The sequence below is a fragment of the Magnolia sinica genome, chromosome 15, assembly GCF_029962835.1.
Source record: "Magnolia sinica isolate HGM2019 chromosome 15, MsV1, whole genome shotgun sequence".
NCBI lineage: Eukaryota > Viridiplantae > Streptophyta > Magnoliopsida > Magnoliales > Magnoliaceae > Magnolia > Magnolia sinica.
In genome coordinates, this window is record NC_080587.1 from 47073714 (window position 1) to 47145802 (window position 72089).

General features: G+C 42.0%; 1 protein-coding gene across 1 annotated transcript; it reads left to right on the plus strand.

Moving 5' to 3' along the window:
- The first annotated feature begins 17941 nt into the window (after window positions 1–17941).
- Window positions 17942–20104, plus strand: LOC131227175 (DELLA protein GAI1-like). Its single transcript, XM_058222920.1, has one exon. The coding sequence runs from the start codon at window positions 18279–18281 to the stop codon at window positions 19899–19901; it is 1623 nt and encodes a 540-aa protein (XP_058078903.1). The 5' UTR covers window positions 17942–18278; the 3' UTR covers window positions 19902–20104.
- The last annotated feature ends 51985 nt before the right edge of the window (window positions 20105–72089 follow it).

Consider the following 72089-nt stretch of genomic DNA (forward strand, 5'->3'; position numbering starts at 1 on the left):
GAGTGAGGCCCAATGTGATGTATATGCGGCCCATGAGTGAGGCTCAATGCGATGAATGTGCGGCCCTTGTGTGAGACCCAAAGCGATGTATCTGAGGACTGATGTGATTTGTGATTTTACCATGATGTATGTATTGATGTTTATGTGGGCCATTCCTTGGGGACAATGTTGGTTAAATGTCCACATTGTCGAAGTTGATTGTTGAGGCTGGTTATTGATACTGATTATGAGTATGTGACAACATAGCATCATTATACATGCCCATACGCATCATCTGCATGTTTGTTATGAGATGTGGTTGACCATTGCATATGTCGTTGGGCAGATTGTTATGAGACTCTCTGATAGGCAGAGGTTATCTCACATGAGTGCACGGTATGCGCAGGATTGACGCATGACTGTATTGTATAACTCATGCATCTTTCATTGTGTGCCTTAGCGACATCAGGGCCGTAGCCTCCACAGGCATATCATGGATGGCCAGATGGGACACTGAAAATGTTTGGTTCTAGCATACGGGCACCATACATGTCCCTAGGTGAAAATCTTTAAACCTCCGAGGCCAGGAGATGCCCAACGTCGAGACCGAGTGGATACATGAGCGCCCGAGTGCCAAATACCAGGAAGTCGCGTCTCCCACTGTGTCGTAGTCGGTTGGAAGGGGGTGTGGCCTTATCCGCTCGAGGATAAGGGGCATTACTAGGCTAAGTTTGACCAGCTCATGAATGGGTCCACTATCAACGTGCCGGATAGGTATTGGCAGACTATTGGCCAATCGGATAGTGAGGTTTCTTACGCTCACTTGGACTGTGCTGCTAGGAGAGAGACAGTGCCATTTGGAGTGTACTAAACCTCAGTGATGATCCCAGAGATGAACTGTACTGATATGTGGACTTATTGAGCAAGAGTTTCATACTCATTCATTCATTCATTCACGATCCACTCGGGCTGGTGGTGCGCAACTATTTGTTACGTGTACCTTCGCAATGGCCAGGATTTCGGTTGGGGCACGCGACTAACCTGAGATCAGGAGTTTACCACATTGAGTTTGACTATCCAAATTAGGTATGTGACTAGTTTGGATAGAAGTCCTTTGTGATAGACCCCATAGTCTGCGATACTACGTACTATCATCCCGACTTCACTCCAGCATAGTCATTTCATTCGCACCACATATTGCATTGCATTAGTAACATTTAGCATTTCAGGTTACTATATTTCAGTATTTAGATACGATTGACGGTATTCGTGAACTCATCCAGAACTGTATATTGCATTGCATCCTCGACATCTGATATTTGGCTCTTTATAACTCTTCATTTGCATAGCTGATTTATATTGCGTACTCTAATATTGTATGACTCATGGACTTGTCAATATTTTCGATATTGTATAATTATGACATGACAATATAATGATGATGATGTGATTACGGATGCATGTAATATGATTTACTTCTAGTATATTTTTTCAATTTGGCAATGTTGACGTTGTGTACCTTTGGAAAGCATTGTACTCGTAACAATCAGGATTTTTATTGGAGAGTGTTGCTTGGTACTTTGATCATGGATCTTTATGCTTAGGTATTACTATGTATATAAAAAAAATCAGTCAAAAATCTTCCTTATGGTGCGCCGAACTTGGGACTTGGTTTATGGAAGTCGAGTGTCGAATTCGGGGCATTACGGAAGCTGTCCGTCTCCGAATTTGGGGCGTGATAATTTATTCATTCACTATCCACTCGGGCTGGTGGTGCATAACTATTTATTACGTGTACCATCGCAAAGCTAAGATTTTGGTTGGGCACGCGACTAACCTGAGATCGGGAGTTTACCACATTGAGTCTGACTGTCCAAATTTAGGTATGGGATTGGTTTGGATAGAAGTCCCCTATGGTGGACCCCATAGCCTACAATACTACGTACTATCATCCCGACTTCACATTCCAGCATGGTCATTGCAGTCGCACCGCATATTATATTACATCCGCAGTATTTAGCATTTTGGGTTACTATGTTTTTACACTTATATGGCCTAGACGGACTTAGCAGGATTTGCATATTGCATTACATCATCGGCATCTGATATTTGGCTTCTATATTTGCATAGTTGATCCGCATTGCGTATTCTGTTATTGTATGATTCATGAACCTACCAGTATATTTCCGCTTACTCTGATATCATATGATTCAAGATCAGTATTTCCACTTATTCTAATGATGTATGATTTATGGGCTTTATGGTATACTTAGCGCTTGTCTTGCGCACACACTTACACCACCCTCTAAGCTTTCTATAAGTTTATGTATGATAGATGCGTGCAGGTGATGTTAAGTTGCAGCATCGTGGAGCTTGGAGCATGAACTGACTTATGGAGCTTGGATTTGACATATATATTTCCCTTTCAGCACTTTATTCAAATGATTATATTAGTGGATATGTGATGATGATGTTGCCTTTTTTATTTGAGTAAACTTGTGGTTACGCTCCATTACAAAAAAATATTCATTCTGAAAATCCTTCTTATAGGATCCCAAGATCGAAATCTGGCATATGATTGCCGAGAGCTGAGAATGCGGCACTATGGAGGCTGTCGGCACCAGATTCGGCGATCGAGAATTTTGTGAGCCCTTTTTCTGAGTTTGGGGCATGACAGAAGTTGGTATCAGAGCATAACTTGAGAATACCTAAAGATAACATCACATATCTGTTGATAGTTACCCATCACTCTATGATTGTTGAGAACTTAGAATGATTAGATCCCCAAGTTCGAATAACTTAGAGATTTTCTGATATAGCTCCCTAGCGTTGAGATTGTGAGGCTGCATAGTTTCGATCGTTTTTGTTCTAGGATCTGATGTTCAATGTGATCATCATAGTGTTGACGAGGCATCTTGGGAGTAAGAGGATGATATTCGTGGGCATTGTCCCCATCTCTTAGGTGTTTGATGATTATATATAAAGCGATGAGATTTCTCTCCCATATGAACTCTATATTGGTTGTGTTGTGTTTTAAATTTTGAGGATGAAATTTTTATTAGGTGGAGAGAGCTGTAAGACCCGTATCCTAGACCGTACTGTTCCGTCGACCCTCGCGATCCTTCCCGTCGAATTCTGACAACCTACAACGTATAATCGACGTTTGCGCGTGACCCTAAGTCGTAACCCGTAGATCTGAGTCAGTTTAATCCAAGACTTGTATCATTGCGACCGCACCGTCGCCGCGGTTCCAACTCTGCATCTTATATATCAATCCGATACCCTAGCAGGGAGATGTGAGTCAGCGTTTATTTCGAAGAAAATACTGCGCGTTGCAATCCTAAGAGAATCTCTACAACATGTCTCATCAATCAATCACTCACTCAATCAATCAAAGCCTTCTTTCTCCTCAAGTCAAGCAACCTGAAAGTCAACTCTTTCTCAACTTCTCTCTTACACACCCATACATGTCAAGTACACTATCACCTCACATCCATCACTCCATCACCCATCACTTCTCTTACAACCACCCTCTCTCTCTCTTTCTCTTCACATTTTTCAAGCACCCAAATGAGCTCACATCCAACATTTTCAAGGAGAGAAAGTGTATGTGTGTGGTCCACTTTCCCATCCCAAATCCTTCATCCTATCCATTTAAACCTCATCATCTTCTGTCAAAGTGAAGCACAAGGAGCTCGGCTTTCCATCGGACCAAGAAGATCGAACGGTGGGTGCTTTATAGGCTAGATTTTTCATGTTTTGATGATGGGCCAAGTGAGGCCTACCAATTGATGGTATGGATCACACTTTGGACCCTAGGTGGGGTCGATGGCCCACCTTGATTCTCAGGATCATTCCATGATGGGGCCATTCTCCATGGTCCCCATCATGATGTTTATTTTCTTTGCATGGATAGAGGTCATCTAGACCTTCCATTTTGGTGGAGAAGGAATCTCCACTGTTGATCTTTGATTTGGTGGGCCCACATGTATTGGGACCCACTTGATGTATGATTGAATGCAAGGGAGAGCCCATAATGTCGGAGTCCCTCCATCACACGTGTGTCTCTCTCTCTCCCTCTCTTTTTCATTTATTTTGTGTGTGATGATATGATTGTGTGGCCCACTTAATGAGTTGTGAGACGTCTAAACCGTTCATCAAAGGGACCTCACCTTGATGTGGGTCTCATGTACACCATCCAACCATTTGGTGGCCCACCCTGATAGCATGTATGTGCGAGGGGCCCACCTTAAACATATGTGTTATATGCAACCGTCCACCTTAAGCAGGATGCTGGACATTAGCAACAAGTGACTTGTGAGTTGACAGTGGGCGAACTAATGGCAGCAACAAAAGGAAAAAAAAAAAGGTTTTAGGTGGGCCGCTCATGCAGGCCCCACCTTAATATATGTAATCAATCCATGCCGTCCATCCCATTCAACGGATCATTTTAGGCGTTGAGCCGAAAAATGGGACCAATCCGATTTTGTGGTGGGCCATAGTATAGAAAACAGTTTCTTTACCATTGAAAACCACCATGCCGTTTCTTTACCCCAAAACATGCCCAATATTGGGCTCGTTTGGTCTAAATTGAACAGTAAAAACTAATGGGTGTGGTGGATTTTGTTGATATAGGCCCCACCTGTGAAAAACCTCAGAAAAATAGGTCTTTAAAACAAAGTTAATAAGAGGTGCGCAGGCAGCGCCCTGCTGCATGTGGACGACAACCAAATGGGTCCCAAACGTGGGCCCACCATGATGTGTGTTGAACAGCCACACCATCCATTTTGTGGGCCCCCTCAGAGCAGTGGCCCCCACCAAAAAACAACCATATACGTGGCTCAGGTGGCCCACATCATAGGAAACAGCGGGATTGAATGTCAGCCATTGAAACCCTGTTTGGGTACTATAGAAGTCTTGTTTTATTATGAAATTTGTTTCTCTTTTTCATCCAGGCCCGTGTGACCCTATTAATGGGTTGGATTATAAATAAACATTGTGGTGGGTCCCACGTGGAACCCACCATGAATTATGTGTTTTATTCACACCGTATGTGTTTTATTTACACCGTCCACCCTTGGACGGTGGAACCACACCTTGCCTATGTGTTTTAGCCATGCCGTCCAGCCACTTTAGCTGGACTGCTGGATAGCCAGGGGACCCCACCATGAGGCATGTGATTTATCCATGCTGTCCATCCCTATGGGACCCACCATCATGCATATGTTGTATCCAAACCATCCAACCATTTTGAAATGTTATTTTATGGCATGGGTAAAATGATGAGTCGGATCTATAGGTCAAGCATACCCCACCATTGAAAATAGTAGGGACAGTGATATCGCCCGTTCAAAACTTCTCAAGGGCCACGGTAGTTCCGATCAAGTTGATGTTTTTGCTCTTACTTCATCTACCTCTATGTTAACTTATGAATAGGTTGGATCTCAAAAATACATAAGGGTGGGCCTAATTGATATACATGAAGCCCATTTGTTTCGGCCCATTTGATTCAGCCCGTTGATACGACCCATTTGATGAGGCCCATTGTGATGTATTAGGGCCCGTGGGTTAAGGCCCATTGTGATCTATTCAAAGACCCATGGGATATGGCCCATTACAATATACATAAGGCCCATTGATGTGGCCCATTTGATGTATCTGAGGCCCATGGGTCGAGGCCCAATGAGATGTATATAGGACCATTACCATGTGTAATTCTACCGTAGTATATACAATGATATTTTATGGTGGGCCATGCCTTGGGAGCAATTTTGGTTTAACGTCCACATTATAAGATTAATATTGGTTAAATGTCCGCATTATAACTCTCCCTAGGGCCCATTGATAGGCCCATACTTGTTATGTGTTTGCCGTTTAGGCCCATCCTCAATGGAAGGATAGTTCATCATCATATAACATGCTTAGTATAGCTCCATGATTCATGCCCATATGCATCATATGTATGCTTGATATGAGGAATGTTTGATCATAGCATACACCATTGGGCAGACCATTTACAGGACCCCTTATGAGACGGAGTTCCCCACATTATCGCGCAGTACGCGCAGGATTGCTACATGACTGGACAGTGTGACTCATGCATCTCGCATACATGTGACTTGATTATTGTACGCCCTAGCGACATCAAGGTCGTGGCCTCTACAGACACATCGTGGATGGCCAGATGGGACACCAGAATGCTTGGTTCTAGCACTGTGGGCATGTAGGATGTCCTTGGGTGAAAATTCCGAACCTCCTTGGTACCAGGAGATGCTCCAACGCCTGACCGAGTGGAATATGAGTGTTGGTGCCTATACCATAAGGCCGTGTCTCCCATTATGTTGTGGTCGGTTAGAAGGGGGTGTGGCCTTATTCGCCCGAGTGAGGAGGGCTATAAGCTAGACCGAGTTTGACCAGCTCGTAAATGGGTTTGTTATCGACGAGCCGAGTAGGTATTGGCGCAGACTACTAGCTAGGCGAATAGTGAGGTCTCTTCCACTCACCGTGTTGCAAGCGAGGAGCAGTCGGTGTGGAGTGTAATAGACCCGGTGATTTTTCAGAGAGAACTGTACTTGATATGTGGATTTATTGAGCAGAATTACATATTCATTCATTTATTCATTCACTATCCACTTAGGATGGTGGTGCACAAATATTTGTTACGTGTACCATCGCATGACCAGGATTTCGGTTGGGCCCACGACTAACCCGAGATCGGGAGTTTACCACATTGAGTCGACTATCCAAATTTATGTATCGGATTGGTTTGGATAGAAGTCCCTGTGGTGGACTCCATAGCTTGCGATACTACGTACTATCATCCCGACTTCACATTCCAAAGCATGGTCATTGCATTCGCACCGCATATTACATTGCATCCGCATCATTACAACATTTTGGATTACTATGTTTTTACACTTACATGGCCTAGACGAACTTAGCAAGATTTGCATATTGCATTGCATCATCGGCATCTGATATTTGACTTCTACATTTACATAGCCGATCCGCATTACGTATTCTGGTTATTGTATGATTCATGAACCTACCAATATATTTTTACTTACTCGATATCGTATGATTCATGATCTTGTTAGTATTTCCACTTATTCTAATGATGTATGATTTATGAGCTTTATGGTATACTTGGCGCTTGCCTCAAGCACACACTTACACCACCTTCTAAGCTTTATAAGCTTATGCACGATAGATACGTGCAGGTGATGTTAGGTTGCGGCAGTGTGGAGCTTGGAGCACGTAACTCTGACTTATGGAGCTTGGATTTGACATATGTATTTCCCTTTCAGCACTGTATTTAAATGATTATATTAGTGGATATGTGATGATGATGTTGCCTTTGTGATTTGGGTAAACTTGTGGTTATGCTCTATTACAAAAAAAATTCATTATGAAAATCCTCCTTGTAGGATCCCAGGATCGGAATCGGGCACGTGAGTGCCAGGAACAGAGAATAGGGTACTACGGAGGCTGTCGGCGCCAGATTCGGCGATCGAAAATTTTGTGAGCCCATTTTCTGAGTTTGGGGTATGACAGAAATTGGTATCAGAGCATAACTTGGGAATACCTGAAGATAACATCACATATCTGTTGATAGCTACCCTTCACTCGATGATTGTTGAGAGCTTAGAATGATTAGATCCCCGAGTTCGAATAACTTAGAGATTTTCTGATATAGCTCCCTACCACTGAGATTATGATGCTGCATAGTTTCGATCGTTTCTGTTCCAGGATCCGATGTTCAATGTGATCATCATAGTGTTGACAAGGCGTCTTGGGAGTAAGATGCTGATATTCGTGCGTGTTGTCCCCATCTCTTAGGTGTTTGATGATTATATATATAGCGATGAGATTTTCCTCCCTTATGAACTTTGTATTGGTTATGTCGTGTTTTAAATTTCGAGGATGAAATTTTTATTAGGTGTAGAGAGCGGTAAGACCCGTGTCCTAGCCTGTACTGTTCCGTCGACTTCCGCGATCTTTCCCGTCGAATTCCTGCAATTCGTGACCTCTATTCAACGTTTGCGCATGACCCTAAATCATATCCTGTAGATTTGAGTCAGCTTAATCCGAGACTTGTACCATTGCGACCGCACTGTCACCACGGTTCCAACGCCGCGACTTGCATACCGATCCGATACCCAGGTCAGAAGATGTGAGCTGGCGTTTATTTCAAGAAAATACCGCGCGTTTGTAATCCCAAGAGAATATCTACAACATGTCACATCAATCAATCCATCAAAGCTTTCTTTCTCCTCAAGTCAAGCAAACTCAAAGTCAACTCTTTCTCACCTTCTCTCTTACACACCCATACATGTCAAGTACACCATCACCTCACATCCATCACTCCATCACCCATCACTTCTCTTACAACCACCCTCTCTCTCTTTCTTCACATTTTCCAAGCACCCAAATGAGCTCACGTCTAACATTTTTAAGGAGAGAAAGTGAGATGTGTGTGGCCCACTTTCCACCCCAAAATCCTTCATCCTAGCCATTCAACTCTCATCACCTTCCATTAAAGTGAAGCACAAGGAGACCGGCATTCCATCGGATCAAGAAGATCGAATGGTGGGCGCTTCTATAGCCTAGATTTCATATTTTTATGATGGGCCAAGTGAGGCCTACCAATTGATGGTATGGATCTCACTTTGGACCCTAGATGTGGTCGATCGCCCATCTTGATTCTCATGATCATTCAATGATGGGGTCATTCTCCATGGTCCCCATCATGATGTTTATTTTCTTTGCATGGATAGAGGTCATCTAGTCCTTCCATTTTGGTGGAGAAGGAATCTCCACTGTTAATTTTTGATTTGGTGGGCCTACATGTATTGAGACCCACTTGATGTATAATTGAATGCAAGGGAGAGCCCATAATGTCGGGGCCCCTCCATCACACGTGTGTCTCTCTCTCTCTCCCTCTCTTTTTCATTTGTTTTGTATGTGATGATATGATTGTGTGGCCCACTTAATGAGTTGTGAGACGTCTAAACTGTTCATCAAAGGGACCTCACCTTGATATGGGTCTCATGTACACCATCCAACCATTTGGTGGCCCACCCTGATAGCATGTATGTGGGTGGGGCCCACCTTAAACATGTGTGTTATATGCAACCGTCCAGCGTCCAGGGACGTTGGACGTTGGCAACAAGTGAATTGTGAGCTGACAACGGGCATACTAACAGCAACAACAAAAAAAAGGGTTTTAGGTGGGCCGCTCATGCAGGCCCCACCTTGATATATGTATTCAATCCATGCCGTCCATCCCATTCAGCGGATCATTTTAGGCGTTGAGCCAAAAAAATGGGACCAATCCGATTTTCTGGTGGGCCATAGTATAGAAATAGGGATTTCTACCGTTCAAATCACCTTGATGTTTCTACCTGCCAAAATATACTACATATTGAACTTGTTTGGTTTGTCATGAGTTGTAGAATCTAATGGTTGGGTTGGATTTTTCAGACGCGGGCCCCACCTATGAAAAACCATGAAAGATCAATTTTTTCAAAAAAAATAACCAAAGCAGTAGGTGCTACTGCTGACGTCCTCTAGACGTGCAGCAGCGTCCTGCTGCAGTTGACAGTGGGTAGGGACATAGGTCCCATACGTGGGCCCCACCGTGATGTGTGTCGAACATCCACGCCATGCATTTGGTGGCCCCCTTTAGGTAGTGGGCCCCCACCGAAAATAATCGTACCTAGAGCTCAGGTGGCCCGCATCACATATTCAATCATACATTAAGTGGATGTCAATACATGTGGGCCCACCAAATCAAAGATCAACAGTGGATATTCCTTCTCCACCAAAATGGAAGGTCTAGATGACCTCTATCCATGCAAAGAAAATAAACATCATGATGGGGTCCATGGAGAATGGCCCCATCATGGAATGATCATGAGAATCAAGGTGGGCTATCGGCCACACCTAGGGTCCAAAGTGAGATCCATACCATCAATCGGTAGGCCTCACTTGGCCCATCATCAAAACATGAAAAATCTAGCCTATAAAGCACCCACCATTCGATCTTTTTGGTCCGATGGAAAGCTGAGCTCCTTGTGCTTCACTTTGACGGAAGATGATGAGGTTCGAATGGCTAGGATGAAAGATTTGGGATGGGAAAGTGAGCCACACACATGCACTTTCTCTCCTTGAAAATGTTGGACGTGAGCTCATTTGGGTGCTTGGAAAATGTGAAGAGAGAGAGAGAGAGAGAGGGTGGTTGTAAGAGAAGTGATGGGTGATGGAGTGATGGATGTGAGGTGATGGTGTACTTGAGATGTATAGGTGTGTAAGAGAGAAGGTGAGAAAGAGTTGACTTTGAGGTTGCTTGACTTGAGGAGAAAGAAAGCTTTGATTAATTGATTGAGTGATTGATTGATGGGACATGTTGTAGAGATTCTCTTGGGATTACAAATGCGCGGTGTTTTCTTCGAAATAAACGCCGGCTCACATCTCCTTGCCAGGGTATCAGATCGGTATGCAAAACGCAGCGTTGGAACCGCGGCGATGGTGCGGTCACAATGATACAAGTCTTGGATTAAACCAACTTAGATCTACGGGTTACGACTTAAGCTCACGCGCAAACATCGATTATACGTTGAAGGTTGCCGAAATTCGACGGGAAGAATCGCGGGAGTCGACGGAACAGTACGGACTAAGATACGGGTCTTACATTGGGTCTTTCAAACATTCGAACCATTCTCATAATAAAACAGTGTCATAAATGCATGATTAATCCAACCTTTATTAATCCAATTCGCAAACATCCCATTTGATAATCCTTTACAATTAGTGGTCAATCTTAATTCAACAAGTGGACCTTACCATCACAAATATGTATATAAACCCACAAAAAGGTTCCTTCAAACAAGGGACAAATGGTATTTCACCCAAATGAAGTCAGTAAGGCATGATAATTCTCGATGATGATAAGTCCACAACCAACTCCATTTAATCCAAAGATGCAAGGTTGCCAATAGTTCAAGGTACAATATCATACATGTGGTCCAACCATACAAATCACCATTTGAATATTATCGTCACCAGGATTTTATCATAAACAAGACAGTCATGAATGTACCATATCATTAATACAGTTATGCTACACAAAGAAAAAGCTAAGTGCTTGAGATAATACAAGACAGGTGGAAAGAAAATATTCTGGCCAATTGTATTGAAGATGGAGATTACAAACTAACAGCAAACAAGTACAAAGCAATCGAATTCAAAGGATGAAAAGAGGTAATCGCTTCTTGAAGCTTCGACCACTTAGCTTCCTGCCGATGGAGAGTAGCTTTGGTTTTAGCTTCTGAGTGTACAATCTTACTAAACAATAGATTATATTCTTGCATAAAGGCACCCAGTTGATTGATTTCAGCCTTCTAACCCTTTATGCGCTTGGTCAAAGATTTTTATTCTTCCTTCAGCAATCTCAGTTTATTTTCCATCGTTGAGATTTGAGCTTTTAGATCGATCATGGTTGCGTCCGACTCCTTTAGGTTGTTGTATACAACAATAAGTTATTCTCTAGCAATTACGATTTTAGTCATTCTGATGTAGACCATTGAATGCTCAAATTGAAGTTTACTGCAATTACTTATCTTTAATCGTAATCTTAATTTAGAAATTCATAGAGTATAGGCATCTTGACAGATAAGGATTCGTCAGACAAGTGAGAGTTTAATACCGACAAATGAGGAAGTTAAGTCTCTCAATCAATCTTGATGCAATGATGTTAGTAGCACTGGAGTGAATGAGAACTCGTAATTCCTCCTACAACTGTTGGATCTCTGATGAATGTGCAAGGGATTTGTCTACAAGGATATTATAAGGGAAGACCTTATCAAAGGAGGATAAAATATCTTATATGGGAAACAACTCCTCAGAAGAAGACAAGGCATGAGAAATATCTGTTGATAGGACCAGAGAGGTAGAAACATCAATCATATGAATTTTTGTAGTTCGACTAGGAGAGACTTCAGTTGGTTGAGATGACTCCTCTTCCAATACTTCAATTTTGTCCAAAGGAACCATCCCGTGTTCATCAAATGGTGCAAGGGCTACTTGATTGATTAGTTCTTTGGATGGAGTAGGCTGAATGAAAGATAAGATTGTTGGTGTGATTGATTCCATAGCTCTTAATCCTAGTCAGGTGCATGCAAGCAATGAAGTTATAAATTGCAAAAGAAGACCGAAGGACTCCACAAGCTAGTAATTATTACCTCCTCTTGAGTTGGACCTTCTGCTTAATGTTCTGATTGATGAATGTCCTCATAGTCTCTTCTGAATTAGAAACTTCTAGTCTTTCTTTAGGAAATTGAGCAGTATCGACCGAAGTATTTGGAATAAACATCTCGGCTTGAGAAGCTAATATGGAGACCAAAATTTCAGAGGCCGAAAGCTCAATGGTTACTGTGAAAAATATAAGATGACAGGAGAATTACAAAATAATTAAAAGTAAGAGAACAAAATATTGAAGCAACATCCACCTAAATTTGATTGAATAACAATAATAGTAAATCGGTTGACCACTAATGAAAGTTTGGTAGGGTTGACGACCAAAGCCAGAGCTCTGTGGGAATGAGGAAAATGAGGAGGATTAGGACAGTATGGCTTGAGAAATCGATCAAAAGGAAGATTAAGATCATTTAATCTATCATTTTCACCCTGTCATTTATTAAATACCCTATTAAAGTGAGCATCTTTATGTCTCTTATACGCCTGTTCCATCTCCCAAGAATATTTTAAAGGTGAAATACTTGGTTAGAATTTAGTTTTATAATATTTTTTAAAGTCTGCAATAGCTTTAGTCGAAGAAGAATACCTGGAGCAGATCAACTGAAAGTTGCAGGAAGTGTAGGGCGAGAAACTGAGAGAGGTCCAAGCTTAGAAATCCTCAAAATGGTTGAAGGAGCTGTAAGTGCTGGTATTAAAGCAGTAGTTAGAACCACCTTAGCTGGACTTGCCACTGTGGTCTTTTGACGTTTCAAGTTAGGTTGAGCTAGCTCGACCATTCTTATTAATGTGAAAGAAGGTTCGATCATTTTTATTAGTGTTGAGGATGGGACGGTCGATGCAACCAAAGTTGTCTTCCTTGATCGTGTCTTCCTCTAACTAGGAAACATTGCTAACTAAAGTGTAGTTGGTTTTTTGGTGCCTTCTTTATTCGTCTTCTTCTTCTCGGTCATATGTTTCTCCACTTTGGATGAAGAAGAATTAAACCGATGATCAATTCATAAGACTCACTAATCAAAGCCCTATAGCTGGGGATAATTGGTAAAGAGGGGAAGCTGAAAGAAGAGCTTACAAAATCAAACCTTCTATGGAGAGTCTAAAAAGTAACGACTGGGTCTGCAAGCGGTCAATGAGTTGGAGGTTGCTTACAAGTTCGATGAATAAATAGAAAGGGGATGCCTTGAGCCAAACCAAATTGATGAACAAAAATATTGGAGCAATATTGTTCGATGTCGGCCTTGGTATTAACATATGTATCTATTGTGCCGCTATATGATAGGTCTTTGCAAATCAAATAATTTTTCCAAGCTACATTCCTAAGGCTTGCCATCTTGGTATTGGTCAACTCGTAGTCTTCCGTAAATCAGGTCGGGCTAAACTTTTTATCTTTAAAGGGACAGAAAGAATAGTTGGACTTATCGAGGGTGAAAGAAAGGAAAAAACTCATATTAAATTAAAAAATAATTAATTTTGGGGTATAGAATATTGCAATGGACGAAGGAGGTGAATTCCATATTTTTTGGAATGGAGTTAACGATTTTTTCTCCAAAATACTCATAAAACTACATTTGGGCAAGCTAGATAGGCCCACCAAAGTAGTAAAAACCCTTTTAATTGCTTCAAACATGCTGTGATAAAGGTGGCTAAGCACGAAAGGGGTGAGAGAAAGCTGACATCCTTGAGAGAGCGCCTCAGCTAGATGAATGTATTTCTTGGTGATTTACAAGGCACTTACAAATAACAAGAATTAGCAAATCCACATAAGAAGGAAAGCTGTGTGTTCTTGCTCATGCCTTCATCCTAATATTTTAGTTATAGATCCATGAAAGTAGAATACGCCATATTGGTCTTGTCTGAAAGGGTGAGGGGATATTGATTCTTTAAAGCGAAGTTTGGATAGACAGGCTCACCAAAAGGCAAAAGGTGGGTGAATGAACATACATTCATGATTGTTAGACCCATGGGGCCACATCCAAAATAGAATGTATTGGTCCACTGACTCCAAAAGGTTGAAACCGCTGAAAGGAGGAAGGTATTGGCTGGATATTCATGAAAAGAGTGTTTGATTCATTCATAGATTTATGCCTACCTCCATATGTCATCATACTATGTTTCAACGTGTGTGAACCATTCAAACTAACCATTCATTAGTTTCGTCCATGCTCTCGGAGACTTAAATGTGTTGGAAGGATCAAGAAAATTATCGGATTGGACAAGAAGAACTTCCTTGGGACACTTTAGGAAACAGGGTTCGATCTCATGATGTTGTTTGTGAGTAATTACATGGTGAAATGCTAGACCAAGTGTCAACAAGGACTTATCTTATTTGATGGGAATATTGAACATGAGGTTATTAACTACTCATGATAATAGAACATTTAGATCTTTAATGAACAATTCTAGTTGGAAAGTTAGAGTGAAAGAAGAGGAAGATGCAATCATGATAATCGAAAGGAGAAAAGTGGAAAAGGGGGTTTTAACACAAGATAGAAGAAGCAAATGGTGAAGGAAGGAAAACACCGACTTAGAGTTCTATTTATGCATTGACCGCGATACGTGCAAATTAATGAAATGATAATCATGACTCATCGTATGATACGATTGTATGTGACGTGTTATATAGACAGCTTAAGAGGGTGAGGCAAATGATATCTCTCAGTGAGACCTCGCTCAAGTAGAATCAATGGGGAGACAACACGTGAAATAATGGCCGATTGCATTTATTGCATTGGGTAACAGAATAATGTTGCTTTCACCTTCTTCTTTTACAAAGGCGATGCGACATGAGGAGCAATGTTGTACCCTAATTCTGGCCATATTGGAAAAAACCAATAGGAGAGGGACACGTGGCATTGCACAAGAAATATAAAGTGGATGAAAAGAACTTCAAAATACTCGGCGTGCTTTTTGTGGAATCATAAAAGGCTTAAATCTAGTTTTACACGTCAATGGATATTCGATGAAGTGTTGTGGCCAAGTTATCTAAAAGTTTAACGAGCGAAGATAAACACGAACGAACAGTTCAAGATACAAAAGGCAATCAAGAGAAAGTTTGTCTGATAGAAGAAGAACAATCATAAAAGAGAAACATAACACAAGAATGATTTAGAGAAAGACTTTTCGCCTACTGGAACTATTGTAGTAATGAAAGAATAAGTTACATAATATAGCTCTATAAATAGCAGAGGAATCCAACAGAAAGCAACAACAAACAACCAATCATTTATAAATCAAAACAAACAATTCTATTAATTTACCTTATCTTAATTTATTTTAAAAGTAGCGATAATTAAGTAGCAGTAATTCTTATATATAATCTGTAGTTGTAATCTACGCTCTTATATTAGATTTCTTCTCTATTTAATATCATGTAGTTTTTTCAAGAGATGCATTCTCATTTTTAGTGAATGATTGTAGGTTTTTTTCTTTTCTTTTCTTTGATTGCATTCATATTTTGAAATTTTTTTTTTTTTTTTAATAGAAAGTGTTCATTTTCAAAAGAAGAACCTCACATTTTATTGGCTGATTGTTATGAAATTTTACAAATAGCTGAGTATAAAATTTTACAAATAGCTGAATAATATATGTTTATATTCCCGGTGTCTACTTATTTTGGTGCTTGCGTTCGAAGTTGTCCGTTTTGAATTAAGCCTTTAACATGCACATGCATATTACATGTGACAGTAAACAAACGGAGTGCCAACCGTACTATTAGCCGGCCGAGAATCATCGGACAGATTGCATCTCAATCACCTAATTATCGACGTACCACGGAACAGAAAAAACGCAGCTATTCACGGGAGATATCGAAGAGCACATTCTTTCCAATTATCCAAGGCATTCATTAGCTGGTGGGCACTGTTATCATTTCGGATACAAAATTCGTTGGCGTCTACTAATCAGGTGGGCACCAATAGCACGTTTGATATGAACCGTTGGTTATCTTTTACTGACTTCCCTCTTCAGTAACACGTTAGCTACCTGTTGACTGGACAAGCCTAAGTTTACGGATAGGGCATTTCTTCCCAGGTCCTGCCTAATAGACGCACCTGATATACAAACGTGTGAAAATTTAGCAATCGTGCTGCGAACCACCCTCTTCAGTATCCCGTCGCGGGAATTGTCCTAGCAGTAGTACTAGTCACATGAGAAGCCTGCAGATAGTCCCGCGGACCACTGCATTTCCTCCACTTTATTCAAGAAAAAAAAAAAAAAAAAAACACTCTGGCCAAGCGTAATAATTCATAAACATGCACTCTAAATAAATAGCTGAAATGAAACCGTCTAAATCATTTATCCCATTTTGCTTTTTTGAGAAAAGCAACCTCGGTTAATGAATTTCCTAACGAGCCGACTGACGGGCATCTAATGGACTGTTTGAATTCAGCAAACAGCAGGAGGGAATCCTCAACCACACCTGTTTTCTGCAGTGAGTGAAGGGCCCACTATGGATCCATCAGGTTATATCCTAGATTCTAGGTCCAACAAGCAAAACTAAGCTAGATCCACTACTCATGCACGGGCTACGTTACAGGGAATGATGGAGATGGGAAACCTACCATTGTTTTATTGGTGGGGCTATCATGATATGCAGCTCTCATCAAACCCGTTAATCACGTGTCCATCACCAAGAAGAAGAGAAAATACAAAAATCAGCCTAAAATTTACATTCTTCCAGCAATTTTACATTTTCAAGTGGTCCATGTTTATATATTGTTATGCAAGACACACGGGGGTGTACATGGAGTTAAACCGAGTCGAGCTGGCCTCAGCTTGACTCGGCTCAGCCGCTAGCTGACCTGAGCTCGAACTCGGCTTGACTCGGTCCTTGAGCCTGACCGGCCAACCTGGCTCAATTCCGTCAGCAGCTTGGGCCGAGTTCAAGCCAAGATCAAGCTGAGTTTGCCATTGGGGCATTTCCACAAACACCTGGACTGCAACTTCAAAATCCCTTTGTATGTAAAATAGAAGCAATTGTTTTATAGGTATTTTATCAAATACCTTATAAGCAACATAAAAACTAAGGAAACAAAAGAATATTTGTTTCATATACATACCTTACTTGCCACCAGCCACACTTGGTTGAGTCATTTTATCAAACACTTAGTGAGCAATATCAATGACAAAGTAATCGACTCACCGAACTGATTCGATCCGAGTTCGATTCGAGCTGGATTCGACCTGAGTCGAGTCGAGCTGGTGCCAGCTTGAACTTGGCTCAAACACATTTTCGAGCTTAAAAAATTAGCTCAACTCGGCTCGAACTCAGCTTCGAACCGAGTCGAATCAAGCTTTTTCGAGTCGAGTAAAACGAGCTAACCAATCTAGCTCAATTCCAGTACACCCCTAAAGACATATGACTGATAAATTGGTCTTACCTCTGGTATCCACGGTCCAAATAATCATTCCCACCTGATAGATGGAGTGGATTATACATATACAACGCGGTGGACCCCACGGATGGGTGTTTTGCATGCTGCGTAAGATAAGTGTTGTAGACCATTCCGGTATCAAACACTTGTAGGGTAAATCTATAGTAAATCTAAATCTACATTTTTCTACGTATCTACGTTAAGATCTACGACTCAAACGGTATAAATAATGTTAGATGAATTTCAGGTGTATAATTTCTGAGAGCATGTGTACAAACGAAGAAGCTCCGGCAAAGTATATAAAATTTCCTCGTTTTTATATGACCGATTTTAGGGGTGCGGAGCGACGGGTGGAGATGCGGTGGTGGCACGACTCGTCCATCCTTTTATTTGTCGACCGAGAAATAGCAACAGCTGTAAGAAGAGAGAGAGAGAGAGGGCGAGCGAGGGAGAGAAGCTGGTTTCAATTGGTGCAGCATATCTTTTTGAGTTCTGTGAGACAAAACCCCTTTCCCAAACCTCCTCCTCTCCTTTCTCTTATCTCTTCCCCCATTCATTCATCCTCGAAGCACGTGCCAGTCACGAGCCCTCTCTTTCTTTCTCAGATCTGAAAATACATATATAGGCATGAACTCATCCTGAGTAGAGAGAGAATCCATCCACAGCGCAAGGATGAAAAGAGAACATCAGGACAGTAGCCGCAGCATGGCAACGACCGGGAAGAGCAAGATGCTAGAACCTGACGCAGGCGAGGACGAGCTCCTTGCCGTCCTCGGCTACAAGGTCCGCTCCTCCGACATGGCTGACGTGGCTCAGAAGCTCGAGCAGCTGGAGATGGCCATGTACAACGGGCAGGAAGATGGTATTTCACATCTGGCCTACGACACCGTCCATTACAACCCATCCGATCTATCCACCTGGCTCGAATCCATGCTTTCCGAATTCAACACTCCATCCGAACCGGCCATCTCTAAGCAACAACAGCCGCATCAATTTTACGGCTCGGATTGCAGCGACCTGCGGGCCATTCCCGGAGAGGTTGTATATGGGAGAGAGGAATTGGATTTGGGCGAGCCTAGAGAGAAGAAACGGATAAGATCGGGGACTGCAGTGGCAGCCGCGGCCGAGTCGGCCCGCCCAGTCGTCCTGGTCGACTCGCAGGAGACTGGGATCCGACTCGTTCATACGCTGATTGCCTGCGCTGAGGCCGTCCACCGCGACGATCTCGAATCGGCGGAAGCGCTGGTGAAGCAGATCGGGCTGCTGGCCGCCTCGCAAGGGGGAGCGATGAGGAAGGTTGCTACGTACTTCGCCGAGGCACTCGCCCGGCGGATTTACAAAATCAAACCGCGGGATGCGCTGGATTCGTTCTCTGACATCCTGCAAATGCACTTCTATGAATCCTGCCCGTACCTGAAATTCGCCCATTTCACTGCGAATCAAGCTATCCTTGAGGCTTTCGAGGGGAAAAGCCGCGTACATGTGATTGATTTCAGCATGAAGCAGGGGATGCAGTGGCCTGCCCTGATACAGGCGCTTGCACTGCGACCTGGTGGTCCACCAATATTCCGGCTAACGGGCATTGGCTCACCGCAGCCCGACAATACTGACACACTCCAGCATGTGGGAATGAAGCTGGCACAACTAGCAGATACGATCCATGTCGAATTCAGTTACAGAGGAATCGTAGCGAACAGTCTCACTGACGTCGAAGCTTTCATGCTAGATGCACATTCGGGAGGCGATGACGAGGTTGTGGCAGTGAATTCTGTGTTCGAGCTTCATCGTCTTTTGGCCCACCCAGGGGCGATCGACAGGGTACTGGCAACCGTGAAGGCGGTGCAGCCCAAGATCGTGACGATCGTCGAGCAGGAAGCGGACCACAATGGGCCAGATTTCCTTGACCGGTTCAATGAATCGCTGCATTACTATTCGACGATGTTCGATTCGCTTGAAGGATGCGGGATGTCGCTACCAGACGGCAAGGACCAGCTGATGTCGGAAGTGTATCTCGGGACACAGATATGCAATGTGGTGGCGTGCGAGGGGTTGGAGCGAGTGGAACGACATGAGACGCTAGCACGGTGGCAGGGCCGGATGGGCGCGTCTGGGTTCGTGCCGGTGCACCTGGGTTCGAACGCATTCAAGCAGGCAAGCATGCTGCTGGCGCTGTTTGGGGGCGGCGATGGTTTCAGGGTGGAGGAGAACAATGGGTGTTTGATGTTGGGCTGGCACACACGGCCCCTCATAGCAACTTCAGCTTGGCAAATCGTCGAACAGGAGAGTGGTCACTGAGTTGACTCGGTGCGAGTTAGTTCTGAGTTGTGGGGAGAGTGACTCGGGTGGAAGGCCGGCTCGAGTCTCCTTTCTTTCTTTGGTTTTCCTTTTTTGTATCTTGTTAGTGTTCTTTTCCTTTGTATCTCAATGCATTAGTACTTCATCTGTATTTTTATATATATTGTTAATAAGAAGGAAGATCGTTTATATATTCATAAATACATGCTATAGTCAGCCTTGATCGAAGTCATTCAAACAGTGGGTCCGCATGGCTTCAAAGACTGGATTGCTTGGGTGGTCCTTATCTCTGTCTAGTGGACATTTTTTTTAAAAAAAAAAATGAATTTGGACGGTTGAATACTATTTTAATTCTACTCGTTTTTGAGGTCACCACTAATTGGATAGTTAGGATTATCAGCTCAATTATGCCCGTCTACAATGGTGCCCACTATTTGGACGGTTACATTCAGGCCCATGTATGACACGTGTACAAATGAACGGGCGGGATAAAAATAAGTGCATGTGTGGAAGTGAATGAGGGTTACTCGGCAAGCATATGGGTGTTTTTTTATTAGAGAGGAAAGAGCATATTAGCCTTCGAGGATTGGAAGCTTAAGGCATTAATGTGTGGATAGAAGTAGTAGTGAGGGGCCTTTTAGATAAATAATTGGCAAGATGTATATATTGCTGACCTTCCATCATGGTCCACAAGAATTATTAAGGGATGAAAAGAAATACCTTTTTAAAGGGCTCTTCTCTCTTCTTTTACACTATCAAACTTCAAAGGCAAAGCTCCACTTTTTTGAGGTGTTCCACCGAGTCTCGCTCAGTCGCTGCTAATCAAGACCGTTCATTTGGAAGACCTTAGTACATATTAATCATATTAAAAGACAAAAATCATCCAGGGTCGTGATCTCATTATCCATGCACAGAGACTTACGGAAGACCTTTTGAAGAACCATTGTTCAACTCAGCCTCGCATTAACGAAGATGATCTCCTGTCATTCAGAATCTTTCAATGGTGACCATAAGCTTGTAGATGAGCGGTCTCGATCAATCTTTGTATTAAATATTGGACAAGAAATGTCATGCAATGTTTACGTCTTACGGGATAAAAGTAGTCAACGTCTATTGGATGCTGGTTTTGTTTCATGTCACGTGTTTTGCGTGTGTACGTGGTAGAATGACCCCTTGCACCAAAATAAGCAGAACGTATGTGACTAGATTTTGAAAAAACGGATCCTCTATTCAGCCAGTTGTAGAAATTTATAATAATAAAATGAAGATAATCATATGGTGGGATTCTTCCTCCGAAAATATGTTGCTTTATGCCTTTCTCAAGAAAAGACTTTTTAGAATAATGATGCAATCAAATATAAAGGAGAAACTCATATTCAATCATTAAGATCAGTTGCAAAAATGCATCTCTTGAAAGAACTGCATAATATTGGATAGAGAACAAATACAACATATAAGTATCTATTCAAATTATAACTAAGATTATCACTACTATCATGATAAACTAAGAAAAAAGATAAATTGATAAGCAAAGATAAAAAGATAAATTGATAAACTAGTTGTTTTTTTTATTGGATTGTGTTGGATTGTATTGGATTGTCGATTTTTTGGTTGGTTGATTCCTCTCCTATTTATAGATTTCTCTTACAGTCTGTTCTTTCAGATGATTCTTCCATTATTGCAATGGTTACTATAGTTAAAAAGCTCTTTTTCTAGATCATTCATTTCTTATGTTTTCCTTTTGTGAATGTTTTTCTTCTGTTAGCCAAACTTTGTTGCTCTCAGTCACCTTTTGTAATTTAAACTGCTCAAACGCATTTCTCTCTTCGTTCATTAGACTTTTGAGTAACTTGACCACATTGAAAATTTACCTATGATGTAATGAGATTACCACAGCTGCACGTGCTGAAGCTTGGCAGAGTTAAGAAATGAAGGCTATTTCCTAGATGGGAGTATTATGACCAATTAAAAATTTCATCTTTTAAACCACAATTGTCTATTTAAGTTAACATGCAATTAAGCTATGTAAGACAATTAATTATAAGGCTTTTAAGTCAATAAAGGGTCTAATCACATATACTACTAATGATATATTATCAAGCCCCAGACTCGGTAACCGGACTCACAAGGAACCCGATGGCTGGCTCTGCTCGCAACAACCTCCGTAGTACCCCATTCTCGGCTCCTGAAGCAGGTTCCGATCCTGGGATCCTACAAGGAGAATTTTCATAAGTCATACATCCATTCTAATAAAAGCAAACCGAAGATTACAGAATCCACTATAAATTTGAGCTTTAATACAATGCTAAAAGGAAATACATCTGGTGATAAAAGAAGAAGGAAGAATATTTGCAACACTGGGGTCCACAGCTCAACTCTTATCCAAGCTCCGTTGCTACGATGTCGACCTAGGATCTCCTGCATGCATCAATTGTGCATAAGCTTATAGAAAGTTTAGAGGGTGGTGAAAGTGTGTGACAATGGTGCGCAGAAGAATGATAGGAGATACAGAATGGAAGTATGAGTAATGCCAATGCCATAAGCCTAACCAAGGCTGTCATGAATACAATGCAATGAGTACTAGGCGCCATACTAAGGTGATGCACAAAGGGCTTGTATAGCTAATGCAAAGGCAATGCAAAGTAATGCCAGTCCTTATATCTAGTTCGCATGTTAGTACAGTTCCATCATAAGGACTCTACCGGGGTCTAGTACACTGCAGAATGACTACCACTGTACAGACCCGCACAGTCAAACGAGCGTAGGTGACCTCACTACCTGCCTGTGGATAACCAATCACCAGCAAGGCCAGTGGACCCATTCATAAGCTGGTCGGACTCAACCTAGCAATGCCCTCTCTCATAGGCGGGTAAGGCCACACCCCATTCCAACCGACTACATGACAGTGAGAGTCACGGCTTAAATGTATAAGGCCCTCGTGCGCTCATATTTTTCACTTGGTCACGGCGCTGGAGCAGATCCTTAGTACCATGAAAGTTTTGAAAATTTCACCAATGGGCATCCTATGCACCCTATATGCTCCAGTAATACATTTTCGGTGTCCATACATATGGTCATCCATGAATGTCCCTATAGAGGCAAGGCCCTATTGAAGCAAGGGCGATACTATCATGAAATGCGATGCCAATGCATGAGTCACGCATACAAATCACGCACTAGCTCCAAGTACTCGATGTGCATAAGGGGAAAACTCCATCCCTGTATCATATCAACCCAATGACCACACACAAATGTAATCCAATCATGTAAATGATACATATGGATCATGAGGGTGTGTCGTTTGGCGATGAAGACTTGGAACATATTCCTCCTTCCCAAGGAAGGAAACAAGCCTAGGTACTTAAACAATTTACCATAGAATCATCCTCTAATGGAGGCCCAATACTTTGGGGTAGCCCATGAGCTAGGAAGGGCCATATAACCCAAGGGAAGAAACGGTCCTAACAAGGGTCCAGGTGGGTCTTCAACCACCTATATCCACCTTATGGGTCTACCTTAGGGCTACCAAGGAGGACATCCAACCTCAACTGGGTCCCAAAAGGTAGCCCGCTATTACTTGTAATGACCCTGAAAATTTTGTGCTAATCTTTCCTTAGTAGTTTTTTTTTGGATAATTAGCGCTATACTCGATTGCTTGTGAAATTTGCATCAATCACTTTAAATTGTATCTGCATGACTGAAAACCTGTAGATTAGTTAGCGCTATGTTACTCTGAAATATGGGATTCATCGCTAAGGCCAGTTGCTCTTGGGATTTTTTAGAAGTTCTGGATCGGACCTGGACGGCGCGTCGAAAGTCCGATAGCGATGATCTTAGGCTGTTGCGGTCACCATGGTGGGCTTGACCATCACCTCAAAAATCAAGTCCAGATGATGTCCTGGGTCGATTTGATTGAGTTCGGAGTGAAGAGTGTGAGAACGGTTGGAAATTTAATAAGATTTTATGAAATCTGAGTCGTGTCTCTTGCGTGACGATTTTAAGCAACCTGACCGTTAGATTCTGACCCAATTTCACCCTCTGATCAGGAAAGGTGGCCTAGGCATGTCTTTGTGCTTGTGGACCTGATCGAGATTTGGTGACTGTTGATTTGAGTGTGGTCTGCCACGGCTGATCTGAAGATCCGGTCGGTATGAAAACTCAGCTTGACCAAGATCCATGGTCAGTGAGCTTAAGTCCGACCTTTCGTGGTAATCGGCCCACCGGAAGTGCTTCGTTGGATCGTGAGAGGCCGGTTTTGGTTATACCCTAAGTATACCTTGGCCCTGGGGTTATTTTCGTCAATATTAGGCCTATTTATAATCCTTAAAACCCTAACTCTCTTTTCCATACGAATTTCCTAACCCTAGCTAAGAAAGAGAAAGAAAAAGAGAGAGTAAGTGAGAGAGAAGTTGGTGAATCATCTTAGATTCTTTCATATTATTTTTCTTCCTTGAACCTTCACTTTGAATCGTTATTCTGACGATTCTGAGTTCATCTTTGGGTAAGTTAACCTAACCCTAATCTGTGTTAGAGCTTAGAATAGTTTTGGTGTTGTTGTATCTCATTTCTATTCTTGCTTTAGGGTATTCTATCGCCGTTGACGAAGACATATCGTCTGAAATCAGTTCGGTGTTCTTTTCTGGTTAAGGTGCAGACTTTAATCGTATAGGTTATAGTCTTCAAGGCTTTCAATGCCAGTGAATGGTTTATTCTTGTTTTGGATGAGATTTCACATGCCAAATGTTATGTTTACTTTGCGTTCCTGATTTGCATGTGTTATATTGAGATTTGCGTATTCTATGTGTATGTATAAAGTACCGTATGCGTATAAAATATGCACATGTGTTTGCCATGATTATTTGTCATGTATGTATGCTAGATGTATGTGTGACAACTACTTAGTAAAAGGAATTGTCCAAATGTGTGTATTTCAACATACGTCATGTATGTTGAACTATGTACTCTAAGTGTTTGTAGAAATGCCTGAATGATCTAAAGTGTAATATATTATACTATTTGCGGGCGTTGAGAAGTGATTCTCAACACTCCTATTGATGTGTATGATTTCCTTCATGCAAGTTACATTCCTTGTTGTTTAATTTTAAGACTTACTTATGCTTAAATCCATATTAAGTTGATATTCTTCAGATGCTTACATGCCATATGATTTGAGTTGTTGTTCCATCGCTATTCTAAATTGTAGATATGAATATCTGTTGTAGTGGAATGTGTGTGGGACTATGAATAGCCCAGGAAATCGGTAATCGACCTTAAGATCGTGGCTGAGGTTGCTTTCGCCACGTAGGACGTGATTAGACGAACCCGAGTTGTATTAGAGTTGTCGACAGTGGTTTGGCCACGCGGAGTGTTTGCGCACTCTATGTCGTTCAACCCAACGTGCGCTCATGCTAGTCGAGTTCGTCAAGTAACCCGATTGTCCGATGTATGTTCACCATGTATGGACGCTACTGTTTGAATCTAGGGTACCGAACTTACCAATGAAATCCTGTTAACCATGGTACCTTGATCCGCTAAGACTCATAAGCCGGACATGGTGGTATAGGACACTATGGTCGAGCTGTCGGCCTACGCTGGGGTGACGAGCCTCCCTGTAGTGACCAGTGAGCAACCAAACTCGTGAGCCGATTATGGTGGTATGGGACACTATATTGGTGCTGTCGGCCTACATTGATTGGTGACGAGCCCTTTGTAGTGACATCAAGCAAACCTGGATACCGCATTGAGGTGACGAGCCTTATTGTAGTAACGATGGTATGATGGGCGTGCATTGATTGGTGACGAGCCCTTTGCAACGACCTGAAAATATATGATCGTATGAGATATCTAGGACTGACGACCCTAGAATGGATCACTGTTTGGATGGTGATATGAGGAAGGCACCTTAGCTTCCCAATCCTGCTGTATGAATGGGACTAATAACAACTTGGTAATCATGATCATGCACCACATTTGCATGTGCTTTGTAGACGTGGCGCACTTTGAGGCGATGTCATGTGTAATGTAAGATGAAGACGCTGAAGGTGTACGCGCGAGGGCACGCATCATTCTGCATGCATCCTTGCATTAATAAGAGTACTTAGGACATGTTTAATTGTTCTGTTTTATCATTACTGCTTGATTGAACTGATAACATGTTAACCTGTGCTTTATTGTTCCACTGAGTTGATCACTCACTCCCACGTTCTGGGGCGGTGTTAAACACCCACCAGACTCTGTCTTAGTTACTGATGTTACAAATGTTGATGCGATTTCTGAGGCAGAGCGGGAGATTGATGATGATGAGGCTGCTTTCTCTTTTATGCAGTTTTCAGACGGGTTCTAGTGAGCCTTGTTCTGATGCGCGGGATGCTGGAATTTCTTTTGGGAATTAAATGATGTAATTTGATACTTATAATTTTGATAGTAACACTTGAAATACGACCTGGTATGTATATGTATTTCAAGGATTCGCACATGTATACACATATATTTCTTTAAGTCTTCCGCTTGCTTTCTTCACTTATTCCTAAATTATATTTGCTATTTGGCTTAATCTATTCCATGTTTTATGCACTAATACAGTGAACATGCATCCATCATTAAATATGTTGCATAAGTGATGTTTTGGAATTCGGGAGCTGAGTTATGCTCGACCCCCGAATTTCAGGGCGTTACAAGTTGGTATCAGAGCATGTTTTGGATTAAACCGGACCTGGGTTATGGTCACACACTGCACGCTGTCGCCACTTTAGTGTATTTGGGTGCGAGTCTATCGTAGATTGTGTGTTTGTGTTCCATAGTTTCTATCGGCGAAAGTTTACTGAAAACGATCGTCGAGATCGAGTCTGTGCTCTGTTCTGAACACACACAGCGACCTGAAACCTTTCCTAGACCATCTATTAATGAGTCTAGATGGTCTATCATCCCATTTCAACCCTTCAATCTTCAAGAAATCTCTGTTTGTATCAGATTTCTACCCGAATGGCCCGGTAGGCGTCGAATCATGCAAGGGGTCGATCAGGGCATTTTCAGTGGGGCCCAGGGAGGGACCCACATCTTTTTGAGCATGGGGGACCAGGAGGACCTTGCCCAAACGGCGAGGCATCTCCGGATGGTCCAGAGACTGGCGATGCCATCGCCGGCTCGGCGAGGCCTCGCCGATTAGCGGGCCAGGCCGGGTGGGCCGGCTCGGGCCGACGTATGTTTGGCCTAGTGTGGCCCACCCTTCCATGGTTCTGTGATTAAAACACCTTCTAAGCCCTACTTCCTTCATAACTCTCCCTCCCTAGCTCTCTTTTCCTTCAAGTTCTTCTCTAAACTCTTTCAAATCCCTTCCAAATCTTCTTCTTCTTCCATTTTCGTGCAAACCCCATCACCCCACCTCAAAACCCTCACCCCCATTGCTGTTTACCTCTCCTTTTCTTCTCATTTGGGCTCTCAAATTGTAACACCCCGTACTTTTTAGTACTCAAGTGTTACCATGACTATCGAGTCTAATACAAACACAAATCGGATTCATCTAGATGTTCGCTTTCGATCTAACCCAAATTTGACCATCAGAAGGATCCCCATCCTTAGATCGGGTTATCCATCCATTATCTTTAAAGATGGACCATCACATCACAAGAAAGGTTTATTTTTAGGGTTTTAAATCTCCTTGATCGGCAAATCAAGCCATCCAACCATCTATTTTCAAAATGGACCTTCACATCAACTAAGAAGCTTATCTTTAAGAATTCATTCTCTTTAAATAGATAGGATATAACCATCCACCTTAAACTAGAAGCCGTGAATATGAGGTCCACTGTTTATCAACTATATGCTTGAGTAGATAACAAAACACCACTAGAATGTGAGGGGGCACCTATGTTAGGATTTCAATCACTTTAATATACAAATTGAACCATTCATTTTAATAATAGGACTTAGATCACCCGATCCAACCATCAAATTAACGTAAGCAGATGAAATAGCTCGAATTGGTGGAGTATGGCCCACCTAAACTATGGATCTGCCTAATCTTTAGTCAGGTGTTGTACCTGGGCTATGAAGTCGAATGATCGGGTTAGATTTTTAGTAGACATCTTGATGGACCGCTAACAATCGGTGTTGAAGCGATCCAGCCATTTCAGTTCATTATCGTGTGCCCAATTGGGATATAGGATTGACGAACCATAGGCATACTTGAAAAATTCTCTCTAAATTGAACTGTAAACCTTCATAACTGTTGATGGCCACATTCAGATATAATCTAACTGTCGGATTAATAAAATCTATAACTAAGGACCCTGAATCAGAAGTATGGTCCACCTGAGTTCGGATCTGCCCAAATTTTGGACTAATGGCCTATTAGGACCAATAGAGGCTAGTCAATGGAATGGATCCAGAAAAAGGATCATAGTGGGCCCCAAGTTTGAGTTGGGAGTACACAGGCTGTGTACTCTCGCGCCGCACTGAACTCTGCCCTCGGTCAGAGCGCGTCTGACCCGTGTAGCACCAAAAAAGGAGATTTCTCTCCTTGCTTCCCGCCCACGCTGTTTGAAATAGCTGTTTTCGTGCGTGGATCGGTGGCCCACCATCAGCGGACAATTACCTGATCCAAACCGTTCATAAATTCCAGGACAATGGTCCTACCAACTCTTGATAGTTTCAACCATTACATACGGACACATAATCCTCGATGCCAGGATAGCCTACAAACACTTGTTTCCAAAAATGGAAACTATTGCCAACGGGGCGATCCGTGTGAGTCTCTCTCCCTCAATCCTAATCGTCCACCATAAGCACTCTCAGCCGTCCATTCTAGCTGAGCGGTTTAGGGATTCCTGTTGCAGACAAAAACAAGTGGTCGGTTTGGTTTCAACCGCTGTACTTAGCAGTTTCGAATAGATTCAATCCCAGCCTTTTAATCTTCATCGGACGATTTAAAGATGTTAGGGCAACACTACAAGAAAGGCTGGTTCGAGCGAAAGCAAATCCTACCACCATTCCTGCAGCAACCCGAGAAAAACGACCGTTCTCTCCTTCGCTTGAACCCACCACCAAAACCGGCTGGGAGCTTCGATCTGAGCATTCCCCGAGCTCCCTTAACCTCATCCACACCCTCCATGATGACCAGATCAAAGGAAAACCCGGCAATATGAAATCTGCCATGGCCGTCCTTCTTCTTCCTTGCTTGAAGGACGGGTCTGTGCGATCATTAGTGGGCCTCCTTGCAGCCGTTTCTCCCTCCGTTTCTTCCAGATCCAGGAGCAGGTGACAGCCAAACACCACCTTCAAACGGTGGAGCCTACCATGATGTATACGTCCACCCACACCGTCAAGACCCCTGGATGGTGGGGCCCATTGTGAGGTATTCGTTCTATCCTCACTGTCCGTCCATTTTTCTAGACTGATGGGCCACCACGTGGCCCCATCCTGATGATATGTGTCATATATGTGAGCCGTCCATTCGTGGAACCCATCAGAGGGATCAACTGGTGTGTATGCAGCTGCTGCAGCAGCATCAGCAAGTCCGTGGGACAGACTGTGATATATGTGTTTTACTCCCACCATCCGTCTAGACGGTGGGGCCTTCACATGATGCATCCGTTGCATCCAGATCGTCTAGGGCAGCCCTGGATGGCTATTTAGTCGGGATATTGGCGTCTACCAGTTCTGTGGGTCCCGTGATGTATGTGCAACATCCTGACCGCCCATCTCTGCATCCCATAGCAGCAAGGCTGCTGTACACGTTAGCAGAATCGTGGGCCACACGGTGATGTATGGGTCTTATCCACGCCATCCATCTATGTGAACCACACCAGGATTTTCCACCTGGGCTCAAAACGCCTTCAGATGGGCCACGAGTGGAGTGAAAACACCACAGGTGGGCTGCACCTGAGATATATCTCATGAGGCCCGCACTCGGGCAGCGAGCGGGCTACCGTGCTAGGCCAAAAGCTAGTCCTGTCCAGCCAAAAATCTGGGCCATTTATGGCAGCAACATTGGGCCACAATTGGGCCCAGTTTGGACTACAACTAGGTTGCCAGATCGGGCCAAGGTCAGGTCCAACTCAGGCCTTGATTGTTGGGCTAGGTCTAGCCCAAGGTCACATGTAGGTGGGCCCTTATCAGCTTACTTGCCAACTTACATATTGGTAGTCTTGAGAACACTAACTGATACAACTCTTGGGTTGAAAACAATTCTAGGTAATCAATCGTACCTATTGGGCCGTTAGTTAACAGCAAAAATCTGAATCGAGGAAGACATTCATCTAAGGTGAGGACTCACCCTTTGAGCTTCCCACTTGATTTCATCAATCTAGATGTAGATGATGGCATGATTCCCTTGACTGAGTTTCTTACTTTACTATAGAATATGCTAACTTATGGTATAGTTAATTCATGTTTCTTTTAAATTACAATATGCATGAATGGTTTGATGATAATATGTTAGCCTTTATTGTATATGTATTAATTCATTAATATGCTACCACTTGTGCTTGAATGATGTACTGAATGGAACTTACCTTGGACTTATGATCTTGCGGTCCACATTTGCCCTTTGTGGCTTGGATGTGTCGTTGGTGCCCATTGTGACTTATTGGTTACATTTGTACATCGTTGTTTCCTAGCCATCTTGCGGAGTTCAGTCATACCATGATTTCCGGGTGGAGTTGAAGTTCGCTTATCGGTTTTCTAGCCATCTTGAGGAGTTCACATACAATGGAATTTCGGGCATAATAGAAAATCATATGTTTAATTGTTTGGTTATCTAGACATGTTTCCTTATATTGCGACTGCCATTATATATTGCTTATAATGAAACTCTATTGATTGGTGCAATTTTCTTAATATGAGTATGATTATGAAATGTCCTGTTTAGTGTATCCAATTTCATGACTTGCAATCTATATTGGATTATGAATGATTAGTGCGTAATCTTAGAGGGTGCTCCTCACTACGATAGCCATTGACGTTATCAAACCATAACATTGATGCGGTATAGGGCGAGCCGATGTCGTTCACTAGGTTCTGGAGCAGATTGAGTAATTAAAGAGCTAGGCGGGGCCCTTGTAGCCCACATTAATCTCCACTACTAGTTAATACACTCATATTTTTGCTTATGTAAACTTTGTTATTTGAGATTTTATAAGTCCTGTATGGGCGCCACATTTGGAAATTAGTGATGATCGAATGTTTTTATTTAATGCATGGTTTATTCTAGCTTCGTTATTGTTAACTCGATTAATGACAAACGGTTCAAATTTACACGGATTTTATAAGCTAACACTCGAGTTTTTGGGAAACGGGTTACATACTCAGGTCCCTGAAAACACGATGCGTTACACATCCTTCTTTGGGATCTCTAGTGTGTGGGAGCTTCACCATCTTCTTATTTCTCTCTTTCTCTCATTTCTCATGGCCCTCTTTGAGTTTATCACCGCCATCTTTTCCATTTCCTCCCTTCTTTCTTTGATGGGGAAGAAGAGAGCTCTCGTGGATGAAACCGGGCCTAGCCACCCAACCAGTACACGGAGGCTGAGAGGTGCCGCCGCGAGCACGTCTGCCACTTGTGAATTCCAGACCAAGCGGGACCTCGATCCTCGAGCTCCCATTGGTAAAAACCTGTTGGCGGAGCTATCGCATGGAGTCTATGAAGGTCGTAGAGTCCTTTTTGAGGCTCATGTTGATCCGCGGCTGTATGGCGAGTTCTTGTTGTTGGAGCGCCTGGAAGGGGCTGGTTGGTGTTCCTTGTTTGAGGGTGAGTATCGCGCAAATACAAGTACTGTCGAGCTTTTTATGCCAATATTTGTGATCCTTCGCTAGAGCCTTCTGCAGTTCAAGATTCCTTATGGTAGTGGTCGGGAAGCTACGTTCAAGCATCACTTTGATATCCCGACTCCTGAATGTGCCACTTGGTGAGGTGCATGTCAGTGAGAAGAATTTGAATAGTATGCGCGAGAGGGATCGTCGCACCCGATCCTTGTGTGGTCGTCTGGTCGAATGGCAGCCTAATAGGAGTCTTCTAGCTACCAACATGACGGACGACTTCCGCTTGCTTCACCACATGTGTACGTTCAATGTATACCCAAGGTGGAGTAACCACAGTGAGTGTATGCGCCTGATGGTAGATTTCCTGTATCAGGTGGGGCAAGAAGTGAAGTTGTATGTGCCGATGTACATCCTGTGCCTGATTATTCTCATCACTCGTTCGACTAGGAGGACCGAATCGCTTCCTTTTGGCTGCCTCATTTGTAAGCTTGCTCATGAGTTTGGCTATAGGCTTGGAGCAGAGAAGTCGGTTCCTGTTCGTCATATTAGCCTGACAACCCTTAAGCAGATGGAGATTAGTTCTGGTCGACATGCCTCAGAGAGTGAGGATGAGTCAGAGAGCGATGATGAAGAGAGTTATGCTGAAGGTGGTGCTGAGATTGAGGAAGAAACAGAGTAGGACGAGGAAGAGGTAGAGGCACAGGATACGAGTGAGAGCTCTCCTCCTGTGGCACCAGAGCAGAGCGCAGATCAGACTGCCAGGGATGCCTATATTGTTCAGCTTGAAGAAGGGCAGGTTGTTTTACGCCAGGATATCATGGATCTTCGAGGCCTTATGAAGCATAAGTTTAAGAAGGTGACTCGAACTCTGAAGTCTATCCTGTGTTGCTTGCAGGATAAGGGTGCTCCGCCTCCATCTCCTGATTCCAACGAGTAGTTGTCGTTGTCGTCGTCCTTTGCTTGGTTTGTTGTTTCTTTTTGTGTGTAGCCATTATTGGCTTTGTAGTTGGGGTTATTTGTAGTTGTTTGTTGTTGTTTGAAGTGTTAGATGTTGTGGTTCTCATGCTTTCCTAGTCGTGATTCATGTAATGCTGCACTACTTGTATTGCGACAATTTTATTTAATGGAATGCATGTTGTTTATCTCTGGAGTTGTGCTGTGAATGCTGTGTGGATGGATTATGTGGACGTAGAATCTGACAGGTTGCATCCTCTGTTAAATGTAGGGAATGCCTCCTAAAGGTTTGAAGACTTCGGCCCGTCTCTCCTTGGTTGGGTCGCTTGCTGGGGTTCCTCCCTTGAGCGATAGCCAGACGGATCCACAGGCGGGCCCGTCTCACGCCGATGTTGGGCCGATACCTGTGGCTCCTCCGGTCACGCCTTCGGTTCCTGAGCCGAGCCGTGTACCTTCGTCTGCTCCACCTACTGATAGCTTTGAGCAGATGATGTTGTTGATGCAAAGCAGTAGCAGCAGCAGCAGCAGGAGTTCCTATCTTCCATGGTTGACATCTTTGTCAGTAGATGAGGGCGACTCCACCGCTTCACCTATGCCTCCATCCGGGAGCGCCGGCAGCGGCACTTTTGAGCGATTCCAGCGCTTACGACCTCCTACATTTGTGGGTTCTCATAGACCCGAGGAGGCCGAGTATTGGATCGATCGCATCTCTAAGATGCCGAGACCGCTGCAGGTTGAGCAAGTTGAGCTTGCCTCCTTCATGTTTGAGAAGGAGGCCGGTCTATGGTGGGACAGTGTTCTTCGTACTGTCGAGGAAGGTTTTGAGTGGTCGTGGCAGGCGTTTAAGGCACGCTTCCACGAGAAGTTTTTCCGGTTACGTACCAACATGAGAAGGAGAGTGAGTTCCTTTACCTCCCAGGGAGGGTTGTCGGTGATGGAGTATGAGAACCGGTTCACCGAGTGGGTCGGTATATGCCTTTGATCTCGGGTGATCACCGATGAGGATGCTACGCTTTCTCGAGGGATTGAGGCCTGAGATCCGATCAAAGATTTGCTATGCTAGCATTTCTTCTTATGCGGAGTTGGTGAGCATGTCCTTATGAGTAGAGCAGGACGGGTTGTCCCGTATGCGAGCACCGATGGTTTCTAGGCCGCGACCAGATTTTCAGGGTGCACCTTTTCTCGGCAAGAGGCCGCGAGTAGATTCTCCTCCTAGGCGTTCAGCACCGCCCGCTCAGCAAATGCAAGTTGATCTTCGCTGTTCGTATTGTGGGAAGATGGGACATTTGGACCGTTTTTGCTTCTCTCGTATGCGGGCCAGTGGTTTTACTCCACTGCAGAGGATTAGTCGTCCAATGCCTCAGGTTATTTCTCCTCCACCTCTTCAATCAGGGCCAGCTCATCCATCCTTCAGACCTGCAGTACCTAGCTTTAGGCCACCTCAACGGCCCATGGTTCCTCCGCTGAATCGTCATCAGCAGGCTCGAGTTCATGCGCTCTCAGCTGAAGTGCTTATGTCTGACTTGGTGCCGAGATCCTTTGAGGTGACAGTGCATATTGAAGGTATTCCCATTTCTATGTTGGTGGATACAGGGTCCACTACTTCTCTTATATCTTATGCGGCAGTTAGGCGTTTGGGTTTGAGATCTGTTCCTATGCATGGAGTGACGCTTACTACCGCTACGGGAATTTCCTCTGCTTTGGGCAAGCGTTGTATGGATTGTTTGGTCGATCTAGGGAGTGGATCGATCCGTGTTGATTGCTTTGTCGCACCCCTTTATCATTACGATGTTATTATGGGTATGGATTGGCTCACGAGGATGAAGCAAGGTCGGTGACCATCCATGGACCTGAGGGTGAGACAGTTACTTTCTCAGTTCAGGTCAGTTACCCTTTTGTATTAATTATTATTCTTCTCTGTTGGAGAGTATGGCTGAATCGGCGTTGGTTAGCACGCCGGTAGTTCAGGAGTTTGAAGATGTGTTTGAGTCGATTCCTGGATTACCTCCTTAGCGTGAGATTGATTTTGCTATCGACCTCATGCCTGGTGCGGCGCCCATTTCATTACCCACCTATCGAATGCCTCCGAGTGAAATGGAGGAGTTGAGGAAGCAGATAGATAGTTTGCTGAATTTGGGTTTTATTCGGCCTAGTGTGTCTCCTTGGGGAGCACCTGTTTTGTTTGTGAAGAAGAAGGATGGTTCCTTGCGATTGTGTATTGATTATCGCAGTTGAACTTCTGGTAATCGTGAAGAATAAGTACCCTTTGCCGTGATTGTTGATCTGTTTGATCAGTTGAAGGGGGCACGGTACTTTTCGAAGGTTGATCTGCAGTCTGGGTATCATCAGTTGCGCGTCAAGGATGGGGACGTCCAGAAGACCGCTTTCAGGACTAGCTTCGGTCACTATGAGTTCCTTGTGATGTCATTCGGTCTTACGAACGCACCGGCCGTGTTCATGGATCTGATGAACAGGGTGTTTCGGCCATTCTTGTTCCGATTCGTCATTGTTTTTATCGATGACATTTTGATATATTTTGTGAGTCGGGAAGAACACGAGGAGCACTTAAGAGTGATTTTGGATACTCTTAGGAAGAATCAACTTTTTGCGCAGTTCAAGAAGTGTGATTTCTGGAAAGAGGAAGTCAAGTTCCTGGGACATGTGGTGTCAAAGGAAGGGATAGCTATCGATTTTGCCAAGGTAGCTGCAGTACAGGACTAGAAGCAGCCTGGTTCAGTTACTGAGGTAAGGAGTTTTCTGGGTCTTGCAGCTATTATCGACGCTTCATTCAAGACTTCTCGAAGATTGGCAGACCGTTGTCGCAGTTGACACGGAAGGATTTGAAGTTTGCTTGGAATGAGAAGGCGAAGTTAGCTTTTCAGGGGCTGAAGGACAAGTTGACGTCCGCCCCTGTGCTAGTATTGCCAGAGCAAGGGGTTAAGTATATTATATATATTGATGCCTCTCGCGTGATTTGAATATAAGGCAGCGCCGATGGATGAAAACATTGAAGGACTTTAAGTTCGATGTTTCTTACCATCCGGGCAAGGCGAGCCTTGTGGCAGATGCGTTGAGTCGCAAGAAGGCTATTGAGTTTGCGGCTCCGCTGATGATAGCAGAGTGGGATATGTTGGAGTTCGTGCAAGATTTTGAGCAGAAGCTTACGGTGGTTGAGCCATATAAGGTTATCTCACACATTCGTGTACAGCCCCTTATCAACGAGAAGATCGTTGCAGCTTCGGCAGATGATGAGCTTTTGGTGAAGATGAGGAAGTGGGTTGGTATAGATGAGAACTCCGACTGGAGTGTTAGTTCTGATGGGGGTTTACGATTTCGTGGCCGGTTATGTGTTCCTGACGTCCCTGACTTGAGACGGGAGGTTCTCGAGTTAGCCCATAGTTCTAAGCATGCAATGTATTCAGGTAGCACGAAGATGTATCAGGATATGAGGAGATCTTATTGGTGGGACAACATGAAGGTCCAGATTGCTGAGTTTGTTTCTCGTTGTCTCACGTGCCAGCAGGTCAAGGCAGAGCATCGCCGACCTCCTGGGTTGCTGCAGCCCATGCCCATAGCAGAATGGAAGTGGGACTTCATCTCTATGGATTTTATTTTTGGGTTGCCAAGAACGAGGAAGGGATATGACTCTATTTGGGTGATCGTCGATCGATTGACGAAGTCGGCGCATTTCTTACCGATCAGAGTCACAAACTCTACAGACGAGTTGGCTAGGCTGTATATCAAGGAGATAGTGCGTTTGTATGGAGTTCCCCTGGAGATTGTGTCTGATAGAGACACGCGTTTCACATCTATCTTCTGGACTCGTATTCAGGAAGCGATGGGTGTGAAACCGAAGTTCAGCACCGCGTTTCATCCGCAAACAGATGGGCAGACGGAACGCGTGAATCAGGTCCTGGAAGACATGTTGCGAGCTTGTGTTTTGGATTTCAAGGACAGTTGGGATGATTGTCTTCAGTATGCAGAGTTCGTGTATAATAACAGTTTCCAGGCGAGTATTGGCATGGCTCTCTATGAGGCGTTGTATGGTCGCCCATGCAGAGCACCGCATTGCTGGGCAGAAGTTGGCAAGAGTAGTTTGCTTGGCCCAAAATTGGTGTAGGTGACTTCAGAGAAAGTTGATATCATTCGACGTCGACTCCTGACAGCCCAGAGTAAGCAGAAGAGTTATACTGATACGAGGCGTCGACCGCTTGAGTTTGAGGTTGGAGACAATGTATTTCTGAAGGTCTCTCCTATGAAGGAAGTTCTGCGGTTTGGTAAGAAGGGGAAGCTGACGCCGAGATTTATTGGTCCATTTGAAGTTCTGGATCGAGTGGGAGCGGTAGCATACCGCCTTGCTTTGCCCACACCCCTTGCGGGCGTGCATAACGTATTTCATGTTTCTATGCTGAAGAAGTACGTTCCTGATCCTTCACATATTATCAGTTGGGAGCAAGTGCAGTTGAGTGAGGATGCCACTTATGTACTGTGACTGACGCGTATTCTTGACAGGAAGGAGCAGGTATTGCGTAGCAAGGTTATCCCTCTTGTGAAGGTGCTATGGACGCATCATAGTGAAGAAGAGGCTACTTGGGAATCTGAAGCTGAGGTCAGGAAGAGCTACCCTCAGATCCTTGAGGAATATGAGAAGGTATGAATTTCGAGGACGAAATTTTCTTTAAGGGGGGTAGATTTTAATGACCTTGAAAATTTTGTGCTAATCTTTCCTTAGTAGTTTTTTTTGGGTAATTAGCGCTATACTCGATTGCTTATGAAATTTGCATCAATCACTTTAAATTGTATCTGCATGACTCAAAGCCTGTAGATTAGTTAGCGCTATGTTACTCTGAAATCTGGGATTCATCGCTAAGGCCAGTTGCTCTTGGGATTTTTTGGAAGTTCTGGATCCGACCTGGACCGCGCGTCGAAAGTCCGATAGCGATGATCTTAGGATGTTGCGGTCACCATGTTGGGCTTGACCATCACCTCAAAAATCAAGTCCAGATGATGTCCTAGGTCGATTTAATTGAGTTCGGAGTGAAGAGTGTGAGAACGGTTGGAAATTTAATAAGATTTTATGAAATCTGAGTCGTGTCGCTTGCGCAACGATTTTAAGCAATCTGACCGTTAGATTCTGACCCAATTTCACCCTTTGATCAGGAAAGGTGGCCCAGGCATGTCCTTGTGCTTGTGGACCTGATCGAGATTCAGTGACCGTTGATTTGAGTGTGGTCCGCCACGGCTGATCTGAAGATCCGATCAGTATGAAAACTCAGCTTGACCAAGATCAATGGTCAGTAAGCTGAAGTCCGACCTTTCGTGGTAATCGGCCCACCGGAAGTGCTTCGTTGGATCGTGAGAGGCCGGTTTTGGTTATACCCTAAGTATACCTTGGCCCTAGGGTTAATTTTCGTCAATATTAGGCCTATTTATAGTCCTTAAAACCCTAGCTCTCTTTTCCATGCGAATTTCCTAACCCTAGCTAAGAAAGAGAAAGGAAAAGAGAGAGTAAGTGTGAGAGAAGTTGGTGAATCATCTTAGATTCTTTCCTATTCTTCTTCTTCCTTGAACCTTCACTTTGAATCATTATTCTGACAATTCTGAGTTCATCTTTGGGTAAGTTAACCTAACCCTAATCTGTGTTAGAGCTTAGAATAGTTTTGGTGTTGTTGTATCTCATTTCTATTCGTGCTTTAGGGTATTCTATCGCCGTTGACGAAGACATATCGTCTGAAATCAGTTCGGTGTTCTTTTCTAGTTAAGGTGCGGACTTTAATCGTATAGGTTATGGTTTTCAAGGCTTTCAATGCCAGTGAATGGTTTATTCTTGTTTTGGATGAGATTTCACATGCCAAATGTTATGTTTACTTTGCGTTCCTAATATGCATGTGTTATATTGAGATTTGTGTATTCTATGTGTATGTATAAAGTACCGTATGCGTATAAAATATGCACATGTGTTTGCCATGATTATTTGTCATGTATGTATGCTAGATGTATGTGTGACAACTCCTTGGTAAAAGGAATTGTCCAAACATACGTTATGTATGTTGAACTATGTACTCTAAGTGTTTGTAAAAATGCCTGAATGATCTAAAGTGTAATATATTATACTATTTGCGGGCGTCGAGAAGTGATTCTCAACACTCCTATTGATGTGTATGATTTCCTTCATGCAAGTTACATTCCTTGTTGTTTAATTTCAAGACTTACTTATGCTTAAATCCATATTAAGTTGATATTCTTCAGATGCTTACATGCCATATGATTTGAGTTGTTGTTCCATCGCTATTCTAAATTGTAGATATGAATATCTATTGTAGTGGAATGTGTGTGGGACTATGAATAGCCCAGGAAATCGGTAATCGACCTTAAGATCGTGGCTGAGGTTGCTTTCGCCACGTAGGATGTGATTAGACGAACCCGAGTTGTATTAGAGTTGTCGACAGTGGTTTGGCCACGCGGAGTGTTTGCGCACTCTATGTCGTTCAACCCAACGTGCGCTCGTGCTAGTCGAGTTCGTCAAGTAACCCAATTGTCCGATGTATGTTCACCATGTATGGACGCTACTGTTTGAATCTAGGGTACCGAACTTACCAATGAAATCCTGTTAACCATGGTACCTTGATCCGCTAAAACTCATGAGCCGGACATGGTGGTATGGGACACCGTGGTCAAGCTGTCGGCCTACGCTGGGGTGACGAGCCTCCCCGTAGTGACCAGTGAGCAACCAAACTTGTGAGCCAATTATGGTGGTGTGGGACACTATATTCGTACTGTCGGCCTACATTGATTGGTGACGAGCCCTTTGTAGTGACATCGAGCATACCTGGATACCACATTGAGGTGACGAGCCTTATTGTAGTAACGATGGTATGATGGGCGTGTATTGATTGGTGACGAGCCCTTTGCAACGACCTAAAAATATATGATCGTATAAGATATCTAGGACTGACGACCTTAGAATGGATCACTGTTTGGATGGTGATATGAGGAAGGTACCTTAGCTTCCCAATCCTGCTGTATGAATATGACTAATAACAACTTGGTAATCATGATCATGCACCGCATTTGCATGTGCTTTGTAGACGTGACGCACTTTGAGGCGATGTCATGTGTAACGTAAGATGAAGACGCTGAGGGTGTACGCGCGAGGGCACGCATCATTCTACATGCATCCTTGCATTAACAAGAGAACTTAGGACATGTTTAATTATTCTGCTTTATCATTACTGCTTGATTGAACTGATAACATGTTAACCTGTGATTTATTGTTCCACTGAGTTGATCACTCACTCCCATGTTCTGGGGTGGTGTTAAACACCCACTAGACTCTGTCTTAGTTACTGATGTTGTAGATGTTGATGCGACTTCTGAGGCAGAGCGGGAGATTGATGATGATGAGGCTGCTTTCTCTTTTATGCAGTTTTTAGACGGGTTCTAGTGAGCCTTGTTCTGATGCGCAGGATGCTAGGATTTCTTTTGGGAATTAAATGATGTAATTTGATACTTATAATTTTGATAGTAACACTTGAAATACGACCTGGTATGTATATGTATTTCAGGGATTCGCACATGTACACACATATATTTCTTTAAGTCTTCCGCTTTCTTTCTTCACTTATTCTTGAATTATATTTGCTATTTGGCTTAATCTATTCCATGTTTTATGCACTAATACAGTGAACATGTATCCATCATTAAATATGTTGCATAAGTGATGTTTTGGAACTCGGGGGCTGAGTTATGCTCGACCCCCGAATTTCAGGGCGTTACATTACTAGAGCGAATCAAGGCCCAAGGCCTTAAACAATCCAAGTGCCTAGTGGGTAATACACATGACCTGATACATAGGCAATATGGTGGGCACAACCATAAAAGTCACAATCTCACATATTGTGGTTGGCCTAATGGGCAGCCCGGTAACCCAACCTTATGGGCAATTTCTTATGTTTAAAGCAAGTGAATTGGGCCTTACGTCTTGGCTCAAGCATGTGGCTAATTTAGTGGGTAACCAAGGGCCGACCCACTTGTGTATTTTGGCCCCTAACCCATCACAATACCATGGTAAGTATAGGCCCAAAAGTCCAATGAGGCCTAACTTAGAAGGTCCAAGATGAGTGGGCCTACCAAGGCCAATCAACCCATTGCATATAGGTCTAATTAAAGTTCGATCGAGATGGGCCTCCAAACATACATAAATGAGGCCCAAGGATATCTTAGAAGAAGGCAATCTCAAGTGCATAATCCACCCTTAATCTGGTGGGCCATGCTACACAAAAACAAACCATTAGGGGTGGCCAGTTTGGGCCTTTTGCTGAAATTTTAACCCACCCATATTCTGGGCTTGTTGGGGCCCAACAAAAATCATAAAGGGTAAGTATAAGTCCCCTGGTGGCCCACATATGTCTCTATGGGTCCCACTAGATGAAGGGACTGATTTAAACACATAAAATAGGTGGACCATGCTGCTGGACTAAAAGTCCAGCAGTGGTCGAATGGGCTTAGACGTCCCAAGGGTAGGCAGTCCTATGGGCCTAGGTAATTGGCCCAAAACTCATCCAAATGTGTCCCAAATGGATGTTATTGAAGGGGGAAATGATCATGCCCCCTATGGACCCCACTTGGATGAATGGTGGGACACAAAATACATTAAGGTGGGCCTAAAAGCTGGCCTGGACGGCCAGCCAAGGCTGGACGCCCCAGCCTGGTGGGCCACTCCAGGCTGCACCACAGATGCTACAGGGGCCCGATGGCCCTAAAAATTTGTAGGATGGTCCTTCCATGGATGGGCCACACCTATAAAAAATTTCACAATTTTAAGATGATTAAAATTATGTTAATTTAATTTAGAAATACAATCTGACTAGAAATTCTGCTAAGGGAAGAATTCTGGATAGACCTTGATTGAGCACCCAATGGGGTGGGCCCAGGGTATCCAAAAATTGAGAAAATTGAATTTAAAACTTTTCATATATATGTAGTACAAGGTAGGGTCCACCAAGGTGGCCCACCTGATCAGAAACTATTTTAAAAATTTGAGTTTCCAAATTGCAACCTTGCTGGAATTACAGTAGAAAATCTAGCAAGGTACCCATATTGGCCCACCCTTTTGGGGACCCAAATGGGGTTAGTTGAGGATGGAATTTGACATAATTATAGGTGGGATATGTATCTTCAAAAATCATATTCCACTTGGTATAAAATTCCTCACCAAAAGCCTCAAATCCTGGCCTCAAGTTGGCCTAAAAATCTGTCCAGACAAATTGGGACAACAACAAGTAATTGAAGGAAATAAAATATAAACATCATTTTCCATGAGATTTAACCCTAGGAATTTATGTTGTGTACCACCCTAGTGGGCCCTAAAAATGTCCAGACCTCCCCCATCATCATATACCCTTTGCATGTGCCCCATTAAGATGAATTTTTGGGGCCACATGTTCAAGGATAGACCGCTATGGGCGTCCAAACTTCATGGATGGTCTGGATTTTTGTTGACCCGCAAGGTAGCCCACACATGCAAGATCAAAATTCTATTCTAAAGGAAAAATGAAGAATCGGACACAAGAGGAGGGGCTCCGCCACATTGAGGCCCTCCCCTTCATCAATCACACCACATATTCCATTTGTTCATATGTTGCAACAAAGATCTACCACATGCATGTCCTAGATTTAAGATCAATAGTTGGGATGCCATCTCAACCATGATTCTAAGGTCTAGATGACCTATCATGTTGTAACACCTCGTCAATTCTGTACCATTTTCTATGCATATGTACACGATGATCAACGCCCTTAGCTAGACCTGGATTGACCGTTTATAGTACACACCCAACTGATCGGAACCTTAAGACCTCGAAACCTATTTCATATCGACCGCCCCGTCACCGCAATCGTGGAGGTACAACCCGTACGTTTGTATGATACTCCGTTTGTGAGATATGCCATGAAGAATAATTAGTGTATCATGTACGTAAGGTGCCATGTACTCCACTCCACACATGTGCACAACACATGTCATACACACATGCACATACCACACATGGGTGAGAGAATCTCTACCTATGTGTGTGATGTTACACACCCATACCTCCCATCTCTCAGGTACACCTCAAGTCAACTCTCCTCCATGCCACACCTCATGTATGACATCATCACACCATGTCATCTCATGTCTCTTTAATCCACCATTAATTACAAATCATAAATTAATTATCATAATCCTAGCCTAAGCTAATATTATTCACATTAGCCTAACTTAACCAAAAGTTTATCCATTTCTCTATAAATACACCTCCAATCCTTCACATTTTACCATTTTTCTACACATGGAGAGAGAGAGAGAGAGAGATCTTGGTGGGCCATCAACTCCATCAATCTCATCCCTTCCATCCATCTCAACCATCCATCTAATCCTTCAAGGTGAGTACACCCTCCTCACTTATTTTTTATTTTTGTTTTCATTATGTTTATGGATGGTGAATTACTCAAATGTTAGGAATGGTGTAGATGATGAAGATAATATGATTGATGAATTGATAGTGGGCACCACAAAAATGTTTGTATGACATCTAAATAATCCAAGCATTGGCCCACTGGGGTGGCCAAACTCACACATGTACACCAATGCACACATGTACACATCCAACAAGAAAAAAATAAATAAAGAAATAAAGAAAAAAATATAAGGGAGAGACGCCACAGCCAGCTTCCAGGGGACGTTGTAGCAAGCAATGTCCTTACTGCTTGAATTGGAAAGGAGGGGCTGTGGGCCCACAAGCCCACCCCCTTGATGTATATATTTGATCCACACTGTCCATCATATTTTCCAGATCATTTTAGGCGTTAAGTCGAAAAATGAAGCCAATCTAAATCTCTAGTAGGCCACACCATAAAAAAAATATTTTAATAGTGATAAACTTTTAAGGCCCGCTGTACACCAAAATATACTGAATATTGGACTCGTTTGATTTGTAGCGAGCCAGGAAATGCAATAGACGGGTTGGATTGTCTTTATGTGGGCCCTACCTATGAAAAACCACCTAGATTTTTTTAAAAAAAGAAACAACAAGGGACGCCACTTGCTGTCAGCGTCTGACGCTGCAGTAAGTAGTATTCAGCGTCTGACGCTGGAGGAAAGTGGGCCCCACCACCGGCCCCACCTTGATGCATGTCGAACATCAGCACCGTGCATTTGATGGGTCCCCTTTAAAAATGGGTCACCCTCAAAATTCAGCCATACACGGAACTCAAGTGGCCCACACCATCAAAAAATAAAAATAAAAATAAATTTATGAAGCTGAATATATCAGCAATTTTCATGGGTCTGATCATGTGGTATATGTTATATCTAAACCATCCATCCATTTGGTAAACTTGTCTTAAGGTTTGAGAAGAAAAATAAGATAGATCTAACTATTAAGTGGGCCACACTACAAAACCAGCAAGGATTAAACATCTACTATTGGAACCCTTTTTGGGTCAGAAGTTTTGGACCAATATGAAATTTGTATTTCCACTTAATTCAGGTCTTTGTGACCTTATGAACAGATTGAATGGAAAATAAACATTATGGTGGGCCCTGTGAATGGTTTAACGGTGAAATCATTATCCTCACTGCTAATTGAGGTGAGGTCTAGATAATCTTTGGTTATGATTCATTTTTTGGATAATTTTCTAAAAACGATCTCTAAAAATAGATGAATGGTGTAGGTATAATAAATACATCACTTTAGGACCCATGTAACATTGATCTCCTTGAACCATTCGTACAACTCGAAGCTCGAGCATGTAAAATCACTTGTTAGGTCCACCTGAAATTTGGATGTATCTAAAACTTGGTCTGACCCCTCAACCAAGTGGGAAACACATAATGGATGGGCTGGATTTATGAACCACACCTCTGTGGGCCCAGCAAATGATTATTAATATTTAATGGAGGGTAATTGAAATGGCCTAGCTATACGTCCTAGAGGAGGGGGGGGGGGGTGAATAGGATGATGCCAAAATAAAACTTTAACAGTGGAATAAAAGAATATGATAGCCAAATAAAATAAATCAATTCACAATGCTGAAATAAAAGCAACCTCAATAAACAAGAATTAAGAGGTTGATACGAATTTAGTTCTAAGGACAACCTTACACCATAAAAACTAAGTGTTTATGGTAGGACAACCTTATTTCTAGAACGTCCTTTGTATCAAAAATTTAAACCAGAGAGGAATAAATAAATAGCAAGGAATTGAATAAATTCCAGGAATTTAAATCTAAATTATTACAACATTCCCATTTTGCTTTGAAATGTAAATTTTACAACATTCACATCCACACATACATTCCACAAATCTGAATGATAAAAGATATAAAACTTAAGCAGGCATTCAAACCACAAGACAAAGAATTATAGTAGTTTGCATGTGTGTACACCAACTGTTCAACAACAGCCACACAGAATGCTACTCCACTCTTAATATCCTCACACAGGGGTATTAGCGTTCACTAACAAAATAGGTTTCACAGGTTCACCTAAAACCTTCACAATTGTGTCTTTTTAACTTGGGCTTACACAATCCAAAAACCCACACTATTTGAGTTTTCTGGCTCTCCTCAAATAACCACATAATGAGATTTTTATGGCAAATCTCAAACAAAAACCAAAAGAATAGAAATTTTACATAAACGTAAAATACCTGGATTTCTCCTTTCGTAGCAACCTGGAAGAACCAATCGGAGTAGAAGTTCGAATCAACGTTCAATGTCCAATACTCACTTAAAATTGTTCTAAGTTCTAATTAATTTTAAATTAAATCAAATAAGCATAGCTATATTTGATTTTGATTCCAAGAAGAAGGAATATAACAATTCCTCTTTTTAAATAAGATTGGAATATAGGAATAAAATCAAATAAACAAACTAACAAAAAGAGAATATTAATTATGCACAACGTAGCTTAAAATGAATACTAACTTATCTCAGAATGGAGCTTTGATTTTCTTGAAGTGAGTTATAAAACTCTGAGATTCGTGTTCAATTTATAGTTGTAGAAATCACGTCTACGACTGGTCTTGAGAAAGCTTCAACTGGTCGTAGCAACAATGACAATTTGAAATTTTAAGCGCGATCTTAAAAAAACCATTCTACGACTAGTCGTAGGGATTCTACGACTGGTCGTGGACCACCTACGACCGGTTGTAGTGACCCAGGATTGGTCATAGGGATTCTACGACTGGTCATGGACCACTTACGACCGATCGTAGTTGACCCAGGACTGGTCGTAGGAAGCATGATTTGCACATTGCAGTTCAAGTCGTAGATACATGACCGGTCGAAGGTCGAGTCGTGACCCTCCTACGACCGGTCGACCAATTCTCAGGACTGGTCGAAGCTTAACCAAAAAATTCTGAAAATATTCAACAACTTAAGACTGGACGAGGACTTTCTTAAACTAGAAGAACCAGTGCTAGGACTAGTCGAACAAGGTCCAGGACTAGTCTTAGAATAGACCAAAATCATCTATAAAGATTCATCTTGAATTATGTAACCAAAATGACCTACCCTAAGGTCAATCTAAGGTCTATCATACCTGGATCATTAAGTATGAACATTGAACTTCATTCTTTTCAGATAATGGTTGACCTTTGAACCTTATGAAGCTTGAGATCTCTACTTAATGTAGCTTGATCTTGAGATCTTCTGGAGCTTGAAATTAAATTTCATCTTGAGTTGCACTTGAGTTTTGAAATGTACTTGATTCTTGAAGTGTTTATCGATGTAGCTCTGAACATTGATGTTTACAGAAGTTGACAAAGTACATGGCTTGACTTGGCTTGAAGTAGTTCGTCGTTCTTGACAAAAGCAATGTCTTTATAGAGTCAATGCGATGTCTTGAACATATGTATATCATCATACAAACACAAGACATAGATAAAGTTTTGGCACAACAAAATTTGACAACCAAAGGAGCATGAGACCATAGCACTTACAATCTCCCCCTTTGTCAAATTTTTGACAAAACACACTCCAAAAACAATAAGATAAGTACAACATGTTCACCAAAGAATCATACACCAGTTTTAACAGACAAACTAGCACACACATACATCTATACTTAATCCCCCTGAGTAGCAGCACTCACAGATATCACAAAGAAAATGCTACTCAAAAGGCTACTTATAGCAATAGCAATCCATTAGCAATCCATAAGCAATAGCACAAGCCTTCTCCCCCCTTTTTGCCACAAAATGACAAAGGAAGAACAAATGAATAAGAATAATAAACAGGAGAGTAAAGTATCCAAGATATGAAATAAGGTGCACAAATCCATAGATCATGGGCTAGTCAAGTCCAAAGACAAATAAAAATAGTCTTACAAACTTAGCAAGTGTAGAATAGTATTAAAGTTATTACAGACTAGTAGATAGAAACTTTTAGTCAGATCCAGAAGATGGAGTAGGATTAGATGGATCTATTTTGTGTAAACCCTTAGCAAGGCGCTGCATATACTTGCGCATATAAGCAAATTGAGTTGCTTGGGTTACACGAATTTGAGCCACCTCTTCCTGTAGAGAACGCAACCTCTCATTAAAACCAGAAGGCTGATAATTTGGATCATTACCAGAGTCAGATTCTAGTTCATCAAAAATATCATTCATATCAACATCATCAGGAAGATTGCCAGCATCTTCCGCTTCATTCCCAGCTTCAGTACCACTACCACCAACATCCACTTGGCCAGGAGCCATTCCCAATTTCATCTTGTTAATATTTGTATTGTTAAAAATAAGATGATGAATAAAGGCCTCTCCAATATGCATAGCCACGAGCATGTGAGTAGCTAAAACAGTCATAAGATAGGTAAATGGAAGATCACTATGACTAGGATGGATTCGAAACTGAATAATGGAATGACAAATTAAAGAAGGTAGACAGATCTTTACACCAGTAATGACACAATGAAAAACACGAACCATAAAGGCAGTTAGTTCTGTTTTATTGCTAGACCATGGATACAGATTTGAGATAAAGATTCTATGAAGAACCCTATATCTGGGTAACAAATACCTTAAGGGAAGCCCATTTCCTTTATGGGTCCATTACACTTCCATATTGCATAAATCTCTAGTGAGCATCTGTTTTTCTGATTCAGAGGATTTTTCAAATAACGTATGAATGGGAATACCCTCATCATTAACAGAGATTTCTATGAGACTAGCTATTAAATGTTGATCTACTTCAAATAGACCTTCTCTAGTATTAATTTTAAACGTTAAATTCTCATATGAAAATTCAGAGATGCATGCTAACATGGATTGAGCAATAGACTGGTATGCAGGCCCACCCCAATGTAAGATGTTGTCCCAACCTATAGATTAGAGTAGAGGTAGGATACCAAATTAAGCAATGTGGTTAAGATTAATTGGATGTTCAATGATGACATTGCGCATACGCAAATCCCGTACATCGTATGGATCATTTTCGGGAGACCGAAGATAGCGTTGTGTGATAAGAGTTGATCTAGAAGAAGATGGACCACAGGAAGATTTCTTTTTTCCTTTGGGATCCATTTACAACACCAGATATAAGAAAACAACTAGATTCAAAAAATATGGAATGGGTTTTGATAGATCAGATTTTTGAAAAGAAAAACCCCAATCTTTCACTGAAAGACCAAATAAAGTGCACAAGAGTGAAAAATGAGATACAATAAGCAAGATTATATAAGAAAAATGCAAAAGAACCACTAACCTTAAAGGAAAATGATGGTGGGTTTGACCGGTTGGGCTTAGGCTCGTTGGAGAGTGAAATGGAAATGAAAAAGAAGAAGCTTTTCCTCAATTTAAAGTGATTTCACGAGTTCCATGACTGGTCGTGGATATACACGACCGGTCGTACCAAGACTAGTCGTGTATACTCACGACTGGTCGAGTACTGACCAAAAATTACATTTTACAACTAATTTTAAAATTCAACCTAAAAGATAAATAAACATATATATATATAATATGATAAAATAATGCAAGAATATTCAATTTAAATTGCACATACCAAGATCAAACTTTAATTTGTTAAACCTATTTAATTTGTTAAACCTACTTTTGTCAAGCGGTTTAGTGAAAATATCCGCAAGTTGAGTCTTGGTAGGATATATTCCAAAGATATTATTTTTTTTTCCACTAATTCACGAATGTAATGATACCTATGTCAATGTGCTTGGTACGTAAATGCTGGATTGGGTTTTTAGAAATATTTATTACATTGGAATTATTGCAATATAAAACCATTGAGTCCTGTGTAATTCCATAATCGCTTAACATACGTTTCATCCAAACAAGCTGAGTACATGCATTTCCAGCTGCAATGTATTCAGCCTCAGCAGTTGAGAGCGATATAGAACTTTGCTTCTTACTAAACCAAGAAACCAAGCAAATTCCAATTAAAAAAATAACCACCACTGGTTGATTTTCTATCATCAATATTACCAGCCCAATCAGCATCTGAGTACCCAACTAACTGGACACTAGTATCATATGGATACCAAAGATCCAAATGCACATAACCTGCAACATATCTAATAATCCTCTTAACAACAGTTAAATGAGATTCTTTAGGATTAGACTGATATCTAGCACAAATACCAACACTGAAAGCTATATCAGGTCTACTAGCAGTTAAATAAAGCAATCTGCTAATCATGCTGCGATACAATTTAGGATCTACATCTTTACCTATAGAGTCTTTTGAGAGTCTTAAAGATGTACTCATGCGAGTATCAAAATTCTTACCATTCTCAAATCCAAACCTTTTAATCAAGTTCAAAGCATACTTGGTTTGAGAAATAAAAATTTCATCAGGTTGTTGTTTTACTTACAACCCTAGGAAATAATGTAATTCCCCAACCATGCTCACCTCAAACTTAGATTTCATTAAATCTACAAACTCAATAGTCATGTTAGTACAAGTTAATCCATAAATAATATCATCAACATAGATCTGAACCATTAAAACATCATTATTGTGTTTCTTAACAAAAAATGTCTTATTGACACTGCCCATTTGAAAATTATGACTCAGTAAAAACTCAGTCAATTTCTCATACCATTCTCTGGGAGCTTGTTTTAGACCATAGAGACCCTTTTTAAGACGGTATACATGATTAGTAAACTTAGGGTCTTCAAACCAACATATACCTCTTCATGTAAATCGCCATTCAAAAAAGCGCTCTTTACATCTATTTGATAAATCTTAAATTTTCTATAGGATGCAATGGATATAAAAAGTCTGATTAATTCAAGGCAAGCAACTGGGGCAAAGGTTTCATTGTAATCGATGCCTTCAATTTGAGTGTACCCTTGTACAACCAGTCTTGCCTTGTTTCGAATTATTTTCCAAGTTCATCAGACTTATTTTTGAAAATCCACTTTGTTCCTATAATGTGTTTATCTTTAGGTCTAGGAATGAGATACTAGACATCATTACGAACAAATTGATTAAGTTCTTCCTGCATGGCAACTATCCAGTTTTCGTCAGAAAGTGCTTCTTTCACGTTAGCCAGTTCAATTTGGGATGTAAAACACACGTAGTTACATATGTCTTCTAATTGTCTATGGGTGCGCAAACCAGTGAGAGGGTTTCTAAGAATTTGAGTAGTTGGAAGATCTTTAATGGTCCTTAATTCAGAATTAACTTGATTTGATGAAGTATTAAGTTTGTTAATTAAAAGAACTTCATCATAATCTGGACTAGGGGTAGGTGTATTCAATTGATCATCAATGACCACATTAATGGACTTTTGAATCACATTAGTCCTGTTGTTCAAAACACGATATGCACGACTGTTTAAAGAGTATCCTAAAAAGATCCCTTCATCACTTTTAGTGTCAAACTTTCTCAAATTTTCATGGTCACGTAAAATATAGCACTTGCTGCCAAAAACTCGAAAGTATTTGATAGTAGGCTTCTTATCAAACCAAAGTTTGTAAGCCGTTTTATTATTAAATTTATAAGTATAAACCTGGTTAATAATATAGCAGGCGGTAGTCACTGCTTCAGCTCAAAAATTTCTACGGAGCTTCATACTATTTAACATTACGTTTCCCATTTCTTAAAACACTCTATTTTTCCTCTCCACAATTCCATTTTGTTGTGGTGTTTTGGGTGCAGAGAATTCATGTGATATTCCCTGATTGCTACAGAACTTTTCAAAACTACTATTTTCGAACTCAGATCCATGATCACTACGGATCTTATTGACATGAGAACCTTTTTCAATTTGGATTCGTTTGATGATCTTTTTCACTTCATCAAGGGTTTCTGATTTGTCCCTTAAAAACATAACCCAAGTGAATCTGGTATAATCATCTATGATAACCAAGATGTATTTTTTGCCATCTCGACTCTCCATTCTGGTTGGTCCTATAAGATCCATGTGCAGCAGCTCGAGTGGTCTTGATGTGGCATTGGAGTTCACCTTTTTGTGAGAGCTCCTAGTTTGTTTACCATACTGGCATTCACCACATATTTTGTCTACTCTTTGCAACTTTGGTAGACCTCTAATTAGTTCTCCTTTGCTCAATCTATACAAATTATAGTAGTGTACATGTCCAAGGCGTTTATGCCATAATTCTATCTCATCGGTATGGACCATGTAGCACTGTTGATTAGATGAGCTACCATCGCTTACAATATAGCAGTTTTCAGAAGTTCTGCGACCAGTTAATATTACAGAACCTTTTTTGTTTATGATTTCATAACCTTAATTGGAAAATTTCACATTGTGGTTGTTATCGCATATTTGGGATATGCTTAATAGGTTGTGTTTTAGCCCTTCAACATATAAAACGTTCTTAAATAAGGGAAGATTATAGAGTTGAACTATACCTTGGCCAATTATCTTGTAATTGCTTCCATCACCAAAAGTAACTGACCCATCAGTCATATCTTTAAGATCGGTGAATAAAGCCTTATCGCTTGTCATATGCCTGAAGCATCCACTATCTAGGTACCACTTTGAATGGCTTGTAGCTTTGAAAGTGGTATGGGCAACCAAGCAGGTAACCTTAGGAACCCATTTCAGAACTGTTTTGGTTTGGGAATATAGTTGGTCTTCTTCTGTCTGTTGTTGTAAGAATGACCTACTGAGTTAGATTTTAAGAGCTCCTTGAGTAAATCAACTATCTTTTCAGCTAGTGGGTTTTTGTTCTAATTTTTGAAGTTGACATAGCTGCTTTTAGGTTTTTGAAATTTTTTTGTATTTTTAGAAAAACCTTGACTAGTATTTTTCCCTTTTGAGTAAGAGGACTGTCCTTTTACAAACTTAGGAGGAGTATACTTTTGTTTAGGAGGAACATTTTTATCGTAGCCCAACCCGGATCTGTCGCCACATTTTCTAGATCTGGATAAAAGTTTTTCTAACTTTGGTTCTCCTTGGGCATAGCTCCATGTATCCTTTAAACTCAGAAGAGAAGATACTTCATTTTTAAGTTTCTCATTTTCAGATTGTAGATTTTCAATCAGGGAGGTTTTGAATTCTAAATCGCATTTTGATTTTTCAAAACAATCTGAAATTTGGTATTTTTCTAAAATAAGAGATTCAAAACATTCTTTGAGTTTAAAAAACTTTTCTTTCTGAAGTTTAAGTTTGACAGCAATTTTACAACTTTCCCTGTATAGGGCATTGTAAGCGTCTTGAAGATCATCTTCATTTTTATAATCACTATTCAGATTTTCTTCGCTAGTTGAATCATCATGATCTGAAAAAGTGAATTTGGCTAGAGTCATAAGGGCTTTAACTTCACTGCCCGACTTGGTTTCAAAATCTTCTAATTCAGACGAAGCTTTGGAGTCAGATGATTCATCCCAAGTAGCCAACATACCCTTCTTTTTGGGTTTGTCATTTTTAGGACATTTGTTTGCTAAATGCCCATATTCTTGGTAGTTGTAACATTGACTATCTTTCAAAGACTTCTAAGTTTTAGATTTAGGTTTTGATCTTTTTTTATCATTTGATTTTTGAAAATCAACCCTCTTTTTACTCTTGAAAATCTTCTAAAACTTTTTCGCTAAAAGAGCCATATCATCTTAAGAATCAGAGTTTTCTTGAGAAATACATTTAGAAGATTTAAGAGCGATAAATTTACTTTTAGGAGTTTTAAAGTTTAACTCATAGGTTTGTAAAGAACCAACTAGTTCTACTACCCTCATATTCTCCGTATCACGAAGTTCCTGGATCGCGGTTACCTTAAAGTTGAACTGTTTAGCAAGTGAGCGTAGTATCTTTGCACACACTTTACTTTCTGGGATTTTATCACCAAGACCCCACATTGAGCTTACAATGTCATTTAATCTTATGTAAAAGTCCATAAACATTTCATTTTCCTCCATATGAATTTCCTCAAATTTGGTTGTAAGGAGTTGGACCTTAGATTTCTTGACAATTAATGTACCCTCGTGTGTCATTTCTAAAATATCCCAAACTTGCTTTGTAGTATCATAGGATATAATTTTTTTGAACTCATCTGGTGATAATGTGCAAGTGATTGCATTTAGTGCTTTTACATTGGCACTACTCTCATTTTTTTAAGAGTGGTCCATGAGAAATACGGTGTTATTCTCATTGATTTTAAACCATCGATACCAGTCACTTCAGTGGTAGGTGGGTTCCATTCCGTCACTGTGGCTTCCCACACACTCTCATTCATTGATTTGAGGAAGATCCTCATCCTGGCTTTCCAAAAGGCATAGTTGGAGCCATTAAAGGGTGGAGGCCTAGTGACTGATACGCTATCAAAATTTGACATCTTTTAAATACCTTAGATCGTTAGCTCAGGAAATAAATCCAAATAAAAAGCAATAAGAGCGAGCTATTAGGCTCTGATACCACTTAAAATGGCCTAACTATACGTCCTAGAGGGGGGGGGGGATAGGATGATGCCAAAATAAAACTTTAACAGTGGAATAAAAGAATATGATAGCCAAATAAAATAAATCAATTCACAATGCTGAAATAAAAGCAACCTCAATAAATAAGAATTGAGAGGTTGATACGAATTCAGTTTTAAGGACAACCTTACACCATAAAAACCAAGGGTTTATGGCAGGACAACCTTATTTCTAGAACGTCCTTTGTATCAAAAACTCAAACCGAAGAGGAATAAATAAATAGTAAGAAATTGAAATAAATTGTAGGAATTTAAATATAAATTATTACAACATTCCCACTGTGCTTTGAAATGTAAATTTTACAACATTCACATCCACACATACATTCCACAAATCTGAATGATAAAAGATATAAAACTTAAGCAAGTATTCAACCCACAAGACAAAGAATTATAGTGGTTCGCCTTTGTATACACCAACTATTCAACAACAGCCACACAGAATGCTACTCCACTCCTAATATCCTCACATAGGGGATATTAGCGTTCACTAACAAAATAGGTTTCATAGGTTCACCTAAAACCCTTATAATTGTGTCTTTTTAACTTGGGCTTACACAATCCAAAAACCCACACTGAGTTTTTTGGCTCTTCTCAAATAATCACATAATGAGATTTTTCTAGCGAGTCTCAAATAAAAACTAAAAGAACAGAAATTTTACATAAATGTAAAATACCTGGATTTCTCATTTCGTAGCAACCCGGAAGAACCAATCGGAGTAGAAGTTCGAATCAATGTTCAATGTCCAATTCTCACTTAAAATGGTTCTAAGTTCTAATTGATTTTAAATTAAATCAAATGGGCGTAACTATATTTGATTTTGATTCCAAGAAGAAGGAATATAACAATTCCTCTTTTTAAATAAGATTGGAATATATGAATAAAATCAAATAAACAAGCTAACAAAAAAAGAATATTAATTATGCACAACGTAGCTTAAAATGAATACTAACTTATCTCAAAATGGAGCTTTGATTTTCTTGAAGTGAGTTATAAAACTCTGAGATTCGTGTTCAATTTATAGTTGCAGAAATTATGTCTATGATTGTTCTTGAGAAAGCTTCGACTGGTCGTAGCAACAACGGAATTTTGAAATTTTAAGCGTGATCTTAAAAAAACCGTTCGATGACTAGTCGTAGGGATTCTACGACTGGTTGTGGACCACCTACGATCGGTCGTAGCTGGCCCAGGACTGGTCATAGAAAACATGATTTGCATGCTGTAGTTCGAGTCGTAGATATATGACCAGTCGAAGGTCGAGTCCTGACCCTCCTACGACCAGTCGACCAGTTCTCAGGACTGGTCGAAGCTTAACCAAAAAATTCTAAAAATCTTTAATAATTTAGGACTGGACGAGGAATTTCTTAGACTGGACGAACTAGTGCTAGGACTAATCGAATAAGGTCCAGGACTAGTCTTAGAATAGACTAAAATCATCTATAAAGATTCATCTTGAATTATGTAACCAAAATGACCTACCCTAAGGTCAATCTAAGGTCTATCATACTTGGATCATTAAGTATGAACATTGAACTTCATTCTTTTCAAATAATGGTTAACCTTTGAACCTTATGAAGCTTGAGATCTCTACTTGATGTAGCTTGGTCTTGAGATCTTCTAAAGCTTGAAATTAAACTTCATCTTGAGTTGCACTTGAGTCTTGAAATGTACTTGATTCTTGAAGTGTTTATCGATGTAGCTCTTAACATTTATGTTTACAGAAGTTGACAAAGTACATGGCTTGACTTGGCTTGAAGTAGTTCGTCGTTCTTGACAGAAGCAATGTCTTTTTAGAGTCAATGCGATGTCTTAAACAATGTCTTGAACATATATATCATCATACAAACACAAGACATAGATAGAGTTTTGGCACAACAAAATTTGACCACTAAAGAGCATGAGACCATAACACTTACAGTAACCCTCTCAACTTGTGTGTGGTATGGCCCACTTTGATGTAGGTGTTATGCCACTTAATCCACCATGGTTATGATATGATATATATTTAAGATCCCCATCATTTATCTATTTTATCAACCCTTTTGACGGTATGTTAACAAGACTTAGGCCCATCCAATGATTAGATAGTCGTATGTTCTGAAATAATGTAAATTGAACTCTCATCATTTAAAATTTGTTATGGGCCATCATGATGATGTATTAGATATTCAACCCATCCAATCCATATACTGGGTTCCCTTTAGGCTATTGTCCCAAACAGTCAATCTGACCTGAAATGGACCATACAATACAAGGCTGAGAGAATTAATGCCTAACCATTAAATCCAACCTAAGGCCATCATGGTGTATCTATTTAATCCATGCAGACCATCCACTTCCTCGTATCATTTTAGGAGTTGGACTAAAATCAAAGTAGACCTAAGTTTTAAGTGGGTCACACACAACTCAACCTCATGGGAAATTCCCATGAGCTCCACCACATAGAACCCCTTGTAAATTCCATTGATGTGTGGGCCTAAGAATGTTAAGGTCCATTTTAAGTGGATGCCATGTGGGCCCATCAGTGGTAGCCTTATTTGGCCCAACCATTGGGCCTCGTCGACAAGAGTTTGTAATCTCCATGTGCTGAACGTATGACGAACTGGTATTGTAATTTTTGAAGTAATGATGATAATCCCTTAAATGGGCTCAGTGTGGACAACCCTTGATCACACTTTGGTTAGAGTGTGGCCCTACGTAATAGGATCATGTGACTTGTGTTTAAACCCTTAAACATGTTTAATTATAATAAATATGTAGACTTTAGTGGCGTGAGAATGTGATATACATATTTGGCCCCTTAATCATGACGGCATGTCGCATATGTAGGGTCACCTAATCATATGCAATTGTGGAATATATGTAGTCATCTAACCATATGATTGTGAAATGCACACAAGGCCAACCACTTACATGAAGTCAGGTGGCATTGGTGACCATCCAATGACATGACCACGTGTTTATGGGCATAGCGATAGTCACCTAAACCATGAAAACCGGGTTGTACGTGCAGATTTTCTTAGTTATGAGACTTATGATATAGGTTGAATTATGCAATTTGATAATGGAGTGCCCCTCAATTCAGTGTCATGTAACATAAATACAACCCTTACATTATACTCATAGGTGAGGCAAATGCGGGGACCACTAAACTATATCTGATGTGATGGAAGCTAGTTCCTGGTCTCTTGATCATGTGACACCGATCTGAGTCATTCTCCGTATGAAGTATAGGGCGATCATAGTTTAAGAGTTAAGTGTAACGTAGTGTAACCAGGTATGGTGGGTATGCTTGTGATTGTACCTTGGATGCTTTAAGATGCGGTTACTAGAGCATGATACTAATTGTATGTCCACTCAATCAAGTAAAACTATAGCATCGACAACCTGACCATGTGAGAGCTTAATAAAGTGGTTGCCCATAAATGTATGAGTTATGATGTAGTAAAAATAAGCGACCATGTGACTTTAAATCTTTTATTATGGCAAGTAGAGTGACATTTGTGTGGCCACTCAACCATAAGGACTTCTGATAATGGAGTGGCCATAAGACCATGTTGGCAAATGAGAATTGTGTGATTACTCAGACTCGTGGACAATGCTGATGGTGTAACCTCTTGGTATGTGAATTTAGGATGTGTGTCAGATTGATTATGGACCCTACCTTGATGTAAGTAATTGCATATTTCACCATTTAGGGTAGCTAATTCTAGACCATGATTCTAAAACGATCTAGATCTAATTCCTAAATAAGTCAGACGATATGAAATAGTGTTAATTGAACGTATAACTTTTAAAACACTTGTGAACCCACCCAATGTATGTATTTTATCCTTACTGTTCAATTGTTTTGCCAACCAAACAGTTCGATCATGGAGCCCACTGTCGTGTGCCTTGTACATCTGAACTGTTCCTCCTTGTACTTCCTTATTATATGTGAGTTACCTATACTATCTACTTATTGGGACCCGCCATAATGTTTGTACGAGGACCCATCTGCTTGTAGTACCACTTGGAAGTAGGACCCACTACGTTATATGAGACAAACCCACATTATCCAACCATGACTAACCCTTATGTGTATATTATATACCAAGTTGTTCAACTTAGATATTACTGTATCTTATGAAGTTTACCTGTGCCTTCCAAACCACTGAAGAACTACTATGATAATTATTTGCAAATCCAACCTACTAATAGCTCACTTGAAGGTGAAGCCCTCTACATTATGTGAGTTTCACCAGTACCATCCATCCTATGGCTCATTTACTATATGCCTTTCATCTCATGACCACTTGGTGCATGTACTTTGCGTCACCACCACTCATTAACCATAAGGCCTAGTTAGAGTATAACCATGTAGTTTCAATAGAAGAAAATCATATTGGGTCAAGCCGCTAATGGAATATCTATCCTACGAAGGATATGATGTAATCTTGAATACAATTAATGCTTGTGATTATGATAGCTATGTATGATATTAGTGATTTTAGTGATTATGGTTAATGGAAGTATGTGATTTAATATCTTGATTAATGTTGTTCCACTTCCTAACATACTAAATTCATCTACTAAACCATGTTGATATTGATCATACTCATGCACCACGGGATGATGGTATGTGCAAGTGTACTTCAATACATTTGTCCATGTGTAAGATATGTCCTCTTCAATTTAGTCATATGACCATGGATTGATATAGTTGATAGTGGCAAATGATGATTATACGTCATTTTTACTTTAAAGGTTAAGCAGACCCTAAACTCATAGCATTATATGCATACCACATGCACTTGAACGTATGTCTTATCATGGTTGCTTGAATTCATGTATAATCATGACATACATGATGATCAAAATACCACAGTCGTGCTGTATAACATGATTTAGATCTTGATGATGAAATGTACATTTATGATGATGACTTGGGTTATCCCTGAAATTGAACGGGACACCAGAAGTGTGGAAATAATAGGGGATGATGTGCCCCTTAGGTTGAAAGTCCCTTAACCCTTATGCTAGCTAGGGTTGCCTCACCGTTGGGCCGAGTGGATACATGGGTCATGGATTTGACTCCCATTGATAAGGTCAGGTTGAGAAGAGGTGGGTCTAACCTGCTTAAGGGCTGAGGTGAAAACAGGGACCGATCTGACTCGCTGGCGAGGAGAAGTGCGAATGAAGTCCACTATTGGCATGCCGAGTGGAAGTCCACCGTAGGGCGGGTATGCGAGGTCAATTACTAGTGTCTAGTGCATAGGTGTCGACCACGTTGTTTCTCATGATATACAGTTGGTGGAAGTCCACCATAGGGTGGGTATGCGAGGTCGATTACTAGTGTTTGGTGCATGGTATCGACCACAGTGCTTCCCGAGATATATAGTTATGATATGGTATGACAATATGATGATGATGATGATGTGATTACGGATGCTTGTAAAATGGTTATGGCTGTGGTATGGGAGAAATGAAAAGATGACTGGGTGATGCTGGCAGCATTGATTCGGAGTATCACTATGATGTATATGCATTGCATTGACATTGACATCACACCTTACGTGCTATACACCTTTCACGTATATGATTTCCTTGTAACATATTTATCTTGCTTGCATGTAGGACAAACTGCACACATGTGTGTACTCATTAGGCTTTTTGCCTAAGCTTCTTATTTCCCATTTTCTTAAGGGCTGGAGTAGCTTGGAAGACTTAGCTTTTTTGATGCATTGTATCTTTTTTTCGTTTTGGCAATGTCGACGTCGTGTACCTTTTAGAAAGAATTGTACTTGTAATCATTATGATTTAAAATGGAGAGTGTTGCTTGGTATTTTGATTATGGATCTTCATGCTTAGGTATTATTATATATATAAAAAAAATTAGTCAAAAATCTACCTTGTGGTGCACCGAACTCCGGACTTGGTGTATGGAAATTGAGTGCCGGATTCGGGGCATCATGGAAGCTGTCCGTCCTTGGATTTGGGGCATGATACATGTGATGAAATACAAATAATCCTCCATGATGTGTCCCATAGAGGGGAAAACCCCATGCATGGGCATGCATGCACCAAAGATGTTATTTGGCCGCAACTAAGGGATGGTGTAGGATCTCCACCTTTGATTGGTGGGTCCTACACTTCTCATATGAAAGAAAAGAGATCTAAGAATGTAAAGATGAAAGTCCTAAATCCTAGGAACACACATACCTTGGATTGCTCCAATCTTGAACCTCCTTGCTCCTAGTGCACTAAAGGTGATAGATCAAGGGATGAGATGGGATTTGGAAGGTTAGATTTGGAGGAAAAGAGGGGGATTGGGGCTGGATTGGGGTGGACATCCCACCCCTCTATTGCTTGGAAGAAGAAAATGAGAGGGAGAGAAGAGAGATGAGTAGAGAGAATGAGAGAGAAAGAGAGAGAAATCTCTTTTAAGCTAGGTAATGATTACTTTCTTACCTTGGTTAGAGAGGGGAGATGATTGCAAGTACGGAGTTACAACCAAAGTTGTAGGTTTAGTAGGATAGTAGGTCTGTGGGTGGTGATTAAGGGTAGGTGGTGTGTGAGGTGGAACTCTAGGTAGTGTGTGTGGTGTTTGTTGAAAATTACATCAAAAAGGGAGTGGGCCACCTTGAAAAATGTGCTCTCCTCACTAGGTGGGCCACATGATCATGATCAAGGGCTAGAATTGAATTGCTTACATCTTATGATCTACACACCGGATGGATGCACAAGATGTAGAATCGGAACCACAACGACGATGCGAATAAGATGACATAGGTTTTGGCTTAATCCGAGTCGGGACTACATGACTGAACTTAAAGATGACCGCAAACACTATCCAATGGTCATGGGTCACCGAGATTCGACCAGTAGGACTGCGGGACTAAGATGAACGAAATTTATACTCATACACACACATGCACACATGCGAACTCAGGTCGGGTCTCACAACCCTCCCCAGCAACAAAGAAATTTCATTCTCGAAATTGACCAATACAGGACAAAATGAAAAGCAAAAAACCACCATCATATAGCAATCATTAAAAGAGAAGGCAATACAATAAGCATATATCAATCATCGAATAAATGGGGATAGCGCTCTCTAATCTCGACCTCAAGTTCTCAAGACACCTCGGCCTCCAAATGATGACCCCATAATACCTTCACCAAAGGAATAACCTTAGTCCTGAGGACCTGCTCCTTCCGATCAAGAATATGAATTAGTTGCTCAATGTAGGAAGCATCCTCATGAGCCTCGAGTGGCTGCCAATCAATCACTAAATAGTGTCTAACCCACACTTCCTCATCATAGAAACATGGAATACATCATGGATCGCGAACACCTTCACCAATGGAATGACCTTAGTCCTAAGGACCTGCTCCTTCCGATCAAGAATACGAATCAACTGCTCGATGTGGGAAGCATCCTCACGGACCTCGAGTGGCTGCCAATCAATCACTTGACAAGCTTGTAGGCCATAACGCCCACATGCTCGATAATCTTAAAAGGTCCTATAAATCTCGGGGCAAGCTTGCCCTTCACAATAAATCGAACCATACCCTTCATATGTGAGACCTTGAGATATACCATAGCCCCAACTGTAAACTCGAGGGGTTGACGCCGACGATCAGTAAAACTCTTTTGCCGGCTCTGAGCTATGTGTATCCTCTGCCTGATAACATCAATAACCTCCGACGTTTGCTGCACAAGCTCAAGACCTAGGAGACGACGCTCTCCAACCTCAATCCAATAGCTAGGAGATCTGCATGGTTTGCCGTACAGTGCCTTAAAAGGAGCCATGTCGATAGTCGCCTCATAACTATTGTTGTACGCGAACTTGGCGAGGCACAAATGCTCATCCCAACTACCTGCAAAGTCAATCACACAAGCTCTGAGCATATCCTCAAGGATCTGGTTGACCCTTTCGATTTGCCCATCTATCTGTGGATGATAAACGATGCTGAGATGCAAAGTGGTCCCCATTGCCTACTGGAAACTCCTCCAAAACTGAGATGTAAATCTGGAGTCTCGGTCAGAAATGATCGAAACTAGAATGTTGTGCAGTCTCACTATCTCCTCAATGAATACCTTTGTAAGCCGGTCCATAGTCTAGGAGGCACGCATCGGAATAAAATGCACCGACTTCGTTAGATGATTAACGACAACCCAGATGGTATCATGACTGCACTGAATCCTTGGCAAACCTGTGATGAAATCCATTAACACATGCTCCCACTTCCACACTGGAACGCTCAACGGCTGCAAGGGACTAGGGGGTCTCTGGTGATTGGCCTTCACACGCTGGCATATGTCATACTCAGTCACAAAAATAGCTATCTGGCGCTTCATCCTCGACCAAAAATACTGCTTACTCATATCCCTATACATCTTCGTGGAGCCCGGTTGAATAGTAAGTCTCGATTGTTGTCTTCGGTCATCAGATCACGACGCAACTCTGGCACGTCCGGGACACATAATCAGCCTCTAAAGCGTAATCCACCATCGAAACCAATTTGTCGGTTTGACTGTTCCACGGATGTGGCCTTTGCTCGGTACTCCTGAAGTGACTCGTCCGTCTGCTCAGCCTCGATCACCCTAGCCACCAAAGAGGGTTGAATCAACAAGCTCAAAAGCTGAACAATGGAAGACTGCAGATCGAACTCAAGGTCAAACTCTAAAACATCCTTGAGCATCTGCTACTCTCGCACCATCATTTGAGCCACTAGGCCTTGTGGCTGACGGCTGAGCGAGTCCATCACCACGTTCACCTTACCTGGGTGGTATTGAAGGTCAAAGTCGTAAATCCTTCAATAGCTCCATCCATCACCTCTGACGCAAGTTCAACTCAGACTGTGAAAATAGATACTTCAAGCTCCTATGATCTGAAAAGAGCTTGAACCTGACCCCATGTAATAATGTCTCCACACCTTCAGTACGAAGACAACCGCTATTAGCTCCAAATCATGGGTGGGGTAGTTCAACTCATAGACCTTGAGTTGGCGTGAGGCATACTCCACTAGCTTCCTGTGCTGCATCAGGACAACACCCAAGCCAACTCTAGAGGCATCGGTGAAAACAACAAAACCCTCACTTCCATCAGGAAAAGTGAGAACAGGAGCGGACGTGAGGCTATCCTTTAACTCCATAAATACTTCCTCATAGGTGTTACTCCAAACAAACTCTGCGCCCTTCCGTGTCAACCGGGTCAGCGGTACTACAATATGGGAGAAACCCTTGATAAACTGTTGATAATATCCCGCCAGACCAAGGAAGTAACGTATCTTGGATGCATTCGTGGGCTGGCCCCACTGATCCACTGCATCAACCTTTGAGGGGTCCATAGAAACACCCTCCCTCATCACCATGTGACTAAGGAACTTCACCTCCTCCTACCATAACTCACACTTCTCCAGCTTCGCATACAGTTGGTGGGCACTGAAGGTCTCCAGCACAATCTGCAAGTGCTTAAAATGGTCCTCCCGGGTCCTCAAATATACAAGAATATCATTAATGAATACCACTACGAACTGATCGAGGAATGTCTGAAAGACCTCATTCATCAGCTACATAAATACGGCAGACGCATAAGTCAGTCCAAATGACATGACCAGGAACTCAAAGTGACCATAGCGCGTCCGGAAACCCGTCTTTGGAATGTCCTCCTCTCAGACCTAAATCTGATGGTAACCAGAGTGCAAGTCTATCTTGGAAATATACTGTGCACCCTGCAACTGGTCAAACAAATCGTCAATATGGGGAAGCAGGTATCGGTTCTTGATAGTGACTTTGTTGAGCGCACGTAATCCACACAGAGCCGCAACGAGCCATCCTTCTTCTTCACGAACAATACCAGGGCTCCTATGGCGAACTGCTAGGATGAATAAAACCCAACTCTCGGAGCTCATCTAATTGCTATTGCAGTTCCCTTAACTCCAATAGTGTCATCCGGTAGGGGCATTTGAGATAGGCGTAGTATCGGGCACCAAATTTATCTGAAACTCAATTTATAGACGCGGCGGCAAACCCAAGATCTCCTGGAACACATTCGGGTACTCACAAACAATTGACAGCTGCTCAATACACCCTGCCACAGAATCCTCGATGACAGAAGCTAAAAAACTAGATAACGGCTCTCCTCTGGGCTCAGCGACAAACTGGAACACTTATAAAGTGGGACTATGAAACGTGACTGTCCTTGCGGCATAGTCCAAGACGACACAATACTCCGCAAGCCAGTCCATACCCAGGACAACATCAAAATCTGCCATTGGCATCACGAACAGATCAGCGGGAAGAAACATCTCGCCCACTAACACCAGGTAAGAAAGGCAATGACAGCTCAATACCACAGACTTCCCCAAGGGAGTCGAAACTGCCAAGGCCTCAAACGTGGACTCCGATGGAATACCAATTGATCAGTAAAACTGCTCGGCCATGAAAGAATGAGAAGCGCCAGAATCAAACAAAACATGCGCAACACAAGCAGAAATAAGAAGAATACTCTCGACAACTCCACCGGTCAATGACCGCGGGTCCTGGCCCTGCACCTGCTACATGGGATAGAATCGGCCTTGAGCAGGCAAGGCAAGTAAGCCGGAAGACTGCGGATCCTGAGTCTGCGCCTGCTGATCTGTGATACATAGTTGACCTAGGGACTGAACATGTGGATATCCCCTCTACTCCTACTACTGTGGCCACTAGGGAGGTCTATCTGGCTACCTCTGTTGCTGAAGAGGAGCCCTAGGAGGGGGAGATGGAAGCTGCGCTTGTGGTTGATGCTGCTGCTAAGGAGGACGAGGAGGAGGAAACTGCAGTGGCCTCTGCTGTTGCAAGGGGAGAGGGTAATCTCGCCTCCGATGCCCAGTTTACTCATAACCAAAGCAAGCACCGAAAAAGGGGCCACAAGGTGAAACAGCTGGTTATACTAATGATGACGATGAAGCTACTGGCTGAGTCGTAGGTTACCGAAACTTTGATCTGCCCTTTATTCTTTGTTGACGGTGCTACATGGAACTATCGGCTGGTGCTCTCCTCTTCCGGTCTCCATCAGAACTCTGCTCTCGTGATCTCTGGGTCATGACCCAGTCCTCCTCGTACACCAATGCTCAATGGATGACCTGATCGAACGTCTCTAAGCAACGTCCCACCAAACGGCTACGAAGAGCTGGACGTAAGCCACTCACAAAACGGCGAGCCCTCATCTTCTCATCACTGGTGATATGACGAGCAAACCTAGACAAGGCCAAGAAATGGGACATATACTACAACATTGTCATATCTCCCTGGACTAGAGTCTCGAACTCAATAGCCCTCTACACTTGAACATGCTCGGGAAAGAACTTCTGGTCAAAGCGGACCATGAATCCCTCCCAAGTCCAAACTAAGGCCCGGCCATCCTCAATACAGACGGCCACCAATGACGGGCCTTGCCCTGCAGAAGAAAAGTCACTAAGGAAACACGTTGGTTAGTCAGACACTGCATCCTGTCAAAAATCCTCTCTATCTCTGTGCGTCAAGCCTCAGCGGTAGATGGGTCTGGCTCACCCCTGAATTTAGGGGGGGTCATGCTGCCTAAACTCTCTGAAAATAACGCTAGCGCGCTGTAAATCGCTCTGTTAAGAAACTAGAATGGCTGCAGGCTGACGAGTCTGCAACGCAGCAGTGACAAGCTGCATTAATAGCTGAAAATGCTCGGCACTGACTAGCACTGTCTGGAAAGCAGGAGCGGCACTGCCTCGGGCGAAGGCACGGGTGCGGCTGACGGAGCGGGAGCCTCTGTAATAGGAACAACAGGCTGAGAAGGGGGAATCGGCAGGGTAACTGGAGCAACTAGAGAAACATGCGCTACAGGAGGAACAGGCTTAACAGGAGGCTGAATCAAAACCTCAGAGATCGGATCCTCAATGGCGGGAGCGGGATGCGCTTGGGTAGAAAGGGTATCACGGGCGCCTCAACCACGGGCACCACGGGCATAGGTGCCATGACCATGGGCGCCACGTCTAGATGACATCGTCTACAGAAAAATAAGGATGACGGTGCGTAGGGTCAGAATATTGCAAGCTCAAACGAAAGAAAGGCTCTCAGGACACTACTTGTCCTATGCTCGTAACAGATATGCAATGTTATCCCAAGTTATTACAGAATTGCTTGCTATGCTCTGATACCAATTCCTAACACACTCCAGAATCGGTAACCGGACTCATAAGGAACCTGATGGCCGGCTCTGGCTGCAACAGCCTTCGTAGTACCCCATTCTCGGCTCTTAAAGCAGGTTCCGATCCTAGGATCCTACAAGGAGGATTTTCATAAGTCATACATCCATTCTAATAAGAGCATACCTAAGATCACAACAAGTATATCTGAAAAATAATGAAGTCACACGTCACAAAATCCACTATAAATTTGAGCTTTAATACAATGCTAAAAGGAAATACATCTAATGACAAAAGAAGAAGGAAGAAGATCTGCAACACTGGGGTCTACGACTCAACTCCTATCCAAGCTTTGCTGCTACGATGCCGACCTAGGATCTTCTGCACGCATCAATCGTGCATAAGCTTATAGAAAGCTTAGAGGGTTGTGAAAGTGTGTGACGATGGTGCGCAGAAGAATGATAAGAGATATAGAAGGGAGGTATGAGTAATGCCAATGCCATAAGCTTAACCAAGGCTGTCATAAATACAATGCAATGAGTACTGGGCGCCTACCAAGGTGATGCATAAAGGGCTTATATAGCCAATGCAAAGGCAATACGAAGTAATGCCAGTCCTCATATCTAGTCCACATGTTAGTACAGTTCCATCATAAGGAATCTACCGGGATCTAGTACACTGTAGAATGACTTCCGCTCTACAGACCCACACAGTCAAACAAGCATAGGAGACCTCACACTTGCCTATGGACAGTCAATCACTAGCAAGGCCTGATGGTAGCGGACCCCTTCACGAGCTGATCGGACTCAGCCTAGCAATGCCCTCTCTCACAGGCGGGTAAGGCCACACCCCATTCCAACCGACTACACGACAGTGGGAGTCATGGCCTAAAGGTGTAAGGCCTTCATGCACTCATATTTTTCACCCGGTCACGGTGCTAAAGCAGATCCTTGGTCCCATAGAAGTTTTAAAAATTTTATGCACGGGCATCCTATGCACCCTATATGCTCAAGTAATACATTTTCGGTGTCCATACATGCGTCCATCCATGAATGTCCCTGCGGAGGCAAGGCCCTGTTGAAGCAAGAGCGATACTATCATGAAATGCAATGCTAATGCATGAGTCACACATAATATCATGCACTAGCTTCAAGCACTCGATGTGCACAATAGGAGAAACCCCATTCCTCTATCATATCAACCCAATGACCACACACAAATGCAATTCAATCATGCAAATGATGCATATGGGTCATGAGTGTGTGCCGTTTGGCGATGAAGACTTGGAACATATCCTCCTTCCCAAGGAGGGAAACAAGCCTAGGTACTTAGACAATTTACTATGGGATCATCCTCTAATGGGGGCCCAATACTTTGGGGTAGCCCACGAGCTAGGAAGGGTCATATAAAAGCCCAAGGGAAGAAACGGTCCTAACAAGGGTCCAAGTGGGCCTTCAACCACCTATATCCACCCTATGGGCCTACCTTAGGGTGACCAAGGAGGACATCCCACCTCAACTGGGTCCCAAAAGGTAGCCCGCTATTACTTGAGCGAATCAAGGCCTAAGGCCTTAAACAATCCAAGGGCCTAGTGGGCAATACACATGGCCCAATACATAGGCAATATGGTGGGCCCTCAAGTGAGGTTTGGGCCCTGCCATAAAAGTCACAATCCCACATATTGTGGTGGGCCTAATGGGCAGCCCAGTAACCCAACCATATGGGTAATTTCTTATGTTTAAAGCAAGTGAATTGGGCCTTACATCTTGGCCCAAGCATGTGGTTAATTTAGTGGGTAACCAAGGGCCCAACACTTGTGTATTTTGGCCCCTAAGCCCATCACAATACCCTGGCAAGTATAGGCCCAGATGTCCAATGAGGCGTAACTTAGAAGGTCTAAGATGAGTGGACCTACCAAGGCCAATCAACACATTGCATATAGGTCCAATTAAAGTTCAATGGAGGTGGGCCTCTAAGCATACATAAACGAGGCCCAAGGACATCTTAGAAGAAGGCAATCTTAATTGCATAATCCACCCTTAATCTGGTGGTCCATGTTGCCCCAAAACAAACCATTAAGGGCGGCCAATTTGGGCCTTTTATTGAAATTTTAGCCCACCCATATTCTGGGCTTGTTGGGGCCCAACAAAAATCATAAAGGGGTAAGTATAAGTCCCTTGGTGGCCCACATATGTCTCTATGAGTCCCACCAGATGAAGGGACTGATTTAAACATATAAAATAGGTAGACCATACTGCTGGACTGAAGGTCCAGCAGTGGTCGAATGGGTGTGGACGTCCCAAGGGTAGGCAGTCCTATGGGCCTGGGTAATTGGCCCAAAACTCATCCAAATGTGTCCCAAATGGATGCTATTAAAGGGAGAAATGATCATGCCCCCTATGGACCCCACTTGGATGAATGGTGGGAGAGAGAATACATTAATGTGGGCCCACAAGGTGGCGTGGACGGCCAGCCAAAGCTGGACGACGCAGCCTGGGCGTCCCAGCCTGGTGGGCCATTCCAAGCCGCACCATGGATGGTACAGGGGTCCAATGGCCTTGAAAATTTACAGGATGGTCCTCCCATGGGTGGCCCACACCTCTAAAGAATTTCACAATTTTAGGATGATCAAAAGTATTTTAATTAAATTTAGAAATACAATTAACCAGAAATTCTACTAAGTGAAGAATTCTGGATAGACCATGATTGAGCACATAATGGGGTGGGCCCAGGGTGTCCAAAATTTGGGATAATTGGATTTCAACCTTCCCATATATATTTAGTATAAGGTAGGGTCCACCAACATGCCCCAATTGATCAGAAACTATTTTAAAATTTTGAGTTTCCAAATTGCAACCTTGCTGGAATTACAGCAGAAAATCTAGCAAAGTACCCATATTAGCCCACCCATTTGGGGACCCAAATGGGGTCAGTTGAGGCTAGAATTTGGCATGCTTATAGGTGGTATATGTACCTTCAAAAATCATATTCCACTTGGTACAAAATTCTCCACCAAAAGCCCTAAATCCTAGCCTTAAGTTGGCCCAAAAATCTGTCCAGATGGATTGGGATAACAACAAGTAATTGAAGGAAATAAAATATGAACATCATTTTTTATGGGATTTAACCCGAGAATTTATGTTGTAGACTACCCTAGTGGGCCCCAAAAATGTCCAGACCTTCCCCATCATCAAATACCCTTTGCATGTGCCCCATTAAGATGAATTTTAGGGCCACATGTTTAAGGATGGACCGCTATGGGCGTCCAAGCTTCATGGATGGTCTAGATTTTTGTTGTCCCATAAGGTGGGCCACACATGTAAGATTATAATTCTATCATGAAGGAAAAATGAAGAATCGGCCACAAGAGGAAGGACTTCGCCATATTGAGGCCCTCCCCTTCATCAATTACACCATACATTCCATTTGTTCATATGTTACAACAAAGATCCACCACATGCATATCCTAGATTCAAGATCAATGGTTGTGATGCCATCCTAATCATGATTCTAAGGTCTAGATGACCTATCATGTGATGAAATACAAATAATCCTCCATAATGGGGCCTATAGAGGGGAAAACCCCATATATGGGCATGCATGCACCAAAGAGGCCATTTGGCCGCAACTAAGGGATGGTGTAGCATCTCCACCATTGATTGATGGGTCCTACATTTCCTATATGAAAGAAAAGAGATCTAAGAATGTAAATATGAAAGTTCTAAATCCTAGGAACACACCCACCTTGGATTGCTCCAATCTTGGACCTCCTTACTCCTAGTGCATCAAGGGTAATGGATCAAGGGATGAGATGGGATTTGGAAGGTTAGATTTGAAGGAAAAGAGGGGGATTATTAGGGTGGATGTCCCACCCCTCTATTTCTTGGAAGAAGAAAATGAGAGGGAGGGAAGAGAGAGGAGTAGAGAGAATGAGAGAAAAAGAGAGAAATCTCTTTTAAGCTAGGTAATGATTGCTTTCTTACCTTGGTTAGAGAGGGGAGATGATTGCAAGTAGGGAGTTACAACCAAAATTGTAGGTTTAGTAGGTTAGTAGGCTTGTGGGTGGTGTTTAAAGGTAGGTGGTGTGTGAGATAGAACTCTAGGTAGTGTGTGTGGTGTTTGTTGGAAATTGCACCAAAAAGGGAGTGGGCCACCTTGAAAAATGTCCTCTCCTCACTAAGTGGGCCACATGATCATGATCAATGGCTAGAATTAAATTGCCTACATATTATGATTTACACGCCGGATGGATACACAAGACACGGCATCGGAACCGCAACGACGATGTGAACAAGATGACATAGGTTTCGGCTCAATCCGAGTTGGGTCTACATGATCTAAGTTAAGGATTACCGCAAACACTATCTGATGGTCGCGGATCACCGGGATTCGACCGGTAGGACAGCGGGACTAAGATGAATGAAATGCATACTCGCACACACACATGCATACATGCGAACTCGGGTTGGGTCTCACATATGTCAATTAAGTAACTAGTCTATAATCATGATAGTGTACATGTGAGTGTGGGATGTGCTAACTATCAACTCCTAACATTCATCTATTTATGCATACATATAATAATTAATTGAATTATATAAGCATACTTTAACAAGTGCGCAAATGACAGTCCCAAACACAAGCAAGTATTGTGGTTCGGTTTCCCTATTCCACTCTCCGCAGACGCACTCATCCCATTAGTGTACTAGATTTCACTATCGGATGTTTCAAATTAGGTTAACCTCTAACATTTACAATCTTACACAAGGAATGACTCCCACAAGAGACTTTATGTGGTTTTCTATAGGCTCACCACAAACATTGATCCTACACAAGAACCTATTGATGTACACTCCCATCGAAGGCTCTTGCAAGAGACTTTAATTTATTTTCCTTAAGCTGACCAACAACCTCGGTCATAATCCAATGACATATATTTACTCCCACTGGTGGCTCCCATGGAGAGACTAACACATGCACACCCATGTCCGGTGGTCTACACAAGCACTTGATTTAGGCTCTACATAAGATCGAATGTCCTACACAAGAACCTAAGTTTGGGCCTTATTGAAAAGGCCGAGCTAAGAGTCCTAGAGGGGAGGGGGTGAATAGGACTATGCCAAATTAAAAATAAACTGCAGAATTTAAACAAATATAAATAAAGATAGCACTAAACAATCCCACAATGTAGAAATGTAAAACAACCTCAAGTGTACAAGTATTGAGAGGTTGATATAGATATTGTTCTAAGGATAACCTTACACCAAAAACCAATGGCTTATGGTAGGACAACCTGATTCCTAGAACAGTCTGTGTATCAAAATCTCAAACTAATACAGAGGAAACAAGAAATAAATAGCAAAGGAAATAACTAAGCTATTAGAACATTCCCACACTTACATAAAAGAAATTACAACATTCTCCACAAATGCATAAAGGGAAATTACAACATTCATAAAATGAAAAATTCAATCAATCACCACAATACCAGAAATTATAGTGGTTTGCTTGTGTGTACACCAACTATTTAGAAAAATAGCCACACAACAACTTCACTCCTAATATCTTAACACAACAGATATTAGCGTTCATTATGAAAGTAGGTTTTTCAAGGTTCACCTAAAACCCTCACAATTGTGTCTTTCAAGTGGGCTTACACAATTCAAAAACCCCACACTCTGAGTTTTCTGGATCACCTCAGACAAACCAAAAGAAAGAGATTTTTCTAGCACAATCTCGATGAAACCAAAATAATGAATTTACAAAACAGTAAAATACTTATCTGGATATTCTCCTTTTGATGCAGCCCGGAAGAAACAATTCGGAGTAGAAGTTCAACGTAGAAGTTTAATGTTCACACTCACTTGTGAAATGGTTCTAAGTTCGAAATTAATTTTAAATTAAATCACCTTGGGCTAGCTTGATTTGATTTTGATTCTAAGAAATGGGAATACTTCAATCCCTCTTAAAAATAAAATTAGAATTCAGAATATAAAAGCAAATGCAAAAATCTAATTAAAGAGAATATGAAATGAGCACTAAATAGCTTAAGAATATCACTAACTTATCTCTTAGAGCGACGTATTGATTTTGCTTGAATTGGATATTAAACTCTTAATTTTGTGCTTTATTTATAAGTGTAGAAATTGCATCTACGACTGGTCCTGAGGTCGGTTCGACTGGTCGAAGGACCAACAAACTTTTGAAAATTTGGGCGCGATAAGATCAGGCCGCTCCACGACTAGTCGAAGGACCTACTCGACCGGTGGAGTGGCCTCCACGACTGGTCGAGTCCTGTCCACAACTGGTCGTGTGAGACTCATTTTAGTTGCTAGACTTTGAGTCGAGCCTGCAGGGCCGGTCGAGCACTAATCACACGACCGGTCGAGC

Coding starts and splice junctions, on each gene's coding strand:
- LOC131227175 (XM_058222920.1), top strand. CDS start 18,279: ATGAAAAGAGAACATCAGGACAGTAGCCGCAGCATGGCAACGACCGGG.